Below are 72,089 nucleotides of genomic sequence, written 5' to 3'. Positions count from 1 at the left end.
TAAGTTCATATAAAATGACCAGAATTACGTTTACTAATTAGAAAAACAATAAAAAATTAATTATTTTTTTATTTTCAAAATTTGAGAAAAACAATAATCTTTTAGTTTGTATATGGGACCCACCCACGAGACATGAGATGCAACGAGTTCACCAACGCTGGTGTTGTTATTGATTATTACTTGACATTAATTTTTATTTATCTATATAGACACCCAAGATTGTGACAAGGATTATTTACCATATGGAACCATCAAGTGATGTTTTGCATCTTTGTTATTTCAACCTTTCTACTTCTTTTCTTGCATCACAAACATACAATAACAGAACTGAACAAATCAAATAAACTGATATCTGAACCCATAAACATCCCTACACCTACTTTTATATGCGTTTTCTGTTCTCTTATTAAGTTCAGATGTTTTGCACCTTTGTTATTTCAATCTCTATAGACTAACAAGTGAATGCTGACAATCTATACAGACATCGAAATGGACAGCGACGATCTAATTCCAGGATACCTTATACATGAAAGTTATGAAGACACACCGAAAGCTTTTGATCAATCAGATCATTCTGCAAAAGAAATCACAGAAAGTAATGGTTTTAATTTAATTTAATTTTTTCATCAAAATTTGCACTCCTTTATTTTTAAACAAATTTTCAAGATGTTTAGAACTTGCCGATGGGGAAAAGTGGATGGATGTTATTTTTCTGCTCAAAGAGTCATTACCTGCCGTACTAAATAGCAAGACTGGTTTGCTTTTTTATCTGCTGAGCGATGAGTTTGTTAAGATTTTAACAAAAAGCCGGTGAGCACGAGTTATTGTAATGTTTTTTATAGAACTCAAAATTGAAATAGTTGGAAATTGAAAGGTTCACCAAGTTAGAGTTTTTGTTGTATTTATTCTGTATTGCTTTTCTGGTTCAATTGGTGGCATCAACGAAGCACTTGAGTTTGCTCAGAAACACTTCGCACCTTTTCAAGAGTTGGGAGCCCACGAAACTATGATTAAGGTAAGTTGTATATGTGTGTGTATAGGTATACATATATGTATATGTGCGGTTGTTTAAGGCAACTTCTTTTTTATGCAGGAATACATGATTTTATTTGGACATGAAGATCCTAATCAGATACATCCACAACCTTTTCTACTTACGTTGGAGTACCAAAAGCTTGTTGCAGACAAATTGAGAGCGACAATTAAGTGTCTGTATATAAAATCTCTGTAGACAAATGCTTATTTTCTTTTGGTGTTTTTTCCTTTAAATGTTCTTTTATTTCTTAGATTTTATTAATAATTATTGTATGATTCTCACATGGTTGCTTAACAAACGTTCTGAAATCAATTAATCCTTTAGATAGCATACATCTATCTGATAACGAGCTTAGGGAAATGAGTGCCAGAACAAGTAAGGGTGCTTTTGATAAAGTTTCCTTTCTATTGCAAGTCTAATCATCTCATTTAAATGTATTATGTTTGTTTTTCCAGAAATTCTAGAGTGTGTATCAAAAGGTCAAGGAAAAAAAGCTATTAATATGTAACGCCCAACTTGTTAAAAACAATATTAAAATACTTTGCGGAAAAAGGCCCAGATTTTTTTTACTTAATAAAGTTTATCATTCCATAAATATATTAATCCATATATTCGGATCAATAAAACATATAAAAAATTTCACCATGACCAGTTTGCAAAACGACAATTCCTTACGAAAACAAAACCTGTTTAATAACCAAAGTTTTTATAAAACAAACATAACCAACTACTACATTGACATACTAGGGCTTTAGCTAAAACAAACATTGAAGTTAAACTCCAAAATGTAAATAACTAGGTCAATTTGACCCAATAAGAAAGCCCTTATACTTAGTGAACAAAACACCACTAAATCTTTCCGTAGTTGACCTGCTTTCAAGACTTGATCACTTTCGCCTTTCTACTACCCGAATCTGCCATATAACATTATCATATCATTAGCCTCGGCCGAGAAATTATATATATATATATATATATATATATATATATATATATATATATATATATATATATATATATATATATATATATATATATATATATATATTCCTACGGTAAACATAACAATGACAAATATATTGAGTGAACCGGATTATTGATGAACGACTTGTGAGTTCTTTTCTTCTTCCATGTTACCGGTTCAAGCCACCCCATTGTTTCTCATGACTTATCTATCCGTTCATTGTTCTCAAACATATCACCTACATTGAAGACACCACAAAAATTAGCTTTTGCTAAGTGAGGACTCATAATATTATTTTTTTAGTATAAAAAATAAAGGAGTTTTCAACGCTCATGACACCCAATGAAACAACATCGGGCCACTACTTCATTTCTCGAGTCATGCATTTTGTGACTTTTTCCATTTTAATCCAGGAGCCCCTTTTTTCCAAGTCTCAGGTATATCCCTGCTAATAGAGAGTCAAGGACACTTCAAAGTAAACCATTATTAAAGCAATTCTGCCAATACAAATAACATGCTAAACCGCCACATAACTATGTTGTAATTTATTAAGCAACATATATGATTATCAACAACCGTTATTACTTAACATACTCATAATAATTCATATATGCATTCATAACCTACTCAATTAGGTTATATAATTTTAACAACACAAGTGTCATTCATTCATAAGCACTACACAATGAACACATGCATTTGCACATACGGGTCACAACGCCCATGACTTTTTAGTTTAGCATACACATCCCATATTCATGGAATCACTCACTTCAACTCATGTAAATATATACAATTATGTTGAGGATTACAATAATAATAAAATCACTTCCGGAGGGTTCTTTATAAAATCCCCAAAATTATGCAAGTGTTATAAAATTTATGTTTTTCACTCAGCTTTGCGCAGCTGTAGCAATTCAGTATATTCCCCTCTTTAGAGAGAGTATTTCGGTTCAACCTAAAATTCTTAGTGACGACGTCTCAAAGACCTTTCCGTGGATATAAAATACGCCCCGAACGGACATTCGGTTGATTTACTACGAATTTTTAAAAATTAGCAAATATGTGGAAATAAGCTGAATTTTCAGCACTTGGGTATCTCGACCCATCAACAATTTGCATAATTTCTCAATGGGTTTAAACCCCCAAAAACATCACAAAAACAATACGCTATTGTTGAATCAAACCCTATTTAGTAAATGGAGCGGGTAAAAGTCAAGAGGTGAATCCTTCAATGGTAGATTTTACATTCTTTAGTAAATGGTCTGGTGCAATGCAGATTGCATTAAGACGGGCAGCGATGTCATATATGAAAACTGTGGACGATTCTTACATTGGGAGCTCTGATGAGGTTTGCGAAAAATTTAATTGTTTTCTTTATATGCTGGTATAGAAAATGTGTGGGACATATATGTATAATGTTATTTTGTTCCACTTTTTTAGGATTCTTTTCTGGTTGCTCAATATCACTACCGATTGTTATCATATTACTTATACAAGCAAGGAAAGTAACTACTTGAAAGGAGCATTCCATGTATATAGACAATGTTTTCCCTCTTTACAGGTGATGTATTATTTAAAAGAAATAGAAATGATTCCCCTGGGCCGCTTATGTTTTATTGAACTCTTGATTAACATTTTTTATGTACAGTTTGTATGCGTATATAATCCTATATATGCTTATGTATGCCGCAAATATATACTTCTGGAAGCACTGCAGAATCAACTACTCCTTCATATTTGGTTTTAATCAAGGAACTGAATTAAGCTACTAGGATGTATTCCTCTTTAGCACGGGTCTTGCAGTATATGCCCATATACCACCAACAATCCACTACCAATTCGGGTTCCAGGTTTGTTACTTTCTTTAAAATTATTTGTTCTAGACCAAATATACAACATATTATTCTTTTATTATTATTGTTATATGTATTCTCCTATTTACATATATAAATGTAGGTAATAAAGTTGCTACAAATCAAGACCATAATATGAAGATGCATATAAAAGACTTATAAGAAAGTCGAACATCGTCAAGAAGAATTTGCATATGATGAAGAAGGTTTGGAACCTGTTCGAAATAATGAATCATAAGTTAAAGAGTTTGTTAGGGTCAAAATGATGTGTCAAACTAAAAAATAGAAATTTGAACATGAATTCGAATTCTGATTCGAACTCGAATTCTGATTCGAACTCGAATTCTGATTCGAACTCGAATTCAGATTTGTATACTGGTGATACCACAAAATCGAAGAGCAAAAGGCGAACGCCAGCATGGTAATCAGCTTTTTTTTCTACTTTTTACGGGTCGCAACGGATGTCCCAAAATTTTATATATCAAATGTTTGCTTTCTAGCCATAATTCTTATTTGACCCGTTAAAGACAAAACATAAACCAAGTTGTTCATTGATTGAGAATCTAAAATTGCAGGTGTGATAGAATACTGTGGTATGGGGAGGGGATCCATCAGAAGTCATATACTCGGTGGGAGTCACGGTTCTCTGACCACCGGCCCGTTTGTGCAATGTTTTTAATATTTTTACATAACCAAAGGTGTGTAATCGGTAATACCATAAGTTTCAGTCAACATTAGTTTAACCTGAATCGGCATGATCTAAATCAAGTCCAAAACAAGTTCTTTTTGTGCAGGAGTTGAGAAGACCGATTGTGGCTGCTTGCGAGTTTTGACCAGTCAATTTTGTGGGTGAGTCATGTGGCTTTTTGGCATATTTTATGTACATATTATTTAAATAGTTTACAACATCTTTTGGTCTCTTAATATACAGATGAAATGCCTTACATTTTAAAAGACGACAAATATGAGACAAAGTACAAGACTGACTTAAAAGGTACAGTACCTAGGCAATACTACTTAGGCAAGCTTAGTATCGACACCAAAGTTTATATTATATAGTATCGACACTAAAGTTTATATTATATACTTAAACACTTATAATTTGGTTCTTTTTTTTCTAGAGGGAACTCAATTTACTAAGGGAAAGGTTTTAGTAACTCGAAGGATATGCATCTTCAAAGGGACTCGACTATCTTTAAATTGTGTATCCACTGTATCACTAATTTATGTAACATGAGACTTTGTATTTTATTTTATTTGTACACTTGATATTTATCTTAATAGTTTTCTCCAACTCGGGTAGCACCCGGGTGATAACCTAGTAATTCATATATGCATTCATAACCTACTCAATTAGGTTATATAATTTTAACAACACAAGTGTCATTCATTCATAAGCACTACACAATGAACACATGCATTTGCACATACGGGTCACAACGCCCATGACTTTTTAGTTTAGCATACACATCCCATATTCATGGAATCACTCACTTCAACTCATGTAAATATATACAATTATGTTGAGGATTACAATAATAATAAAATCACTTCCGGAGGGGTCTTTATAAAATCCCCAAAATTATGCAAGTGTTATAAAATTTATGTTTTTCACTCAGCTTTGCGCAGCTGTAGCAATTCAGTATATTCCCCTCTTTAGAGAGAGTATTTCGGTTCAACCTAAAATTCTTAGTGACGACGTCTCAAAGACCTTTCCGTGGATATAAAATACGCCCCGAACGGACATTCGGTTGATTTACTACGAATTTTTAAAGATTAGCAAAAATGTGGAAATAAGCTGAATTTTCAGCACTTGGGTCTCTCGACCCATCAACAATTTGCATAATTTCTCAATGGGTTTAAACCCCCAAAAACATCACAAAAACAATACGCTATTGTTGAATCAAACCCTATTCAATAATTTGTATTAAACCGTCCATCTTAACTATAAAATTTCAAGTCAACAAGAATATTATTTAATTTAATTCAATACAATACAATACAATCCAAACACATTCGAGTCACTCACCTTCGCCCGTAGGAGTGTTGTTGCTTTATCATTCGTTTGACCCGTTGTCATCCAAACGTTACCTCATCTATCTTGACAAGAAATCAAACCTGCAAATCATTAGAACACATAACATGGGTATTCATCTCATAATACCTAAGTATTTATTCACCCATCATTAATCATGCGTTCTAAATCATTCTTTTACCCCCAAACTTGTAATTGATTTATTACCACTCATTTGACCCGTTATCACTCATTTATGTTTAATCATAACTACGGGTCAAATTTACCAATCCAACATACCCATTAAACAACAAGTCATGGTCCTTTGGTTATAAACCAAACCAAGTTAATCTCACATATCCATTCAACTCGTTTTGGTGATTAAGTAAAAATAACATTTACATATCTACTTTATTTAGTCACATTCACCATTCTATTCATCGAAGCTTTATGTTTACTAAACACCAACTGATTTTTAGCAAATCATTTTAAATCAAGTAAACATTATAAAATCCCTAAATTTCCACTATTTATATAGTTTAGGCATTTCATCGAACACATTGTGAGCATGATTAAAATTCACCATTAACATGCCCATTCGAACTCCCCAAATCACCATTTTATCTTCAAAGATGTTACTTTCTTTATAATACCCAATAGTACCATTTTTCATATTTTTAAATAAAATAGCCATTGTTTTTAAGATCGTCAAATTCTACTCAGGGTATACGGGCACCATGCGGGGAGTGGGGCAGTGACCCAAGTCCCTGAGCGGGAACACCGTCGCCATCACCGCGGGGAGGGGGATCGGGGAGGGTTCACCGCGGAAGAATTGCAAGGATCGAGATGTATACGTTGGGCAACGGTCGAATTTTAAAAAAAAAAATCAATTTTAACCAATATATATAACTAACTTAATCTAATTTTTTACCACACCCATTCTCAACCTCATTCTAAAAATCTATCAAATACAACACAAAGCCAAACCGAGCACGCGATTGAATTGAGGAAGAAAAGAGAGTCGGAGGCTCGCGAGCTCATAACGGAACAACGCGAGACGATGAGAAACTACGCGTACGATCGAGATATGAAAACATTCCTCAAGCCGCACGACGATGCTCCGCCGAAAATGTTGTCGTTCATCCTCACCCGAAAGCGCGACATCGCTAACAAGTACGGGTGGCCGTGTAATTTCTAAAATTTTTATTTTCTAGTTTGAATGTAATTTTTATTTTCTAGTTTGAATGTAATTTTTATTTTCTAGTTTGAATGTAACTTTTATTTTTATTTTCTAGTTTGAAATGTCTTTTATTAAATTTTATTTAATTTTTATTAATATTTTTTAATTTATAAACATGCATAATTACAACAAATAAAAAAACAAAAAAAAAAGAAAAAAGCAAGTCCCCTAAGAGAGGAGTGCCACCATCAAATTGAGGGTGTGAGGGGAATTTAAGAGGGGAGTTGACGTGACACGTGCTGATTGGCCGTGCGTAAGAGAGGGGACTCCCCTAAGAGGGGAGTGCCCCTCTCACCCTCAGATTTGGTTAGAAACTTCCCACATGGTTTTCATACATCCCCACCCTAATCACCAAATCATAAATTTGACCCCAAATCATAACATGCAACATGAATCCATAACTCAAAAGCTACAATCAATCATTCTAGAATAAAGACTATGGTTGCTCAACACCAAAATCACGCACTATTACCCCTAAATTCGTGGGTTTAAACAACAACCCTGAAGAACCCTAAATCTCAAGTTTCTTAACATAAACATAAGAATTCACTTACCAAATCCCTGGGAATCGAACAAGGATGGTAGAATCAAGATCTTAGCACTTCCAATTTCGTTATTTCCATGGTGAAATTGGCCTCCTTCCCTTGCTTTCCTTATCCTCGCGTCCCACAGAGGGGTGACCTCTGGTCATGTTCTTTTTCTTCTTTTTTTTATTTGTGTTAATTTCCCATTTAAAATAGGTATTTTCTATTATCACCAAAATTATTGGTTTAATCAAGTTAAACCCCTACAGATACATTGAAATTTTAGTACATTTCACCCTTGTAAGTAAATCCTCTATATTTTTATTTTCTTTTTTTTGTTTTATAAAACTACATCATAGTATTTTTTATGAAAATACTATCTTGCCAATATAAACTTATTTTAGAGATTAATTATTTACATTAAAATGTATTTTAATCTCATTCAAAAAATGGGATGTTACATAATATGACTAAACGTGCGTTTCCTGGCCTACGTGAAGGTGACACTGATCTATGTGTTCAGCTTTTGACACTCGACTTTCTTAAACTTGCTAGATCAAACAAAATGTAAGCTCAATAATACCACTGAGTATTTTATTTTACTTTTTATAAAATAATGTATTTTTTTATCCGTTTTGCTGCAGTCCAAAAGCTTATAATTATTCTGACAAAAATTTTGCTCCTTTTCTGAAGGACTCCAAGTCCAAGCATTGTAGTCAGATTGAAGTATGTTTTTAGCATAAGGGAATTTTTTTTCTTATGGTCATATTGTTTTTTGATAGTAGCTGACAGAAACTCATTTTATATACGCAGGTTTGTCGGCTGACACTCATTGATGAAAATGTATTTGAGCAGGATCCTTCCGAGGATTCTTGATTTGTGGCAGTCACTCCGCCACCACCACCACCACCACCAGTGGAACAGCAACCGCCTCCGGAGCCACCGAGGCGGAGAAGGTCAAACGCACAGATGTCCGTGCGAGGAGGAGTCCGTATCAGCACTCCTCAGCCCTCAAGTGGCAGTCATTATCCGCCACTCCAAGAAGAAGAAGACCCGCAGATGGGGGGTCCATCAAACCCCATCCCAGAGATCAACTCTGCGCCTATGGCACCACCATCGGGTTTTGATAACCCAATCCCTGCCTACGCCGGTTCAGCGGCGTATAACCCTTTTGAGCAGCCGGCTCATACCCATTACGACTATGCCAATGTGGACCCATACCAGGAGGCATGGGACTACAATGCTCGTCACCCAGAGGGACCCTATGGTGGTCTTTGGACTACTGGTTACCCAAATAATGGGTACGAGCGTCCGCCACCTCCTCAACCTCTGTATCAGCCGCCACAGCCGCAACTGATCCCGCCGGAGCGTCAACAAGAGGTCCTTGAAAGATTGGACCGATGTGAACGGGAAATTCAAACGGAGCGCAGTAACACTCGAGGCTTCTTAAAGGGGTTGTCAGACCTGATCAAAGGGAAGTCCAAGAGAAGGGGTCATTGAAGACCTTTTGTTATTTAATTTATTTAGTTGTAATCAAGTCCCTGCATGGACTTTTGTTTCAGTACTCAGCCCCTGCGTGGGCTTGTCTTTTTGTACTCTGCCCCTGCGTGGGCATGTCTTTTGTTAACCCCTGCGTGGGTTTGTTGTTTGTTTCGCCCCTGTGTGGGCATGTTATTTGGTAAAAGTCCCGTTTAGGGCAAGAATGTACTTGTTTAATTTTTTATTGAGATGTTAAATTTAAATTTTCATTTTACTTGTTATTTATTATGTGCATGAAACATAAAACAAATGAAAATAATTTTATAATTAAAAGATCTACCATTATATTAAAATGGCAAAATCTAAAAAGGACAAGACCTAGCCATGTGTCATCATAAGACAAGGCCAAGATGGTAGTCCCATAATTAGATTCAGATCCATACTAACATCTCAACATAGGACAGTTCTGCGTTAATTAATAAAAGAATCTTAAAGATAAAACCTAGCCTATGTGTCATTGCAGACATGGCCAAGATGGTAGAACCTATGCAAAGGATTCCAATTTCCTGCTAACATCTGAAAGAATGTTAACATTTATGACAAACTGTGATGCGATAAAAATCACATAGGTCATCTTTTAATTGGGTTATTTAAATTCCCTTAATTATATAATCATCCCTTAAGGATGAAGTGCCTACGGGCTAAAGAATAATGTCCTTGGGACTAAAGACAGTAGTAGCTTGTATCTCCCTGTCTAGAATAAGGCAATAAACTTTGATTAAAGCCTTAATACCCTGACTCTGTAAAAGTCTTGTTATATAGATTAAATTTGTCTCTATATGAATATGCCCTTTTCTGCTGATATTAAATTAAAATATAGGATCGTTATAAAAGTCCTGAGCATATAATTAATTAACAAATTAACCAAAAGTGGCTATTAAAACCATGGTTAATAAAAATATTGTAAAAACTTCTAAATAAAACCCTGCCTATTATCTTTTGTATGTAGCAATCGAAGCTACATGGCTGGGTCGGATGAAGCGAATAGTCATACGGTAGAAAACCACAATAATACTAGGATACAGCTGACTGGTGCAGAGCTGCAAGCACTAGTCGATAATGCTGTTACAAGGGCTTTGGATAGGCAAAACAGTGAGTCTTATGGGACTCGAAGTAGGACCCTGTCTACACCACATTTTAAACCCAAGACACATTCTGAGGCTCACAGCAAGCCACCCTCTATCTAGCCTAAGCCTAAGAAAGAGGAATCAAAGAAAGATGATGATCGACATTCCTCAAACGAAAACAATATTCCATCCAAAAAGATTGTATTTGATGATAAGCCTCGTGCTAAAGGTTTCACATACAAGTACTTTGTTTCATGCAAGCCCGAGATTTTACAGGGGAGAAAGGGGCTGTGGATTGCATGACTTGGTTGGATGAGATGGACACTGTGGTTGATATTAGTGGGTGTGCTAGAAGAGATATTGTGAAGTTTGTGTCTCAGTCGTTTAAGGGTGAAGCCCTAGCCTGGTGGAGATCCCTGATCCAAGCTACGGGAAAAATCCCATTGTACAACATGTCTTGGGAACAGTTCGTGGCACTGATCAAGGAAAACTACTGCCCTCAGCATGAGGTGGAAAAGATCGAGTCTGATTTTCTATCATTGGTGATGAAGAACCTGGATTGCCAAGCTTACCTCACGAGCTTTAATACTATGTCAAGGTTGGTTCCTTACCTTGTGACCCCGGAACCCAAAAGGATAGCTCGTTTCATAGGGGGTTTAGTGTCACGGCCCTAGCCCCGGTTTGACCCGGTCCAGAGCCGCGGGACAGGAACCCCGTGCTATTTAATTTAGGCGACATCGGAAGTCTTTAAACAGGATCTTTTAAAACGTAAAATGCCCGTTTACTTTATTACATAATTTAGGGATAAAACCCTGTAATTTACAATAAAGTGATTTCACTAGGAAATCTTTATTTTACAAAAGATGTTTCTTTATTTATTTATATTGAGCCACTTCCTTAAGCTTGTAGGGCTTCATAGCACTTTTCCTGGATCACATCAGATCACCTGAAACATGTTTGAAAAAGGTTTTGTCAGCGGGAAATACTGAGTGAATCATTCTTTTGGTTAAAACGGCATTTGTTATAATTTACAGTATTAAGAGCGATTACAATGTTTCTGTTTATCAACCAACTACCCACAGTATTTGTCACTCGACAATCCATCGGTAACCTCTGAGTCCAGTGGTGTCTGTGACTATGGTCATATCACCCCTTGGCTAACCCGTTGTCCAATGGTGACGGTTATCAAGTAATGTATACAAAACCCCACATACCGGCTGTAACTTGGTGATTACAAAGACTTAATCCCTGTAATTATAACTTTGAAATAAATAGGGTTTTGGAAATAATTTGATAAAAAGAGAATGACTCACATTGCAGATTTATGCGGGCGGAGTTTAATCTACTGATTAGCCTGTTTAACCTAATTTAAATAACAATGCACACGAACTAGGTTAGTAACTAATACAACATTTACGACAATTCACGAGATTAAACCCTCACAACAAATGACAAAGTGCGATACTTAAACATCCATCGAATTAACGACGAATGACAAAGTATAAACCCAATTTGAGCAGCACTTAAACATTTGTTGGATAGTTTCAATCGATCGGACGTTGAATCGTAATAGCGATTGAGTTATTACCCTGTTTATCGCGGCAACGTTTAGTGATTCGTGTGTGTTTGTAGTATTTGGACTATATCTCAGCGTAGAATTAGAATTTGAACGTCGAACGAACACCAACATTCAAGTGCCAACCCCCTCTATTTATAGCTGGAAAATGGTCTCCCCCGCGTGTCGCGACAGGGACACCTGATCCTGTCGCGTGTCGCAACGGGTGCACTTCTAGCATAGGGTTGCTTCGTGTGTTTGTAGCCTTGGTGAGTTAGCGAATCGACGAATTTCTCATTCTACAACGAATTGTGAAGATAATCGTTAATTAGGGTTTACCCCCCTTGAGTTTTAGGGGCCCTGATCCTGATTCTGATTGTTCTGAAATTTTAGGGTTTATGCAGGATTACTTGGGTTTCTCAATTAGGGTTTCCTATTGGAAAATTAATATAATGAATAAATAATTATAGTGAGAGTTGTTACATCCTCCCCACCTTAATAAAAATCTCGTCCTCGAGATTTACTGGAATAGACGAGGATATTTTCGCTTCATTTCTAATTCCAGCTCCCAAGTGTATTCTGGTCCTCTCTTTGAATTCCACTTGATTTTGACTAACACTAGTCGTTTGTGCTTAAGAAACTTGATCTTTCTATCTTCTATTTGCAATGGTTTCTCCACAAATTTCAGCTTTTCATTTACCTTTATATCTTGAAGAGGTACTACCAGGGATTCGTCAGATAAACATTTCTTGAGGTTGGATACATGAAACACATCATGTATTCCAGCTAATTCTTCTGGTAGTTGTAAACGATAAGCAACTGGTCCTATTCGTTGAATCACTGGAAATGGTCCTACGTACCTTGGACTCAGCTTTCCTTTCTTACCGAATCGTACGACTCCTTTCCAAGGAGAAACTTTCAAAGGTACTTTGTCTCCGATTTGAAACTCTAGCGGCTTGCGGCGATTGTCTGCATAACTTTTCTGACGATCTTGAGTTGTTTTCAGTCTTTCTTTGATTTGAGTTATCTTGTCAGTAGTTTCTTGCACAATTTCAGGACCTGATAATTGACTTTCTCCTATTTCTGCCCAACAAACTGGAGTTCTACACTTACGTCCATACAATGCTTCAAATGGGGCAGCTTCAATGCTTGAATGATAACTATTGTTATAGGAGAATTCAATTAAGGGTTAGTGGTTATCCCAGTTACCACCAAAATCAATTACACATGCTCGGCGCATGTCTTCTAGAGTTTGTATCGTCCTTTCACTTCGTCCGTCTGTTTGTGGATGATATGCAGTACTTAAATTTAGTCGGGTTCCCATTGCTTCCTGAAAACTAGTCCAGAAATGGGAAGTGAAACGACTATTCCTATCTGATACAATGGAGAGTGGAACTCCATGTAAGGATACTACTTCGTCTACGTATAACTTTGCTAACATTTCCATGCTAAAGGTTTCTTTCATAGGTAGAAAATGAGCTGATTTGGTTAATCGATCCACAATTACCCAAATCGCATCATTACCTTTTCTGGTTTTAGGTAACTTAGTAACAAAATCCATTGTTATGAGTTCCCATTTCCACACAGGCATTTTCTAATTGTTGTAGTAGTCCTGAAGGTTTCTAGTGTTCTGCCTTAACTTGCGACCAAGTAAGACACTTAGACACGTATCTAGCTATGTCCTTTTTCATACCTATCCACCAGAAATTATTCCTTAAATCTTGGTACATCTTATTGTTACCTGGGTGCATGGTATACCTAGATTTATGGGCTTCATCTAGAATCTTATTTCTTAATTCTCCTTGCTTAGGTACCCAAATTCTTTTCTTGTGGAATCTCCAAATTCCATCATTTCCTTGCTCTAACTCTTTTATTCGCCCTTTCATTCCTTCAGCATCGTCTTCGATTGTTGTTTCTTGAATTTTCTTTAATTGTTCCATTAAATCAAATTGCATATTTAATCTAAGAGCATGGACTTGCTTTTGCTTTTCATGATAATTACGACTTAAAGCATCAGCGACTATGTTTGCTTTCCCTTCGTGATATTGGATATCACAGTCATAGTCACTCAGGATTTCCATCCATCTTCTTTGCCTCATATTCAACTCTTTTTGTCCAAATATATATCTTAGAGTTTTATGATCTGTATAAACACTAAACTTACTTCCATACAGATAATGTCTCCAGATCTTAAGGGCAAAAATTATAGCTCCTAATTCTAAGTCATGAGTTGTATAATTTTCCTCGTGTTTCTTCAATTGCCTGGAGGCATACGCAATTACTTTCTTGCGTTGCATTAGCACACATCCTAATCCTAGTTTTGAAGCATCACAATATACTTCAAAATCTTCAGTTCCTTCTAGTAAGGCTAAAATTGGAGCATTTGTCAACCTTTGCTTTAAAATCTTAAAAGCTTCTTCTTGTCTAGGTCCCCATTCAAACTTAATTGCTTTACAGGTTAGCTTAGTCAAGGGTACAACTATCTTAGAAAAATCCTTAATAAATCGTCTATAGTATCCAGCTAAACCTAGAAAGCTTCTGATTTCCATAGCTGTTTGTGGAACCTTCCATTTGGTGATTGCTTCTATTTTAGAAGGATCTACATGAATACCTTCGTGATTCACCATATGACCTAAAAATTGCACTTCTTGCAGCCATATTCACACTTCGAGAATTTGGCATAGAGCTTTTCCTTTCTTAACAAAGTTAAAAGTGCATGCAAGTGCTCACAATGTTCTTCCTGACTTTTGGAATAGATAAGTATATCGTCAATAAAGACAATTACGAATTTATCCAAGTATGGTTTACAGATTCTATTCATCATGTCCATGAATGCTGCAGGTGCATTCGTTAGTCCGAAGGGCATAACTGTAAACTCATAATGACCATACCTAGTTCTGAAAGCAGTTTTAGGTATGTCTTCTTCTTGTACCTTCATTTGGTGATATCCGGATCGTAAGTCTATTTTAGAAAAATACCTAGCTCCCTGAAGTTGGTCAAAAAGATCGTCAATCCTAGGTAATGGATATTGATTCTTAATTGTAACCTTATTCAATTCCCTATAATCAATACACATTCTCATCGATCCATCTTTCTTCTTCACAAACAACACTGGTGCTCCCCAAGGGGATGAACTAGGTTGTATAAATCCTTTGCTTAGTAATTCATCTAACTGCTTTTTCAATTCTAGCATTTCAGTGGTGCTAACCGATAAGGTGCTTTAGCAATCGGTGTAGTTCCAGGAATTAGATGAATCCTAAATTCTACTTCCCTGTCGGGTGGTAATCCAGATAATTCTTCTGGGAATACATCGAAGTATTCTGAGACTACTGGGATTTCCTGAAGTTCCTTACTCTTAGTGTTAATGATTACGGAAATCATATATACCATTCCTTGTTTTCTTGAATAACTAGCCAACTTCATTACTGAAATGAATTTCAGTGGCTTTCGAGGTCTATCTCCTGTAATTAAAATTACTTTTCCTGTGGGGGTACGAATTTCTACGGAATTCTTATCACAAAGGATTCGAGCATGGTTGGCTACTAACCAATCCATTCCTAATACTACATCGAATCCGGCTAATTTCATAGGTAACAGGTTTGCAGAAAATTTATGGCCTAAAAGTTCTATCTTTCCTTCTTGCAAAACTTTATCTATGTTAACCGAATTTCCATCTGCCGTTTCGACCGTAAAAATCTGCCTAAGATTGGTCAATGGTAAATTAAGAGCTTGGCAGAATGAAGTATTGATAAAACTTTGGTTTGCACCAGAGTCAAATAATACTTTTGCATACACATTGTGAACCAGAAACGTACCAGCTGTCACATCTGGAATGAGTTCTGCTTCTTGAGTGGTCAGCTGGAATGCTCTGGCATTCTTTTTAGTAGCTCCGTCGGCCGTCTTGGCTTTATTGTCTGCTGGTTTGGTTAACTTAGGGCATTCTGATTTTAAATGTCCAGTTTCTCCACAGTTATAACAGATCCTTGTTTTCTTTCTGCAGTCTTCTTCACGATGTCCTATAACTTTGCAAAAGTTGCAGGTTACATTGCATCTTCCAAAAAGTTTCTTTCTGCAATTCCTGCAAAAAGGCGGATTTGAGGATTGCCCCGTTCCTCTTTTCTTAGCATTGCTATTATTACCCATACGAAATCCTTGGGTAATTTTCTGAGCTAACTCTTTCTTCCGATATTCTTCCCTTCTGCGTACCAGTTCATCAGTTAGGGTGTTAGCTAATTCTACCGCATCGTCAATAGTGCGTGGTCTCGCTGCTTTAACGATATTACGGATCTCTTCAATTAATCCCTAAATATAACGGGAAATAAGCACCGGTTGTGGCGAAGCCAGGGTTGGTACCACTCTCGCATATTCGAAGAATGTTGAAGTATATCCTCGACAGTCTATACCTACCATCCTATGGGTTAGGAATTTATTTGCCATTTGTTCTTTTTCATACTCGGGACAGAATTTTCTTTCCATTAGCTGCTTAAATTTTTCCCAGTTTCATGGCGTAGGCCATATTTCTTCCTTTGGCTTGAAGTACCGTATTCCACCATTCTAGTGCGCCTTCTTTAAAAAGATGCGAAGCATACATAACTTTGTCTTCTTCAGTACATTTACTTATCAAAAGTGTTGCTTCGGTTTTCTCTAACCAACGCAGTGTCGTAGTTGCCCCTTCATTGCCTGCAAATTCAGCTGGTTTACAAGCAAGAAATTCTTTATAAGTGCAACCAGGCGTTGCAGCTTTTATTTTCTTAGGGAATGGGGCCTGCCGTGGATCATTGTTGCGATTATCAGGATTGCCGCCTCCGTTTACGCTATTACTGAAGTTATCTTATTGAGTACGTTTACTAGGAATGATTTGTTGAGGTTCAGCAGGTTTCTGGGCAGCAACCAGAATTGCTGGAATAGCATTGGCTATCCCTTGAGCAATGATATTCTCGATATCTTGTCTAGTCATAAATTGATTTTCCTGATTTTGCTCAGATTGATTCACTTCATTAACTGGTTCATTACCAACGTTTTCCGTCTGGTAATTATTATAGGTATTATTAGTGTCAAATAATCGATAATTAAATATAACAAAATAATTGCACATAAGCACACAAATTTTTAAAACTCATTCATGCTGTTTAGCATATATGCAAAATGCACAAAAATGCTAAGTTAAAGTTTTATAAAAAAATTTCACAAATAAACATTTAAGTATTATTGCATACTGTGTTATTAATTTAATACAAAGGACAACTGAAATTTAAACACACTAAGATTTATCGTAACTTATTTATTTACTGGGTAACTTTTTCCTTTAGAACTTCTGGCTTGTAGGTAATATAGGTGCTAATACTGGTTCAGGGTACTGATAGTTTTAAAAGTTGGTATTTACTGCTACTGTTGCTAACATATAAAGATCTGCCCATTTTTCATCTAATTTATCTTCCCATGGTGGATTATTGCCTATTTCCTGGGTTTCCGAATTAAACCTCACTTTCTTTGGTTGGGATTTCTTTCCTTTTTCCTGACTTTTCCTAATAATCAAACTTCTTTTACTGGGAGATAGTGGCTTTTCAAACTGTGCTTTACGGACAAATATTCCTTCATCCATATCTGCAGGGTATTTTGAGGAAGTTCCTTTTTCTTTAGGTGAAGTATCTAATTTATGATAGATAGCCGAAAGTCTTTGTTTACCCATATTGTAACTAACAAATAGTCAGTTAATAAAACGCATAATCATAGAATGGCAATCAGTAAAATTAAGTATTTTACTGAGTAATTAATTAGCTTAAATTAGTGGCTCTGATACCACCTTTTCCTGTCACGGCCCTAGCCCCGGTTTGACCCGGTCCAGAGACGCGGGACAGGAACCCCGTGCTATTTAATTTAGGCGACAGCGGAAGTCTTTAAACAGGATCTTTTAAAACGTAAAATGCCCGTTTACTTTATTACATAATTTAGGGATAAAACCCTGTAATTTACAATAAAGTGATTTCACTAGGAAATCTTTATTTTACAAAACATGTTTCTTTATTTATTTATATTGAGCCACTTCCTTAAGCTTGTAGTGCTTCACGGCACTTTTCCTGGATCACATCAGATCACCTGAAACATGTTTAAAAAAGGTTTTGTCAGCGGGAAATACTGAGTGAATCATTCTTTTGGTTAAAACGGCATTTTGTTATAATTTACAGTATTAAGAGCGATTACAATGTTTCTGTTTATCAACCAACTACCCACAGTATTTGTCACTCGACAATCCATCGGTAACCTCTGAGTCCAGTGGTGTCTGTGACTATGGTCATATCACCCCTTGGCTAACCCGTTGTCCAATGGTGACGGTTATCAAGTAATGTATACAAAACCCCACATACCGGCTGTAACTTGGTGATTACAAAGACTTAATCCCTGTAATTATAACTTTGAAATAAATAGGGTTTTGGAAATAATTTGATAAAAAGAGAATGACTCACATTGCAGATTTATGCGGGCGGAGTTTAATCTACTGATTAGCCTGTTTAACCTAATTTAAATAACAATGCACACGAACTAGGTTAGTAACTAATACAACATTTACGACAATTCACGAGATTAAACCCTCACAACAAATGACAAAGTGCGATACTTAAACATCCATCGAATTAACGACGAATGACAAAGTATAAACCCAATTTGAGCAGCACTTAAACATTCGTTGGATAGTTTCAATCGATCGGACGTTGAATCGTAATAGCGATCGAGTTATTACCCTGTTTATTGCGGCAGCGTTTAGTGATTCGTGTGTGTTTGTAGTATTTGGACTATATCTCAGCGTAGAATTGGAATTTGAACGTCGAACGAACACCAACATTCAAGTGCCAACCCCCTCTATTTATAGCTGGAAAATGGTCTCCCTCGCGTGTCGCGACAGGGATACCTGATCCTGTCGCGTGTCGCAACGGGTGCACTTCTAGCATAGGGTTGCTTCGTGTGTTTGTATCCTTGGTGAGTCAGCGAATCGACGAATTTCTCATTCTACAACGAATTGTGAAGATAATCGTTAATTAGGGTTTACCCCCCTTGAGTTTTAGGGGCCCTGATCCTGATTCTGATTGTTCTGAAAATTTTAGGGTTTATGCAGGATTACTTGGGTTTCTCAATTAGGGTTTCCTATTGGAAAATTAATATAATGAATAATAATTATAGTGAGAGTTGTTACATCCTCCCCACCTTAATAAAAATCTCGTCCTCAAGATTTACTGGAATAGATGAGGATATTTTCGCTTCATTTCTGATTCCAGCTCCCAAGTGTATTCTGGTCCTCTCTTTGAATTCCACTTGATTTTGACTAACACTAGTCGTTTGTGCTTAAGAAACTTGATCTTTCTATCTTCTATTTGCAATGGTTTCTCCACAAATTTCAGCTTTTCATTTACCTCTATATCTTGAAGAGGTACTACCAGGGATTCGTCAGATAAACATTTCTTGAGGTTGGATACATGAAACACATCATGTATTCCAGCTAATTCTTCTGGTAGTTGTAAACGATAAGCAACTGGTCCTATTCGTTGAATCACTGGAAATGGTCCTATGTACCTTGGACTCAGCTTTTCATTTAAGTTAGTTGGTTTCGATATAGTGATAGGCATGGATTGGTTATCGCATAACCAAGCTCAGATAGTTTGCAATAAAAAGCAAGTGGTGATCAAGACTCCGTCTGGTGAGTCGCTTACCATTCAAGGAGACACCCGGTACGGGTTACCCGAGCAAGTGTCTATGCTCAAAGCATCTAAATGCTTAAAGAAGGGTTGTGTCATTTACATGGAACAAGTAACTATTGATGAGCAGAAGCCCAAGATTGAAGATATTCCAGTCATTTCTGAATACCCCGAAGTTTTCCCGCAAGAACTACCTGGTTTGCCACCAGATAGACAAGTAGAGTTCAGAATCGACATAATTCCAGGAGCAGCGCCTGTTGCTAGAGCACTTTATAGGTTCGCACCAACAGAGATGAAGGAATTGAGGACGCAGTTAAATGATTTGCTAGCCAAAGTTTTCATCAGACCTAGCTCGTCTCCATGGGGAGCACCATTCTTGTTTGTCAAGAAGAAAGATGGGTCGATGCCTTTGTGCATCGATTACCGTGAGCTTAATAAGGTCACTATCAAGAATAGGTATCCTTTGCCCAGGATCGCTGATCTATTTGATCAGCTTCAAGGAGCAAGCTACTTTTCCAAGATTGACCTGAGGTCAGGCTATCATCAGTTAAAGGTCAAAGACGAAGATGTTCACAAGACTGCCTTTAGGACTCGTTATGGTCATTACGAGTTCCTAGTGATGCCTTTTGGGCTCACTAATGCACCTTCCGCATTCATGGATCTCATGAATCGCATCTGCAAGCCTTATCTGGATAAATTTACCATCGTCTTTATCGACGACATTCTCATATACTCGAAGAGCCAAGCTGACCACAAGAAGCACCTCCGTTGCATTCTGAAACTGCTTCATCAAGAAAAGCTCTATGCCAAATTTTCTAAGTGTGAGTTCTGGCTTCGTGAAGTCCAATTCCTTGGACATGTTGTTAGTGAGCATGGTATCCAAGTAGATCCCGCTAAGATTGAAGCCATCATAAACTGGCAAGAGCCGAAGACACCTACGGAGATTCGTAGTTTCTTAGGATTGGCAGGATACTACAGACGCTTTATCGAGAACTTTTCAAGAATTGCAGCACCCCTGACTCTTCTCACTCGCAAGAATAGCAAGTTCGATTGGGGGCCTAAGCAGCAAGAATCTTTCGAAATTTTGAAGCAGAAGTTGAGTAACGCTCCAGTGTTGACGTTACCTGAAGGAATTGATGAGTTTGTGGTTTATTGTGATGCATCACACACCGGTATGGGATGTGTGCATATGCAGAAAGGCAAAGTCATTGCCTACGTTTCACACCAGTTAAAAGTGCATGAAAAGAATTACACCACCCATGATTTGGAGTTGGGTGTCGTTGTATTCGCACTAAAACTATGGAGGCATTATCTATATGGAACAAAGTGGGTGATCTATTCTGATCACAAAAGCCTTCAGCATCTGTTCAACCAGAAGGATTTAAACATGAGACAGCGACGTTGGATGGAAACTTTGATTGATTATGACTGTGAAATAAGATACCATCCAGGAAATGCCAATGTAGTCGCAGATGCCTTGAGTAGAAAGGAAAGAGTGAAGCCAATAAGAATCAATTCCAAGAGCATTGAGATCAAGAACAGTTTGAATGAAAGGTTGTTAGCTGCACAGAAGGAGGCTGTGTTAGAAGCTAACTATCCTGATAAAAAGCTAGGAGTGACTGAAGAACAGTTATCCTATGACAAGGACGGAATCCTAAGACTAAATGGAAGAATATGGGTTCCTGTTTATGGAGGACTTCGGGACGTCATCCTTCAGGAAGCCCACAGTTCAAAATATTATGTTCATCCTGGAGCTGATAAGATGTACCAGGATTTGAAGGCAAACTATTGGTGGATAGGCTTGAAGAAGTCTATAACTGCCTATGTAGCTAAATGTTAGACGTGCGCGCAAGTCAAAGCTAAACATCAAAAGCCGTCAGGTTTGCTACAACAGCCTGAAATTCCCACTTGGAAATGGGAAATGGTGACGATGGATTTCATCACCAAATTGCCAAAGACAAAGAAAGAAAATGATACTATATGGGTGATAGTAGATAGACTGACTAAGTCAGCACATTTCCTACCCATTAAGGAAACTTACACTTCTGACATGTTAGCCCAATTGTACGTTGATAAGATAGTGTCTCTACATGGAGTACCAGTGGCTATTATCTCTGACAGAGATACCAGATATACGTCACACTTTTGGAAAAGTTTCCAACAGTCTTTGGGCACGCGCTTAAACTTCAGTACGGCTTACCATCCTCAGACGGATGGGCAGAGTGAGCGTACCATTCAAACTTTGGAAGACATGCTTCGTGCATGTGTGATCGATTTAGGAGGTAGCTGGGATAAGCACCTACCTTTGGTCGAGTTCTCCTACAACAATAGCTACCATACCAACATTCAGGCTGCACCTTTTGAGGCACTATATGGTAGGAAGTGCAGAACGCCCATCTGTTGGGCAGAAGTAGGAGACACTCAATTATCAGGTCCTGATATAGTCTTCGAGACAACGGACAAGATTGTCCAGATTCGCGACCGCCTAAAAGCTGCCCGAGATAGACAGAAAAGCTATGCGGATAAAAAGCGAAAACCTCTCAAGTTTGAGGTTGGTGATAAAGTTCTGCTTAAAGTATCACCCTGGAAGGGAGTGATGCAATTTGGTAAGAAAGGTAAGTTAAGCCCGAGATATATAGGACCATTCGAGATCATCGAATGTGTAGGGTCAGTGGCTTATAAGTTGAACTTACCAGAAGAGCTCAGTGGTATTCACAACGTATTCCACATCTGCAATCTGAAGAAATGTCTAGCTGATGAATCACTAGTCATACCACACACAGATGTGCACATAGATGAGAGCTTGAAATTTGTGGAAAAACCTGTGTCGATTGAGGATCGACAGGTAAAGAAGCTTCGAAGGAAGCATGTGCCTATTGTCAAGGTAAAATGGGATGCCCGCAGAGGTCCCGAATATACGTGGGAGTTAGAGTTCACCATGAAGGAGAAATACCCTCATTTGTTCTAGCAAATCTCAAGGTCGAGATTTCTTTTAAGGGGGTGAGGATGTAACACCTTGAAAATTCATGTCCAATAATGTATTGACACGTGCCGTAAGCTTTGAACGTGTGAAAGAATACTTTAGAAGGGTTAAAGTTGACAAACAAGGAAACTATGTGAATATAAGGGTCCAAAGTGTCAACAATGGATAAATATATTCAAAAATAGCCCTACAAGATATTTATACCTTCAAACGAATAAATCATGGATCATACGAAGCTAAATATGAAAGAAAGTGAGGAATTACAAACCACAGGGGCTAAATATGTCAACATGTGTAAAGTATACCTCTGAGTGACCTTTTAGCAGACCCAAAGCTTTGTAACGGTAAATTATACTCACTAGAATATGTGGTAAAAATTTCCTAAAGTTTCGTTATCGTATGAGAAAGTTATAATCAAATTCGTGTACGAGGGGTTAAAAGCGCCAACATTGAAATTTATGACTTTTCGGGTGATTACAAGTTGATCAAGGACTTGCCCATGTTTATACATGTTTTGGAACCCTTAAAAATAAGTTTAAAAGGGCAAAAATGCAAGAACAAGAGTCAAAACCACGTAACAAAGGACCAGGGACCAAAAGTGCAAAGTTCAAAACTTGTTTGGCTGGTTCTGACAGGCCAGGCGGCCCGCGTAAGAGTCCCTTATGGACTTACGCGGCCCGCGAGAGAGACACAGCGAAAGAAAACCTGCAGGTGCCGGTTACAGGGCTGTAACCGACTTAAATCAGTTGTTTTCTTATACCAGAAGCCTCTCCAATGATTTTACATGCAGTAGGGGCACTTGTCTTGATCTGGTAACAATTGTAGACCCCTTTGGCATGATCTTAGATGATCAAAACTAATATATAAGGATCTCTAGTTGTGACCATGTTGTTCATTCATTTGCAAAAGTTCACAACTTTATCTCTGGAGCTCTCTGGACATCAAGCCAACTTCTTAGTGATCCCTAATCACCCTTAGGACTATTGTAAGTACCCTTAACCTCTCTTAATTCGTTTTAGCTTAGTTAATTAGCTAAAAGTCAAACCGTCGTAATTAAAGTTTGACTTTGAGATTACTCATAAATTACTCAGTCAAATCTCAAATTAAAAATACCTATAAGTAGGTAATTATGTGGGTAATAAACCCTTAAAAGGGTATTTTCAGATTCCCACTCTAACTATGTTAATTGTCGCGTCAAAGCTTACTTTAAAAAGTCAACAGAATGCTTATTTCCAAATTAATGCATAAGTAGCAATGTAGGGTACATGCAACCTGTTTGATCATTATTATAACTTGGTAATTAATGTAAGAACAGGTCTAAACATGTTCAACTCGACAATTTTCAGATTAGGCTCGATTTGGAACCGAAAGTCGCATAGTTTGACTTATGCTTTGACTTTCAATTCTGACCCGTTTAATCCAAGTTTAGGATTGCCTTAGAGTTTCTTTTGGACCTATTTGCATGTTAGTATAACCCTCTGTGATTATACAACTTGGTTCATTAGACATCTAATTCTTATGCATGTTTCCGTTAATCGCTTATATGTTGACTATTATGCCCTCTTCTCCTTAAAATGTGATTTTTGGAAATATAAAAGAGTAGACACCTTAGTTACTGATTTATAAACTTGTAACTAAAATTTGACATCAGTTTGAGGTCTAGATTAAGAGTTATGCTCATTAGCGTAATTAGAAGCATTCTTAGTAATTAATTGGCGTAATTAGCATATAGCCTATCTAAACCCAATTTTTTATACAAAACTTATTACCTACTGATATAAAATAATATTTTGGGATTTTTGGAGATTTTTATTTATTTTTAGGCTGAGCATAACATGGAGTTTTAGGCTTAATTCGGTTATTGTCGGTTTTGCCCTTTTGGGCTATAAAATGAGTTTTATAAATCCTTTTGACCTCAAACCTTAGTCTACTGATTTGTTATGATAAATAAATTATTTTCAGCCTTCTGGAATTTTAAAAATATCAGCTTTCTATACAAAACCTGGAAATGGCTCCAAATCGCCTTTTTTAGGCATTTTTACGACATAGTATGTATCAAAACTAGTTTATATATATAAGGTTTGATACCTACTGATTTATTCAGTAAATTTTTATATTATAACAGTAAACAAAAGTTTTAAACTCAGGTTTCCAGTTTTGACCTTTTAAATGTATGTGAAATTACCAAAATGCCCCTACGGTGCATAATATGGTTATAATTGATAAATTTCACATATATATGATACCCTACTGTTATAACTTATTAAATTAAGTATATTTATTAAATAAATCAGACCTGTAACTCAGATTACAAATTAAACTCTTTTATACCCTTTAAAATGACCAAAATGCCCTTTTGAGGCATAGTTTGTGTTTAAAATCATTTCGGGCATAATAGAAGATATCTTACTGATATCACAACATATTTAGTGCATATTAACTCAGGGAACTTGTATATGATTCTTATGGTTACCCGTTACGCACCTTCGCGTTCGGATCAGCTTATGTAACTAGTTTACACATTTTAGCCGAATCGGGTCAAACCATATCCTTTTTGTCTCAAAATCCAGAATGTGATTATGTTACCCATATTAAACAAGCATGCAAGCTTGTCGGGTCAAAACCACATTCAAAACCGATCTTCGCCTTCCATGCGATTGAACTGTATTCTTTCTTTAAAACTAACCGGTCTAAGCTTAGGCTAAATTAAAGACCCGTTAGGATTCTAATAGGTTATTATAAACCTTCGTTCCAGAATAGGAGATCCAGTAAAAGCTATTTGCACTTGATTATTGTGACTGTACTTGCTCAGGTAAATACTTTTAACTTTTTTCCCTTATACGGGCTTGGGGTACGGTATATAAAATACCGCTTGGTCGGGCATTTGACCTTAATCGATTGGTGGTTAAGTATTATCAAGATGACCCGTTTAAAAATTGGTTTTGTTTGTTAAACGCCTCTGGGAGTTTAATGACCATGTCCCGGATATCCTTGGCATCATTCAAAGAATGGCTACGACCTTAGCACACGGGTGTAGGCGTACACCCGTTTGTGCATTTACATTTATTAAGGTATAACCGCTAGCTTCCAGCCGCGGGACTATACTATGTGGTGTGTCTATTAATCTTTAACCCGACATGAACCGGGCCACTAGACGCAAAATAAACATGTAATTCTTTACAAATATTATATTCAAATAATTATCCCAAGTTATAAAAAATCTTTTGTGCCACGTGCATTCAAATCAAATTTCAAACCTTTTCAAAATGAGTCAGTTAAATTGTATTTACCAGTGTAAACTGACGTATTTTCCCAAAAAGATTAAGTGCAGGTACTACGCGTAATAGGCTGGCCTCTCCTTAGCATCACTTAGAGTCTCGCAAGCTTGGATGCAATAAATCTGTTGAACATGTTTCCTTTTTCTTTTGATCCGCCTGTGGATCTATTTCAACTGTTTGTGATACTTAATATTACAATAATTATTCGGTTGAAATAAATCTATCTTTTGCTTCCGCTGTGCATTTTAAATTTGTGTTGTTTGACTATGATGATATCAACTACGTCACGATACTCCCCCACCGGGCCCACCGGTGACACATGGAAAATAGGGGTGTGACATATAACCTTTGTCAAGCGAAGAGATATTGGAATGAGTTCAAAGAAACATTTAAGGTATAAACGATATTTGATTATATTTTACTAACCCTTCAAAACAAGTTTGGTTAGTCTTGTAGATGCAGGAATGTAACGAAACACAGTCGTGGACATATGATAATGTTTGGAAAGAGGCACCTAAAGTCTCGTTAGAAGATTATACAACATTGCTCAACATTAAGGATTGCACATTAAGGGATCAAGCGACAAATCATTCGCTACAAAGGCTTTATTCGACTTTCAAGGAAGATGGACACACGTCACATAAAGGATACATGTTAAAATGAGGGGGAGACTTATTCAAGTTGCACTCTTTTTTCCCTTGACTAAGTTTTGTCCCATTGGGTTTTCTTAGTAAGGTTTTTAATGAGGCAAGATACCTGATCCAGAAGTATTAGGGGGAGATAATACGCGATGCACTCTTTTTCCCTTAGCTAAGGTTTTGTCCCACTGGGTTTTTCCTAGCAAGGTTTTTAACGAGACAACCTCACCAAGCGTATTAAAGATAGTATATCATCGTGTGGATAGTCAAGGGGGAGTGTTATGAATGCATCCATTATTAGTGACTATCCACATTTCTAACTCCCATGTCACATTTATATTTGTATTAATGTTATAGCCTATATATAGTGGCTCATGTATTTTGTATGAGACACATCAATAAGAAATCCATCTCCCATTCTCTCATTCTTCTCTATACATTGATAGTAGGTCGTTGTTTCAAAAAAAATGCATCAATTGTTTACCTCTTTTTGTTGTATATTTTGCCTTACACATTTTCTTTTGTCCTTGTTTTTATAAATAATCATAGTGTGCGGTTTTATTTATTACTAGTACATGAAAACCACCCAAGCTGTTCGGAACTGGAAAGGCTAATACAACATGTATTCAAAGCTAGATAACATGGAAAGGTAAATAAATAGTTAGTATGCTAAATGTGAATATAGAATAGGGGTGTAAACGAGTCGGGCCGAGCCCGAGCCCGATGAGGCTCGAGCTTTGCTCGTTATATTTTCATGAAGCTCGAGCTCGGCTCGGTTCGAGCCTACTTATTTGAGCCCGAGCTTGGCTCACGAGTAAAACCCAAAGCTCGACTCGGTACTGGTACTTGGTACCATTTGCTCATCCCTACCGCATACCTCCATATATTTATTAGGCTTCCCTCCTAATTTTTGGCACTTATTTCTGATGGGGTATGGTATTAGACCCGATCCGAGCGGTCGGACATTCCCGTTACTTGTTGCTTTTATATTAATTATCTATTATTGTTGCTTACTAACCCAACCGCGAGGCCAACGCGATGTAGTTTACACTACTTTGGGCTGGGGACTTGTAGAGATAACCCCTAACTGGGCCTGGCCCATTGAGGTTAGGGGAGGCCCATATCTCCTATATAAAGAGATGTTCACCTCATTATTAGGGAGAGGATATGGAGCCGCCACATTTTTGTTACTGGAAACAGGGGATTCTTTCCCCTACCAGTCATCTCTACAGCTCCACTTTCTTCTCTTCTCCATTGCAGATCCAGGTTCAAGAGGAAGAACAAGGTGTGATTCTCCACCCTCTCAGAGAAAGCGGTCCAATCATCCCGGTGGTGATTCCGTGTTTCTTCATTGGCGCCAACCGTATCGAAATCTAAATCTAAGAATCACAACTCGTTTTTCCTTCTTGTCAATCTTCAGATCTGTGTTCTTGGAGTCCCACTCTTAATTTTAGGATCAAGAACTCCATTAGTGTGCTCATCCAGACTCTAAAAGAGTTGAGAACTTTCAGATTTGATTTTGCACAAAAAATCCAGTTAAAAGCTAGAAATCTAGGTTTTCTTTCGGTTAAACCACTTTTATCGGTATGAAAATCCAAAACCAGAAATTATTTACCACCTCTCTGCGTTTTTTCAATTACCTGATGTAATTAAGCAGCAACTGCATTATTCTCAAAACATATTTTTGTTGAATAAAATTTGGGGTAAAATTATATACATATCATACGTACACATTCAAAAGCATTAAGTTCATTTATTATTCAAAAAGAAAAAAAAGGTATGGCAGCCTGTAAAAGTGTGGCAGCCTTTTAAAAAGTGTAATTTGCAAAGCAAATATACAATACATGCTCCACACGTTACAACCCCTAATTGCATGTCTTTCTTTTATGGTACAAACATTTCCTGACATTGGAAGGCAACACAGTGCACCAGATGTCCTCAACTTTATATCCATGTTTTGTCGTTATTATAAGGGAGACATGGGCCTTTTTCAAGCTCACGTTCACAAAAAGGTGGCAAAACAATGTTTTCGTCCCCGCATAATCGGCCATATTCGTCAACAACCTGCACGTTAACATAGTCTGGCCGCACGTCTACGTGTCACCGACACCCATGGTCCATTCTGTTTCTATCACCCTATGCACCTTGAGTGTGCCTAGCGCCTTCAATAACTATGGAGTTAAGCCATCTGAAGATGCAAGTGCAACGACAATATTGTTTGCTTGTGAAGCCTTTGCAGTCGATGTAACAAATTCACCAATATTTCTTTATGTAATAACACCCTTCAAGATCTCTTCATGTAAACTTTAACCTAAATGTAGAGCATGGTTTGACCACCTACATAGCAGACACCAACAGTTTATACCCGACATATATGATCTGATGATGACCCATGTACATTTTATGCTCAGACAGAACATATACGAGCAAAAATAGGTGTTATAATGCTTAATCTATAGATAATTTGAATGTAGAAATGTATTCGCAGCAAAGCCTCATCTACAATTCTACACATAACACATATTTTTATCAACAGCCACATAGTTTAACTTGCACTCGTTCCGTTGCTGTTTTATAAACATAGCTTATCAAATTTCTCTCTGGCCATATGCGGTAGATTTCAACCACATGCACTAGCCTTTCACTACAAGAAAAATCTCTATATGGACGACACCTATATAGACAACACAGGTCCTCTCTATAAATTACCCTACAGAGACGACATGTCATTTCTATAGGGTTTTCGTGCCTTTTAAGATGGGTTACCTTATAGGGACGACATATTCTCTGTATAAGGTGAAAATTTATATATTTTTTTTTGCTTTTTTTTATTCTCTAGTTTGTTGAATTAGAAACTTAAAAAAAAAACATTTTAACTTATAGAGATGACATGTTGTCTCTATAACTTTAAATATTTTTCTTTTCATTTTATATTATTAATGATCAATATGTATGAAAACTAAAAAATAAAGTTTAACTTATAGAGACGATATGTCGTCTGTAAAACGTTTGACTAGTCAAAAATAATTTTAATTTAGGCGGCAAAATTTTCCACCATTCCAAATTTGTTCCGAAAAAAAAAGTCTAACATATAGAGACGATATATGGAAAATAATTTTGTTCTGTTTTTTAGTTTTGATTAATAAATAATTAAAAATACAAAAAAAGCTATTCGCATATAGAGACGACATGTCGTCCCTATAAACCCATTCTAAAGTCACTCAAGTTTAAATGAAACAACAAACTTGTTTAAGTTTGCTAAATCAAACAGCGACCTTCCATCAGTTATATAATTCAAACAGCAAACTTCCATAGTTATCTAACTGAAACAGCGAACTTATTTAAGTTCTTTAAATCAAACAACAAACTTGAAGTTGGCAAAACTTTTTTCAGATTTTCACAGAACTTTTTCAGAATATTAGTAGAAGTTTGTTGTTTCAAACAACGAACTACCTAGAGTTGAAAATGTTTTCCAAGCCCACCTAAAGGCACTCTTTCCTTGTTCAAACCCCCTAATTATGCAAAAAAAATCATGAACACTTAAATTTTATGTTCGTGTTCGTGTTCGTTTGTTAAAGAAATAAACGTGTTCACGAGCACAAAAAAAATCGGCGAGAGTGACGGAGGCTAGAGGTGGATGACGGAGGAGCAGCTAGAACTTGAAGTCGTAATTGAAGAATAGAGGTCAATAGTGTTCATCGATGTGAATATTGAGGAAGGAAACGAGAACGATGCATAAACAAGGTGAAAATAGTGTTTTCTATTTTTTTTGTTTCGGATAATAAAATAGATAAAAGTTAAAGAATATAAAAAGTTTATATAAATTAAATAAAAGTACAAAAATCTCATGAACAACTTAAACAAATGAAGATGAACGAACGTTCACGAATACGTTACTGAACGTTCACGAACACAATTAAACAAACGAGACATATGTTCATGTTTGTTCATTTGAATAATCGAACGAAATTCTTGTTAATGTTCATTCATTTAGTAAACGAACAAACGTAAGGGAACTTCCCGCAAAATGGTTCACAACTGTTCGCTAAACGTTCGGTTTTTTTACAACTCTAAGGATAATGTTTAATATAGTAATATACAATCAAAAATTAATTGTTATTTTATAGTTGTTTTAGGTGTTGTGAATCTAATATTTTTTGAACGGCAAAATTTTTTTAATCTATGTCTCGTCTGCGGGACTTGAATTCAAGATCTTCCACTTCTACATCTAGACGTTTAAATGATTTACCTTTACCAATAGACCGATAATTTGTTTTTTTGTTTTTTTTTTTTGATATAATTATTCCATCAAAAAAAAAAAAGTTAAACCCTACTTAAATCGGTGAGGCAACCTTTATGACTCAGACATCTCAAGTTAAATATTTTAACCAATCATTATTTTGGAGGATGAAGATAGAATGAGAATATTTTGCCAATTATATAATTATTCCATCATTTACTTTAGTTTGGTTTCGTTGGTGAAAGTGGTATGGGAGTTGTGAGAATAAAGTTATATATTTATTTATTTATTTATTTATTTATTTCAATGGCAGTGTGAGAATAAAGTTGTAAAAAGCCTTTAAAAATAAAATGTAATTTAATCAATTTTTATTGTTTAAAATCCATGTCTTGAAAAGCAATACCTGGAAATTTTCTTTAAATATGTACAAGAAACTAGATTATTAGACCCGTGTACTACACGGGTTTAAGGATATAAATTTGTAAATTTTTTAAATTTTATATTCTCTTCATAAATTTATATAAGTGAATTTTTGACCATAGATGATGCAACAGTTGGTCATGTGTAAAACCCAATTCTTTTAGAAACAAACTAACTTTACACAGAACTTGTCCTATACTTTTATTTATGCAAAACATAGGGCGAGAGGAAACTGTCTCTTTTCAATATAAACGGAATCCTTTTATTTGGCGGTATTAAGCGAAATCTAGGGGTAAACGTTCAAGTGCTAGTATTACTTCCGGATAATATGAGTGCCTCAATAACCTGATCACACAGTGATAGGACCTGTCGTCGAGTTCCATTACTTAAACCATTCTTCCAATCAATATTTTTTTTTATAATGTCATTTCGCAAGCCTAAAAATATAACTCCATTTAGGATATCCGGTGAGCATAGACTTGCATCAAAATATTATTATGAAGATATTTTATCCTTAAACTCGTTTATTACACGGGTCTAATAACATTAAAAGTGTTTTCAAAACATGGAAGTAAACCAGTTTTCAAATATCTGATTAACCTATTCTTTATCTTTTTTATTATTATAATATAAAATAATAATTTATTTAATAGATTTTTAAACATATAGTAAAAAATCCTTTTAAAGAATAAGAAGGTTTTGTCACATTGTCATTATTTGAAATTGTTTATTATAAGTAGAATTATTACTCATAAATAAATATATAGTTTAGGTAAGCCAAAAATAAATATAATCAATATATAAGTAAACAATAAAATATTTATTAGTATTAAGTTGTTAAGGAATTTTTTATTGTTTTGTATTAATTAATAATAATAATAATAATAATAATAATAGTGAATTGAAGTAGATAATGCCATATGACATTAAGTAAGCTCTTGTTTTAGTATAAGAATGCCATGTGGCATTATGTATACTTTTTTATTAGTATTAGATATCATATAAATCAAATTACAATTACACAGTATTAAAGAAATATCATATAAATCAAATTTACAATTTAACGGACATAATTATTATTTTTATACAGTATGCGCATATAATGTATACTAGAATTACCACCCGTAATGCGTCGGATTCATTAGTTATATATCATGTTAGATGAAAGGCAAATGTATCTCACATGACCACGAGCCTGTGTGTAAAACCGAGCAAAAATAACTAAGTCGATCTCTGACTCGCACGTTGTGACAGACCTATCAAACGGGGAAAATAGACGCGATGCAACGGACATGTCAAACAGGAAAAAAAAATCAAAAAACGTTGAACCCCACACGCACGTTGTGGCATGTTAACTCGGAAATTTAGAACGACACGTTAAACGGAGAACTTATGAAAGATGAAAAGTATATAAGAGACTAAAATTGATAGTAAAAAGAATGTTGAGATTAAATTGTAAAAGATGAAAAGCTTTGGATTAAAAGTAAAAAAAATTAAAGGGGTTAAATTTCAAAAGATGAAAACTTTTGAATTAGAAGTGAAAAATCAAATTAATCAAAGGGGTTAAAATACCAAAGATTGAAACTTTAGACTTAAATTGCCAAAGATTGAAACTTTAGAGTTAAAAAAGAAATTAATTTCAGATTATGAAAACAAAAGAGATAAATAGATTTAGTTAAATTGATGTTTATTATTATTATTATTATTATTATTATTATTATTATTATTATTATTTAATAATAAGATAAATAAAAAATAAGGGTGATAAATTACCAGAGAATGACACGTGTGCAAAAAGGATTTTTGTTTATTAGTATAGAAAGATATGTGTGGGCCCTCGGGGTGCAAAAGCAAAAGTGCACTAATGTTAACGTTATTTCCATTTTCGTGAAAATAACGTTAAAACCCGAGGGACGGTTAATCATGCATCATGTGGTGGAGTTGATAGCTGAAAGACAAATGGGTACATGCACTAATCGGCTTTTGTCTCAATTGTTGAGTGTTATGTGCCTTATTAAGGCTTGATGCAAAACTACTATCGAGCTGGGGGTCTCACTCGAAGTAGTCTCTCTATTTCTACAGGTAAAGGCAGGGGCGGTTCTTAGAAGGCCACTGGCAGGGTCACGGCCCGGGCAAGTTTTTCGGCCGTAATTTCGATCGAAATTTTTTATATATACTATGTTTGGCCCGGGCTTGCCCGAGGTTTTTTAAGTGCCCGTGTCTTTCGGCCCTGGCACGTTTAATGGGCAAGATCTGCCACTGGGTAAAGGTAAGGTTGTCTACATCTTACACTTCTTAGACTTTACCTTAGCTTTGCTATTGATGGAATTTACGTATGATGATGATGATGATGATGAATTATTATTTTTATAATACATTATTTTAAAATATATAAAAAAATATTTGGTATTCTTGAAAGAAAAAAAAAAGTAAAATGAAAAGTAGTGAGAACAAGATGGGCATGACTGGAAAAGGAAACCTTGTCTCGACCAACTTTTGGTCAATACTTCTCGCCTGCTTTGGGGCACCACACATCATTATTTCTAACGTTTCCCCACTAAAAGAAACATACAAAAATAAACAAACATTATTGTTTAACATTTTATTTATTTATTTTAGTTAAAATATCAATTCCTAACTCTTTTTTTAAAAAAACACACACAAAAAATTAATAATACAATAAAGCATGATTTTTTTTATGTTTTAGTTCGTTCTTTTTTAAACAATAGAAAAATTACATAAAAATAACAGGTAAACGAGCAAAAGCTACGCCACAACCCCCTTTTGAATATCAAATCCAATCCTGCTACATACAAAATTCTGGTTACTCGACGTCGAGAAATTGTTGTGCACGACTCTCCGGTTCAACAAAAGTTTCACGTTACAATCCAAAAGATATGCATGCCATACTATGCTACTAGAACTTTAAATAAACAAACTTCACTAGTAACTTTTCCTACACGTAATATTTTGAAAAATAAATTAGACCCTAACATCTAGACATAATAAAATTAAAAAAAATCAAACCTATTTACCAAATATACATCCAATTTTTTTTCCATAACCCTTTAAACACTAAAAAAATAACCAAACAAAACACTATTTGGGTATGTAACATTTGATAATCATCTTGGACCCGAGAGTTCCATGGCATGGGGATCATGGTCATCATCCATCAACATCACTCCAAGCATGCTTGATGTATAGTCATCATCATTGTCATCAAGTTTTTGGACCATCCCATTTTTTCTCATGGTGTTGGGATTTATATTGTTATGTGTCGCGGCCCATTTTTCGGCTAGACCGTCCCCCTCTAGCATCCTAACCACCTCCGACATCCGTGGTCTGTGGGCCGGGGTGTACTGCGTACAAAGTAACGCCACTTGTAGCATTTCACGCACGTCGATTTGATCATAGTTGGTTCCGAGCTCCTTGTCGGTTAAAAGTTCTACCTTCTTCTCTTGGTGTGCTTTTTTCACCTGAAACGAAACGTGTTAGTACACTTGTACATTGTGCATTGACGGCTTTAAGGCGCGTAGTATTCCGATGCTTAGCGCACTTGTACATTGTGCATTGGCGACTTGTAAGGTGCCCAATATTGATGCATATGAAAGTATGAAACACTTTGGTACAAAATTCCAAGTGTAAAAGTTGATCAATGTTTTTAGACTTGTACATTGTGCATCAAAGGCTTGTACCTTCCAATTGTACAAGTTTTTAATGCATGTGTAAGCCATGTGCCCATATGGTACATTAGGTGATACATTTTAAAAATATCACATAGTAAGTAGTCATGCATGTCAAGGGCTTGTTGTACCAACTCTTTCTAACTACTAGGCCAAAGAGTACAAGTAGGTAATGCATGAAGACGAATTAGCGTTCAAATGTACAAGTTACCAACAGTGTCAGATCTAGAAAATAATTATAGGGGCAAAGTTTCAAAAAAAAAATCTATAGGGCAGCAAAATTGAAAAAACGTCAAATTTTCAAAAAAATTACACTACCGCCCCTGTTCTAAGGTATATCCACCCCTGGTTACCAATGCATGTCTACGAATAGTCCAACTAGGTAACGCGTACACAAAATAACAAGTTTCTAATGCTTAAAGAACATACCCATTCGAGCATCGCGCCTTTCTGGTTAGCCGTCTTCCCAAACTCAAACGCTCTCATCCCCGTTATCAGTTCCAACAACAAAATCCCAAAACCGAAAACATCAGTCTTCTCTGACGATTGACCAGTAGACAGATATTCCGGTGCAATGTGGCCTACGGTACCACGAACCTCAGTAGTGACATGCGAGTCAGCATGGTCAAGAAGTTTAGCCAGCCCAAAGTCACCCACTACCGCCTCATTAAACTCGTCTAACAGGACATTTGCCGCCTTCACGTCTCGGTGGATAATTTTCGGGTCACATTGTTCGTGTAGATATAATAAACCGCGTGCGGCTCCAATTGCAATTCTTTTTCGCGCATTCCAATCCAACGGCGGTTTACCTGAAAATTAAACATTTAATGATTAAAAAGATTTTCTGGAAGGACACAATAAACAAAAAACACCAAAATAATGTACCAACTCTTAACAACTTTAGCATAGTACATTAGTACCCATAACTCATCCAACATTTATTTTTGAAATTGTCAATTGGGACCCACACATGTCATGAAGTTTCCTTTTCTAGAAAGTCAACGTTGGACTTATGTTGACTTTTGGATAATAAGGTTAAAAAGTACCAACCTCTAAGCCTTGAAGCTACACTGCCATTAGCCATGAAAGGGTAAACCAGTAGTCTTTCAACAGGGGCGGCACAGTACCCGATCAACCGGAGCAAATTCCGGTGAACCGCGAGGCTAATAAGCTCCAATTCTGTCCGGAATTGTGATTCTCCGGCGGTCCCGTTGATGTCTTTTAAACGTTTGACTGCGACCATTGTCCCGTCCCCTAGTTTTCCTTTGTACACGTTACCGAATCCTCCGGTGCCGAGGATGTTTTTCGAGTTGAAATTGTCGGTTGCGTATTGGAGTTCTTTGAATGTGAAGCTTCGTAAGTTGCCTAAGTTCATTAGACCCTCTTCTGGTATATCTGCTACCATTAGTTGAGCAAAGTTAATAAAGATCATATGAAGATTACAGTTTACTTATAGAGCTATCAATGTTAAGAGTCAATTCATTGCATGTTTGACTTTTGAGGTCAATCCTGCATTTTTCTAGCTAAAAATTTGGTATGCACACTTTATAGATTTAGCATCAAAGACTCAAAAGCTTTAGTGTATGCGTGCAATCAACGTCTTGACAAGGTAATATTAAGCGGCTCAAACTATCTCCACACCAAGTGTGTAGATAGCCACCCAAAAAAATGTTTTTTTTTGTCCTATATGCACACCCTGCAGTAGCGAGCTGTGGCCAAAGCACGACGTTTTGGTCCGGTCAACCAGACAAAGACTGATGGGTTGTCTAACGGGTCTGTTGATCGGACCAAAACACCGAGCTTTGGCCGCGTTTTAGTCCTGTCAACCAGACACCCGGTCAGTCTTTTGTCTGGTTGACAGGACCAAAACGCGGCCAAAGCTAGGCGTTTTGGTCCGATCAACAGACTCGTCAAACGCCCGTCAGTCTTTGTCTGGTTAACCGGACCAAAACGTCACGCTTTGGCCACAGCTCGACACTGCAGGGTGTGCATATAGGACAAAAAAAACACTTTTTGGTGTGTATATAAGCATATTGGTGTGCCAGTAGGTACACCCTATTAAGCTGCAGGTCCACTTATTATTTTTCATCGCATGTTGAAGAGTTGGTCTTGTTCCAAATTTGATATTATCTACAGATAGTTGATGTGGCAGCTTTGAGTGGAGCTTGTCCAATTGCGCTTGGGCCGTCAATTGCTGGTAAGTGGGGATGATGCAAAAACCAATCAATACTGCAGCGTTTTAATTAAAAAATGACTTTCACAAAAGTATTTCCCTCCGTTTTTTCTTTTTTAAAGCAGATAATGTTAGTATTGGGGTAGTCCGCTATTTTCAGTTTTATGTAAGGATTCAACTTAATGTGTGTTACTATTTAAAGTATTAATCAAGACTTAGCTATTTATCATATCTGAATTTTTTGACAAAGACTGTATATTTTTAAAACCGAAATTTTCAAATGTCAATTGGAGTTTTTATGCTGTGATGTACCGCCATCTTTATCAAAATTCGAAAACTCAACGCATCTTATTGATTAGTTATATATATATCTTAACGGCCAATCATTTTATTTATTTATTTAATATATTTAATACTATTCGAGGATTATAGATAATTTTTAATGTGTAATAACCAGATTACAACTACATATAATAAATAACAATACTACCCTCAAATAATGTTAATATTTATCATATAAAATAAATAAAAAAAGATGATTGTTTGTTAAGAAATCTAGCTTAAAATACTTAAATTATTTGGTAGTTCTGTTCTCATCCTATATATAATAGGGTTTTTTGAATCTACCTGTCTATATATTATTTGTCTATTCAAGATATAAACCGATCTCAGTAATATAACTCCAAACATGCGCATTTGGTACATTGGTATTATTAGGAGTTTTTAAACGTACATTTCTTGTTCATACTCCACTATTTCAATTTTCATGCTTTGGTAAAAATCATAACAGGCGTCTTCACAACTAGTGATGAATTGTATAAGGAGGTGGATGCTACCGCTAAAGTCACTGGAGAAAGACTTTATAAGTTGCCAATGGAGGAAGGATACTGTGAATTTATGAAATTTGAGGTGGCTGATACGGTCATCACTGGCGTTCCTCACGACGGACCTATTACCGCAGCTCTTTTCTTGAAGCAGGTATTTTGCTTGTTCTGTTTGTCTCATGATAATTGCAATATCTTCCATTTTCAAATGTCCTGTTAAAACAGAATATTAATCTACTATCTACTTATTGAACAGTATATATTATAGGCTTTTATCCAATAGAGTCCTATTCATCCTTTCAACTAACCCATTCTGTTGAGGAGTCCATGGTATTGTTAAATGCCTTGCAATACCATGTTTCTTGTAGTAAAAGTTGAACTCATTATTGCAAAACTCTAGCCCATTATCAGTTCCCAGCTTCTTTATCTTTCTCTCAGCTTGATTTTCAACCAGAACCTTCCATTCTTTGAACTTTTAAAATGCTTCATTCTTATGCTTCAGAATATAGACCCAGACTCTTCTTGAATAAGAAGCTCCACCTGGAGATAAATTCTTTGTAGGCCCCCAAAGATCAGCATGAACATAATCTAAGACCCCCTTTGTTCTATGTATACCCTTTGAAAACTTAACTCTCTTTGCCTTTTCCAGCAAACAGTTCTCACAATCACCATAGTCACAATTATTTAGATCTTCAATAACTTCCTGTTTCTTTAACTCCATTAACCCTTGATTACTCATATGCCCAAGTCTTTTATGCCATTTCATTGCATTACTTGCTGTTTTACCCTCAGCCACAGAAACTGTACCAACTTCTAGTTTTTCATCTAAAACATAAGTATTATTATCTCTTCTTGAACCAGTTAACACAACCAATGAACCCTTTACTATCTTAGCCTTACCATCTCTTAGAACCACTACATACCCTTTTCTTTCAAATGTTCCCAAGGGTATCAGGTTTCTTTTTAATTCAGGAATATATCTAACATTGGTAAGTTCAATCATTGTTCCATTGTTTAACTTGAATGAGATAGTTCCAATACCTTTGATCTGACATGGATGATCATCACCTAATTGAACATAGCCCTGTGACTCCATCTTCAACTCTTTGAAGAACTCTTTATGAGGTGTCATGTGGTAAGAACAGCCTGAATGTAGTACCCATAACTGAATAGACTCCATCTTTGTAACCATAAGAACATCTGCACTCTCACAACTTTCACAAGAACCTTCTCGTGATCCAGTTACATGTTTCTTGTTTTGATTGAACTCTGATTTCTTCTTTTTTCATCTGGACAATCTCTTTTAAAATGCTTCTCAGAATTGCAGACAAAACACCTTCTCTTCCCCTCTGATTTATAGACCTGTTTAAAGAACCCTTGTTCTTGCTACCCCTTTGTTCAGGTCTTCATCTAATGTATAACCCATCAGATCCATCATCCTTTAATTCTCCTTTCTTCTGTTATTCTTTAGAATTCATAGCAGAAACAACTTCTTCCATGGTCAAACTCTCCCTTCCAAACATCACAGTATCTACAAAGTGTTCATATGACACTGGTAAAGATGATAAGAAGATAATAGCCCTATCTTCATCATCAATTTCCACTTCAATGTTCTCAAGATCAAGAATGATCTAGTTAAACTCATCAATGTGGTCTTCTCAATTTCCACTTCAATGTTCTCAAGATCAAGAATGATCTAGTTAAACTCATCAATGTGGTCTTCTAAAGACTTACAAGGTGTCATCTGAAACATATAAAATCGTTTCTTGAGATATAATATGTTGGCTAATGACTTTGTCATATACAGACCTTCCAATTTCGACCAAACACCAGCAGCTGTTGTTTCTTTGAAAACCTCCCTCAGAACTCTATCACCGAGACTAAGAATAATCGTACTATGAGCCTTCTCCATCACTTCTTTCTTTTCTTTATCTGTAAACCCTTCAGGTAACTCTTCTTCACCCTTCAAAGCATCAACAACTCTGTGATGTACTAACAGTGCCCTCATCTTCAACCTCCAGACTGAAATCATTCTTACCATGGAAGTTTTCAATATCAAACTTAGCGCTTGTCACCATTCTTGTTTCTCCAATCGTTTCTCCAACCGATTTGCACAGAAAACTCTTTCAAGATCGAGCCAACAATGGCTCTGATACCAATTGTTAACTTTAAAGCGGAATTATAGAAACTAAATGAAAGAATACTGATCAAAAGAAACAATTCGTCAACAAGTTCTTATTGATCAATTCAATACAGAATCAAGAACATCGCACTGATGATTACATAAATCTAAAAGGAATTGAACTGAAACTAATTACAAAGAGAATGCCTAAAATCAAAGCCCTAACCAGCTTATAACAAACTGTAACAGTCAAATGTATCAACTGTTCACAACTAGCCCTTCTACTTATTACTTATTTCTGTTTTCAGACAAAAACACTATACTTTCAGTAACTTTACATTTTCTACCCAAAGTTAAACAAACTCTTCAACCACTGTTGACCTTTGACTTTATTATGTTGACTTCACTTGAATTCATCATTAAACATTGTTGACTTGTGTTGGTCATCAGATTTTAACCTCAATACTAACAATCTAATGTTATAACTTGATAAATTTACGTCTTGACCCACCATGATCATTACAAAGAACCGTGGTTGTACTAATCAAGCTCCCTTGTTTTGTAAATACAATAAAGGTTTTAGAGTTGAGATGTTTGACTATTGGTTCAAATCAATGGCTCTTTGCATTTTGTAGTTTGTTAAAGAGGAAATACAATGGTTGCACATTGACATGTCTGGTCCAGTTTGGGATGATAAGAAAAAAACAGCGACCGGATTTGCTATACCCACTTTGGTGGAATGGATCATGTCCAGCTCGGTATCTCATTCTGGTGCACAAGTGGCAGCTACCAATTTGGGCGCGGAAATGTCCAAAGGTCAAGAACCCAAGAGAAGGAAACGGAGACGACGTCCGTGGTCGGAGGATGTCCAGAAAGAAAATTGAGCTGTGTGCCTTGCATTTTGTATTAACATTTTTTTTATCATGCTTTAGCTAGCTTAATGAGGCTCCAATGACCCTTGAAATATTTCAAGAGAACCATTTGAAAACGATGTTTGGAAACGATGTTAAATTGTAACTTACTTATATGAGGTATTCTATAATGTTGTGGTGCTTTTTTTTGCTTATAATATTTTTCTTCTGATGCTATGTAGGTCATTTATCTATTGTATTACAATTTTACATAGCTGCATTGGCTTAGCCTAATAATTACTTCTAGTGCATACTATATATCTATGCTATAATCAACTAGCCTCAATGGCAAAACCTACGTATACTGATGATGGGGACCTTTTAGATGATGGATTTGATATGGTATTATTGCATATTATGTTTTATACATAAAATCAGTATATATATTATTCTATGTTTTTGTGTGCAGATACCTTTATGATGTTATCTACAATACCTTTATGATGTTATCTACATTACGTCACGTGCTTTGTGCAACTCACGTCTATCATATCCGGGAAGTTTTGGTGGATATATGCTGTGGTAAGATCATTGTTTTTACGTCTTTTTTATGCTACTTTATCGCAACATGGTAGAATATTGTGTTTGTAGCATGAACTGCTAGAAAAGTAATGATTTTTTGTTTGTGTTTTTTTTTAGATGCCCCCACATTTGCATTTGATTAAGGGGTTTCTCCCTCAGGGTTCAGAGGTACTTCTTTCACTTGACCCAATATACTTATGAACCGGTGGATTCGAGTTTCGTTTCATCTCTAACGGTCGCTTGACGTGAATGATTTTCATTGGTTTATAATTTTATCCCGATTTACAAGGAGTTGAAGAGAATGAAAAGACGCGAAAGAAAAGAGAGAAGATGGAGAAGAAAGCCTCAAGAGGAAAATTTGTTAAAGCAAAAGGTCGATAGTTTTAAATTTGTTAAACTTTTTTACCCGTTGTTCGAGTACTTAGTTCGATTAAAATGGACTAGAATTTTACTAATGGCTTTTAAATTTGGGATTAACCGTCTTAACTTCATGAAACAAGTATTAAAACGTGATTAGCCTACTATTCACATGGATCTATATGAGGTTGTTCTATTTTCGTGTGTGATTTAACTTTTTAAGTACGGACTATTTAAGACTAGACGGGTGTATTGATAACCCGGTGCGACTACTAGGGGTAATACAAGTTTTGTATTCAGTGCATTGAGATGCACGGATACAAGTTTTTAAAACATAAAAAAGGGCAAACCTGGTGAACGAGGCTTCAACATGTGTGGGATGCAATTCTGCAAGATTTTGTTTCCACGACTTGAACATGATGCAAGAACCTTACCGTTGCTTCGATGCTCATCCCTTTCAAGTTTTTAAAATATGTGACATTAAATAATCAGAATAAGATAATTAGTTCTTGTTAAACACGTTTTGGGTAAGTGTGCAACGTGTTGTTCTGAAGTCCGAACATGCTAACAGGCTCACGCCTGACCACCCTAGGCCCACCACGTGAGAAGTAAATTAGACTCACTTAGCGGCAAGGCGATGAATGGTGTCAAGCCCAAGGATCGAACACCAGACCTTTTTGTTTTGTTTGATAAGGGTGCAAAACACTCCACTTGCTACCGAAGAATATAAAAGTTTATATAAATTAAATAAAAGTATAAAAATCTCATTAACATAAACAAACGAAGATGAACGAACATTCACGGATATGTTACCGAACGTTCACGAACACAATTAAACAAACGAGACCTATGTTCATGTTTGTTCATTTGAATAATCGAACGGAATTCTTGTTAATGTTCATTCATTCATTCAATAAACGAACGAACGTGAGCAAACTTTCCGCCGAATGGTTCACAAACTGTTCGCCAAACGTTCGGTTCATTTACAACCCTAGGGATGATATTTAATATAGTAGTATACATTCAAAAAGTAATTGTTATTTTATAGTTGTTTTAGGTGTTGTGAATCTAATACTTTTTGAACGGCAAATTCTTTTAATCCTTATCTCGTCTCTAGGACTTGAATTCAAGATCTTCCCTTCCTAAACCTAGGCGTTAAAATGATTTACCTTTTATCAATAGACCGGTAACATGTTTTATTTTTTGATATAGTTAAAGAAAAGTTAAACCCTACTTAAATCGGTGAGGCATCCTAATCCTGTATGACTCAGACACCACAAGTTAAATATTTTGTAGATAAAACCATGGTTGCAAAAATCGCGACTAGCCGGCGATTAATCGCTGACTAGTTGCTAGTCGCCCATCAACTAAGTAATTTTCAGCTAATCAGTAAAAAAATCGCTAGTCGGCCTAGTCGGCCCTAATCGGCCCTAGTCGGCCCTAATCGCGACTAGTCGGTCGGGAAAATCGGAAAAAATCGGGAAAAAACAAAAAAAAAATCGGAAAAAATCAGAAAAAATCGGAAAAAATCAGAAAAAATCGGAAAAAAACACATATTCCGGCCAAAACCTCCCAGATTCCGGTCAAAACTTGTCCACTTAAAAAAATTACGTATAAAAATATATGTATATATGTATAAAAACTTAAAATTACACATAAAAAGTCCGATCCGATTAATCCTGAGTAATCCCGAGTAGTCGCTAGTCCCTACCTCACCGACCCGCTAGCGACTAGCGAGTTCTCCAACCTTGGATAAAACTAACTTTTTAACCTATCATTATTTTGGAGGATGAAGATAGAATGAGAATATTTTGCCAATTATAATATAATTATTCCATCTTTTACTTTAGTTTGGTTTCGTTGGTGAAAGTGGTATGGGAGTTGTGAGAATAAAGTTATATATTTATTTATTTCAATGGCATTGTGAGAATAAAGTTGTAAAAAGCCTTTAAAAATAAAATGTAATTTAATCAATTTTTATTGTTTAAAATCCATCTTGAAAAGCAATCCTTTGAAATTTTCTTTTAAATATGTAAACAGTATTAAAGAAATATCATATAAATCAAATTACAATTACACAGTATTAAATAAATATCATATAAATCAAATTACAATTTAACGGACATAAAAATTATTTTTATATAGTATGCGCATATAATGTATATATGTGTGGACCTCGGGGTGCAAAAGTGAAAGTGCACTAATTTTAATGTTATTTTACTAATTTCGTAAAAATAACGTTAAAAACGAGGGACGGTTAATCATGTATCATGTGTTGGCGTTGATAGCCGAAAGACTAATCGGCTTTTGTCTCAATTGCTGAGTGTTATGTGTCTTGTGTCTAAGGCTTGATGTAAAACTACTATCGAGCCGGGAGTCTCACTGGAAGCAGTCTCTCTATTCCTACGAGTAAAGGTAAGGTTGTCTACATCTTACATTTCTCAGACCTTACCTTACCTTAACTTTGCTATTGGTGGGATTTACTGAGCATGATGATGATAAATTATTATCTTTATAATACATTATTTTAAAAATATAAAAAATATTTGGTATTCTTGAAAGAAAAAAAAAAGTAAAAATGAAAAGTGGTGAGAACAAGATGAGCATGACTGGAAAACCTTGTCTCGACCAACTTTTGGTCAATACTTCTCGCCTGCTTTGGGGCACCACACAATACACATCATTATTTCTAACGTTTCCCCACTAAAAGAAACATATAAAAATAAACAAACATTATTGTTTAACATTTTATTTATTTATTTTAGTTAAAATATCAAATCCTAACTCTTTTTTTAAAAAAAACACACACAAAAAATTAATAATACAATAAAGCATGATTTTTTTATGTTTTAGTTCGTTCTTTTTTAAACAATAGAAAAATTACATAAAAATAACAGGTAAACGAGCAAAAGCTACGCCACAACCCCCTTTTGAATATCAAATCCAATCCTACTAAATACAAAACTCTGGTTACTCAGTGTCGAGAAATTATTGTGCACGACTCGCTGGTTCAACGAAAGTTTCACATTACAATCCAAAAGATATGCATTCTATGCTATGCTACTAGAACTTTAAATGAACAAACTTCACTAGTAACTTTTCCTACACGTAATATTTTGAAAAATAAATTAGACCCTAACATCTAGACATAATAAAATTAAAAAAAAAATCAAACCTATTTACCAAATATACATCCAATTTTTTTCCATAACCCTTTAAACACTAAAAAATAACCAAACAAAACACTTTTTTTTCTCAAGATTCCTATTTGGGTATGTAACATTTGATAATCATCTTGGACCCGAGAGTTCCATGGCATGGGGATCATGGTCATCATCCATCAACATCACTCCAAGCATGCTTGATGTATAGTCATCATCATTGTCATCAAGTTTTTGGACCATCCCATTTTTTCTCATGGTGTTGGGATTTACATTGTTATGCGTCGCGGCCCATTTTTCGGCTAGACCGTCCCCCTCTAGCATCCTAACCACCTCCGACATCCGTGGTCTGTGGGCCGGGGTGTACTGCGTACAAAGTAACGCCACTTGTAGCATTTCGCGCACGTCGATCTGATCATAGTTTGTTCCGAGCTCCTTGTCGGTTAAAAGTTCTACCTTCTTCTCTTGGTGTGCTTTTTTCACCTGAAACGAAACGTGTTAGTACACTTGTACATTGTGCATTGACGGCTTTAAGGCGCATAATATTCCGATGCTTAGCGCACTTGTACATTGTGCATTGGCGACTTGTAAGGTGCCCAATATTGATGCATATGAAAGTATGAAACACTTTGGTACAAAGTTTCAAGTGTAAAAGTTGATCAATGTTATTAGACTTGTACATTGTGCATCAAAGACTTGTACCTTCCAATTGTACAAGTTTTTAATGCATGTGTAAGCCATGTGCCCATATGGTACATTAGGTGATACATTTTAAAAATATCACATAGTAAGTAGTCATACATGTCAAGGGCTTGTTGTACCAACTCTTTCTAACTACTAGGCCAAAGAGTACAAGTAGGTAATGCATGAAGACGAATTAGCGTTCAAATGTACAAGTTACCAACAGTGACGGATGTAGAAAATAATTATAGGGGCAAAGTTTCAAAAAAAATTTATAGGGGCAACAAAATTGAAAAAACGTCAAATTTTCAAAAAAATTACACTACCGCCCCTGTTCTAAGGTATATCCACCCCTGGTTACCAATGCATGTCTACGAATAGTCCAACTAGGTAATGCGTACACAAAATAACAAGTTTCTAATGCTTAAAGAACATACCCATTCGAGCATCGCGCCTTTCTGATTAGCCGTTTTCCCAAACTCAAACGCTCTCATCCCCGTTATCAGTTCCAACAACAAAATCCCAAAACCGAAAACATCAGTCTTCTCTGACGATTGACCAGTAGACAGATATTCCGGTGCAATGTGGCCCACGGTACCACGAACCTCAGTAGTGACATGCGAGTCAGCATGGTCAAGAAGTTTAGCCAGCCCAAAGTCACCCACCACCGCCTCATTGAACTCGTCTAACAGAACATTTGCCGCCTTCACGTCTCGGTGGATAATTTTCGGGTCACATTGCTCGTGTAGATATAATAAACCGCGCGCGGCTCCAATTGCAATTCTTTTTCGCGCATTCCAATCCAACGGCGGTTTACCTGAAAATTAAACATTTAATAATTAAAAAGATTTTCTTGAAGGACACAATAAACAAAAAACACCAAAATAATGTACCAACTCTTAACAACTTTAGCATAGTACATTAGTACCCATAACTCATCCAACATTTATTTTTGAAATTGTCAATTGGGACCCACTCACCCACACATGTCATGAAGTTTCCTTTTCTAGAAAGTCAACGTTGGACTTATGTTGACTTTTGGATAATAAGGTTAAAAAGTACCAACCTCTAAGCCTTGAAGCTACACTGCCATTAGCCATGAAAGGGTAAACCAGTAGTCTTTCAACAGGGGCGGCACAGTACCCGATCAACCGGAGCAAATTCCGGTGAACCGCGAGGCTAATGAGCTCCAATTCTGTCCGGAATTGTGATTCTCCGGCGGTCCCGTTGACGTCTTTTAAACGTTTGACTGCGATCATTGTCCCGTCCCCTAGTTTTCCTTTGTACACGTTACCGAATCCTCCGGCGCCGAGGATGTTTTTCGAGTTGAAATTGTCGGTTGCGTATTGGAGTTCTTTGAATGTGAAGCTTCGTAAGTTGCCTAAGTTCATTAGACCCTCTTCCGGTATATCTGTCACCATTAGTTTAGCAAAGTTAAGTTGCCTAAGTTCGAATTCTTAGTATGTTTGACTTTTTCGGTCAACCGGCATTTTTCTAGCTTAAAATTTGGTATGCACACTTTAGATATTTAGCATCAAAGCATAGGCCTATGAATAAACCAAACGAACACGAACAGAGGTATGTCCGTATTCGTTCATATAACTTTAACCGAACATGAACATATAACCGAACACAGTTTTTTGCTCATGTTCGTTTATTAAGAAAAAAATGGGCATGTTCGTGTTCGTTTATGTTTGTTCGTTTAAAACCTAAATGAACGGTCACCAATTAGTTTATATAAGTAGTTAGACAGTTCCTTTTATGTTGAATATTTTTTATAAATAAGTAGTTAGACAGTTCCTTTTATGTTGAATATTTTTTATAAATAAGTAGTTAGACAGTTCCTTTTATGTTGAATATTTTTTATAAATATAACTACTTACGTATATTTAAATTAAAACGGACATAAACAAAGAAACATAAATGAACGTTCACAAACATAAAGGAACGGACAAAATGTGTGTTCATGTTCGTTCGTTTAATTAAATGAACAAAAACCGGTGTTCATGTTCGTTTGTTTAATTAAATGAACAAAAATGGTGTTCATGTCCGTACGTTAATTGTCATTAAAGCATATAAATATCATCTCAAATATGTAACCAAGAACGCGATCCTTTGACCTTGAAAGTCAAATCAAACAAAAGGAATATAACAATACCATTAATATCAAGAACGCTTTGCTTCTGGTTTCGGCCTCGTTTCCACAAGAGAACTCCAAGTGAGGCGAGGAGAAGCACAAGGCAACCGAGACTGATTCCAAGAGCGACCACTACTTTTTTCGACTTATTTTTTCCTGAAAAATTGCAATTATTAGAAAGAGAAACTTGGTTTAGAGAGAGCGAGAGATAATCAAACGCTTCAAAAGTTCATACCTGATGATGGATTAAGATTAAAAGAAAGAGGCTCGGGTAAAGTTGACCCGTAACAACCTTCATTAGCATGGCTCCCGCAAATCATAGGATTACCGACAATACTGTTCAAGAAATGGATAAAGATTGCATTATAAATCTTTATAACAAGAAAAGAACATAACATAACCAGTGTTGGGATTTTTATATGTAATCTTCAGTTTTATATATATACGCCCACATATTTATGTGTATTTTTTTAGCAAGACAAGTTTTAACTAGGGGTGCAAACGAGCCGAGCTACTCGCGAGCTACTCGAGCTCGGCTCGAAAAAAAGCTTGAACGAGCCGAGCTTAAACGAGCTCGAGCCTGAGCCTAAAAAACAAGCTCGTTTAGTAAACGAACCCAAACCCGAGCTTCGCTTATCGAGCTCGAGCCGGCTCGCGAGCCTAAACGAGCTTTCTGTTAATATATTTTTTTTAATATATTAAACATATAAATATAATAATAATTACCATTTATATAAATATAAAAAAATAACTTAACTATATGTATAATAATAATTATAATTAATATAAATTAATTAATAAATACTAAACGAGTCAAGCCCGAGCCGAGCTCGAGCTTGAAAATTTACCTTCGAGCTTTAGAAATAGAGCTCGAATCAAGCCGAGCTCGAGCTCGAGCTTTCATATGTTAAACGAGCTCGAGCTTGAGCCTGGTCGAGCTCGGGCTCGAGCCTGGTCGAGCTCGGGCTCGGCTCGTTTGCACCCCTAGTTTTAACCTCTCATCGACTCATTTTTTTTAAGTATACAAGATTTATCACCGGAATTTGGCCGGAACTGCCGATTTTTGGCCGATTAGGACTGCCTAGGACTGTTGTTAACCGTCTAGTGATTAATTGCCGATTAGAGGAAAATTACTCGGTAAACCTCCAGCTAGCGATTAATCAGCGAGTAACTGGATGCTAGCCGGTAAAATACAAATATTTTCTACAAGATTCACACATACATACTTGAATGTTCTTGTTGAAAACTTGGGAAGAGGACCACTGAGATTGTTGTTTGACAAATCTCTGAAATGAAACAAATTTTGTCAATGATTAAATTATTGCAAACCTTTGACAAAGACCATACAAGCAAAAATAAATAAATAAATAAATAAAAAATAAGTAATTAATTAATAAAATAAGTAAACTCACAAGAGTGCTAGTTGAGGGAGTGAGGCTAAAGACAAAGGAATGGCTCCAGACAAGGTGTTGTTATTCAACCTTCTACTCATAACATTACATGACAAAATCAAACAATTTCAATGGTCAACTTAAACTAATAAAATTGACCCATCAAAGATCATGTTTCAAATAAGGAGTTTTAGAGAGAGAAAGTGGATTACTCACAGGTATTGCAGGTTGCTCAAATGACTAAGTGACTCAGGCACATGACTAGTTAGCTTGTTGTTTGAGAGATCTAGTGTTTGTAGCTTTGGAAGGTGGCCTATCCCGGCCGGAATTCGGCCGGAGATGTTGTTATTCTGCAACAACCTGTTGTGATCATCAAGAAATTGGTTACAAGAAAATTAGGGTCGTAAAGACCACTCGCAAGCTACGCAAGATTGGCTCGCTAAAGGCTAGAATCAATCCCAACTTGAGCAGGCACGGACCCAAGCTTCACTTATCGAGCTAGCTAGCCTAAACGAGCTCTAGCCCAAACTTCACTTATCGAGCTCAGGTCGGCTCAAAGGCCTAAACGAACTCAAGCCCAAGCTTCACTTATCAAGCTCGAGCTAGCTGGCGAGCTTCAAGAGCATGTTGTGTATATAACTTTTATTTAATACACTAAGCAAGTAAGCATATAGTTATACGATAATTATCTTAATAAAATAACTAAATATATCTAAATAACATATATTATGTTATATAAAATTTATAACTATAAATATATAAAAATTATTACAAAAGTATAGAATTTAATTGATAATAAATAATAAATAAGCCGAACTCGAGTTAAAAAACTACTCACAAGTCGAGTTCAGAAAGAGAGCTAGAAACGAGTCAAGCTCGAGCAACAATAAGTTAAATGAGCAAGCCCGAGCCAAGGAAAACTCAGCTCGGCCCGGCTCATGTACACCCTGAAGAAAACACATGTTTTCAAAAACTTACACTTGGCGAAGGTTTGTGAGATTAGCAATAACCCCTGGTAATGTTCCTGATAACCCCTGGCTTGGAGCTCCACTGTAATGAATCAAACAGTAAACAACACATATATATATATATATAAATATAAATGTTTTGTACATATATGTGAAAAAAACAACATACAGGCCAGTAACAAGATTATCAGGAGAACAAGTAATCATAGCCCAGCTACAAGGATCAACAGAATCCTCATCCCAATTGCTAAAAGCTCCATGAGGATCATTCAAACCATTTCTAAAAGAAATCAAAGCCACAACTGCACACACAATTTCACATCAAGAAATCAAAAACCCATCAAGATTATTAACTACACAACAAAACCCAGAAAGGAATTTCAAAAAGGTTGACCAAAACCTTCAGGATTCCGAGCTTCATATGACAGAGAAACAGAGAAAAACAGAGGAAGAAAACAGAGGACAAATATTCTGAAACTTTGCAGCATCATTATTATTATTATTATTCAATGCCAGTTTTCACCATTAAATTTTGAAGAAATGTGAAGAAATAACATGAAATAACACGGAGTAAATGAAGTTATATGAGTAAAAGGTTTGATTTTGTGTGGGAATTGTGGGGCAATTTGGTCTGTGATTTTGGGTAAGTCACAACATATGCAATTGCAAATGTTATTTGTATAGAGAGAGAAAGTAAGAGAGAGAGAGAGAGGGAGAATCAGGTGGGGATGATATTGTGGTGTCAGTGACAGTGAGTGAGGGGTGTCAAGTGTAAATTATGGGACTTTCTTTCTTCAAGATGCTTTAATGGTTAACGTGCGCGGGTGTGGTTAACTTGCGCTTATTCTTTTTCTTTGTTTAAATTTCTTTTCACTGTTGTGGGTCTGATGGCTTTACGTAGATGAAGCTCAGCAAAGAAGAGAAAAAAATGTTGTATATTATTTTTTTCTTTTTCTGTTCAATCTAATTTTCAAATCTAGAAGGATGCCTGGAAGAGTAGTGTAATAGTCCATGAGGGATAAAGTTGTTACGACATACTATAATATTATAGAAAAGGATAATTGAGATTAGACTTAGAAGAGAAACTAGGATTATCGTAAACTAATAGTCCATATGGTCTTCATTGATCTTGAGAACAGAGACGTCCCTGATTACTCTTAAAAAAAATTAGGTTTTTGGCGAAAAAAAAAAAAATTGGGTCCAAAACTATGGTCATAAGGAAATAAATTAAAGTATAAAGCCTTGGTGGTGGAGGTAAGACTTAAACTTGAGACCATATTATTTTGACATGGTTTTTCCACTCTACCATCAACACTTATTTACATAATGAATGGATGCATATATTAAATATGTAATTTATTTTATATATCAAAGCTTATAAAAATCTTTTGGGCCCTTTTAAAATTTGGGTCTCGAGCGACGACACAGGTTTGTCGGCCCTGCTTGAGAAGGCATATGACAGTGTCCCTCATAGATTGATTTGGGACAATTTAGAAAGTAGAGGAGTTTCAGGGAAATATATAGACTTAAGGAAAAATTACAAGTTTTGTCCTTTATCTTGATACCATATTTCAGGCGATGTCCTTTTCAACGAATTTTAACAACTTTTGCCATTTATAGGGAATTTTGTTGCACATTTTGTCCTTTGACTTTAACCTAGTTAGATTTTCTTGTTAAATCTGGTCATGTGCAAGTCACATAAGGGTAGTTTAGTCTTTATACATATAAAGGACAATTTTTATAAATACTGATATATGTATAAATATATACATATATTTATGTATGTATGGATAATGGCACCATGCTTAGGCTTGAAGAAGAAGAAGCACACACGATACACACCTTTCTTCTTTAACCTTCTACTTCTCTTTTAAATCACCATGGCAGCACCTAGCACCTGCACTTAGAGCATTCTCATCCAATCCATCAAATTATACATACATTCCACTAAAAAACAACTCCTATATCAATATATTTCCACTAAAAACAAATATTTTTCTCTCTTCTTTTCAATTAAATAATATTATCATCACATTTTTCTCTTTCTTTCACTCACAACCACTTTCAGTATACTGAGTGAACAGTGTCCCCCCAAATATACAGATGAGCAGTAACATTTTCTCTCTCCTCCACTCACAACCACTTTTATACCCTTTACAATATAAAAACTCACCCTCACAAGTTTTGATGGATTGAATGAGAATGCTCTTAACACACATGATTCCACCACCACTATATTCAAATTCCTCTGCAGGTAAGGTGGCAAAATATGTTAGGAAATTTAGTAAAAATGTGTTTTTTACTAAATATTTTGACATCAATAATATTTATATATGTGTTGTATAAATAATTATTTATGGGTTTGTGTTCAAACTATGTCCAAATAGAGCTAAGATGAATGAGATATCGAAGCTTGAAGTTGTATGTTTGGACCAAACGAAGATGAGAAAAATGGATTGAGATTTGTCACATTGTCCCACATAGGTGGAATGACAAAACTTAAAGTGGTATACAAGGAGGAGCACTCCTTAAAGGCAAACACTAGTGGGGACCAAAGGGTGCATCGCACCCGCACATATGCACGCGTGACATGGCTATAGGCCCAATGTGGTGCACTTTGAACTTCGCACACCGCCTTTGTATTTTTGCCAATGAGCGCGTGGTCAGATACATGGCGGGTCCGCGTATGGCGCACCTTTGGGTGGCGTAGGCGGATGCCATGGCATGGAACATGTCGATGCGGCGCGAGCTCCTTAGGCACATGACGCACATCATTGGCTATGGCGAAGTATGCAAAGTAGCATCCGTGTGGCGCGCGAGTATGGATGGCGCATGACCAGGAGGCGTCCTGGTATGCGTAGTGGCATCCAATTAGCGCGTGGCGCGAGAAGGTGTATCTCCGCAGAAGCGTAGTGCAGGTTCAACTAAGGCGCGCCTGCATGCGCGCTCGACCGATCAAACCAGTCTACTTACTAGAGAGTTAATGGTAGACGGTTTCACTAGTGCCATAAGTTGAATGGCAGTTTCTTTTTACCACTTAATATCCATTAAGTAAGAGTTTAACCCTTTTTATTACAAGATTAATTATCTTGTTAATTACAAGATTAATGATCTTGTTTATGACAAACATTAATATCTTGTTAATTACAAGATTAATAATCATGTTTATGACAAAATTAAGAGGGTTGAATGAGTTTTGATGTATCTCATTATAAACTGAATATAGTTTATTCATTTGAGGAAGAAAAAAAAGATACACAAAAAGGTTCATCTTTGTTCCATGAAAATTTAGAGAAGAGCATTCTCTAAATTGTTTTACACAACTTATTTTTTCTACTTTAAGAACACCAAATTATACCCGGTGCTATCTCGGGCATGAGAGTCATCTCCGGCAGTACACATACTGTTCCGGTTGTTGTACGCTGGGAGACAGAACCGCCTGAGAGGAGGCGCGGAATCTGTTTTAAGGGAAGCGTGTTGAACACGTGTCTCAACCAAAACCGTCAATAATTTTGCTTGTCTTGCAGCGGAGTTTCGATCTCGTAGGTGCAGTCAATGTTTTAAAAACCGGTATTTTAATCGTACCGGGTTAGAATCAGAAACGGTTCAACCGGTTGAACCGGGTTGTACCGGACGGTTCAACCGTGTTGACTATTTAACTATATAAATCCATAAAATATAGTTACAACTCAAAAAATAATCCTAAACTACATCAGTCCATAATAAAAAAAAAAATATTCCAAAAGTTAATCCATAATAAAAAAATTATCTAGAAGTTTATGATTAAATACCCATTATATAGCAATTAGCAAGGACTATAACAATTAACAACATGAATGATTGAATAAAAGTCAAAAGAAGGTAAACTAGATGATCTGTTGAATAACTTAATTTGAAAAACCCAATGATTTTTTATCTTTGAGTGAGGAAGAAGTTTGATCGACATGGATTGTCAATTGTGGACGCTAAGTTTTACACTTTAACTAAGAAAGTAAATAATCACCTTTATTAGGCACCTAAAAATTAAAAGTTCAAAATTTTGATCTTTGTCCTGGTACAAAACAGTACCGGTATACTGGTTTAAACCGGTATAACCCAATTTACCGGCGGTACAACTTCTTTGCCGTTTCCTTAGTTTACCGGTATGATTCGTGCCGGCCAAACATCCGGTATCCGGTTTAACCGGTTCAACCGGCCGGTTTAAACCGGTTTTTAAAACATTGGGTGCAGTTGAAGTTTCCAAAGACATCGACTTGAATCAAGATTGGTACAATTAAATTGTATATTACATTTATTTATTTTGTTTATGTAACCGGTATTGTACTAGAAGAATTTCTCACAAATAACGAGAGTTTCGTTATTATATATTTTGTAATATATTTTATTAAAAGGTGAACCTAGTTCCTATAAAATCCTCCCTCGTTATCCCGACGGCAAGCCCCGCTACCACGGTGGTCAAAAGGCGAAGGCGAAGGAACGGGCGGTCTAAGAAAGGGTACGCGTGGCGGGAGAAAAGGCACGAGTGGCGGGAGAAAATGTACGCGTGGCCGAAGAAAAGGTTCGGGTCGACAAAGAAAAAAACGAACTCAAAGAATGGGACATAATGACGACCGATGCTGATAGTTATCCCGAACAAAAACGCACTATTTTAAAGAAAATGGAAGAGAAAATCATGAAAAAATATGAAACTTAGGAAAAAGAAAATTAAGTTTATGTTTTTTTTTAACTTATGTAATGTTTTGTTTTTTAATATTAATGAATTTATTTTTCTATCTTATTTAATAAATGTTAAAAAAAGTAGATGAATTAAAAAAAAAAAAGTAAACTTGGTGGGTAGGATCATCCTTCCATTTCCAATGTTTTAACATGACGGATCATCTTTTATGAAACTATGATGTGGCGTCTACGTAACGGATGATTAGCATACCGTATAACCTGCCTAAGGGTGTAAGGGGTGCTCACCTAAGAGGTGAGTCCCCTCTCTTACGCCTAACCAATCCTCGTGTGCCACGTCAACTCTCCTCTTAAACTCCCCTAACACCCTAAATTGATGGCGGCACTCCCCTCTTAGGTGAATTGGTTTTTTTTTTTTTTTAAAAAAAAAACATTGATTGGACAAGGCCTCTCTCTCTCCTCCCTCTCTCTTCGGTGAGCCGCCACCGGTTCTCTCACCTCTCTCTTGGTCACCGCATGGTTGGCGGTGTATACCCGCTCGGCGAAACACCTCCCCGATGGGGTTTTCGGTGTGCACCCCGACCCCCTAAGAATGTGATTGAAGATGTGATATAAGATCATGTGGATGGGTAAGAGTACACTAGCCTACTACCTCCAGATCATTATTTCCCTGTAGGCTGCAACTCTACTTTGCTTTCTTCTTGTGCCATTTCAGTCCACTAAACAACCAAAGTAAACCATTTTTCACTACATATTTTTTAATTAATTATATTATAATATTATAAAACGGAAACAATAAAACTGAAGAAAGAAAAAACAAAAGTTTATATTTTATTTATTTTTTAATAATATCTGATAAGAATTTATATGCCTTAAGTCAGCATCTTTGTTCTTTTTTTACTCTAAAAATTATTGAGGTTATCGTATAATAATATCATATATTTTGGAACTTGTTCATACAAATCTTCTTATACATATTTTAGTTTCTAAAGAAAAAACAACGATTTGTTTAATAACTATTTACATTATACTTGCAAGAACTTCAATACACAACACTTTTAGTCTTTTACCACTAAACCACAACTTTATACTTGCAAGAACCTAAATACACAACACTTTTACCACTAAACCACTAAGTTTTGATCGAATAAATACTTAGTTTAAATAAGTTTAATCGATAACTATTCCGGTCAATAAACACGGTCGTAGAGTTTTGGGATTAGGTATTTAGAGAGGATGTTCAACTATAAAAATCAACACATTTTCTGTATTTTTTTTAAAAAAAAATCCCTCTACAATTTTTTAAACATAAAAAACAACGTACTTTATTTTTTTCCGTAGAAATCTCTTAACACGCACATAAATATCCCTATAGATATTCAACTAGGTTAGAACTCCGTGTATTACACGGATTGAATAAATATAATTTTATATATTAAATAATAAAAATTTATATCTTTATTATTGTACGGGTTAAATAAATATAATTTTATATATCAAATAAAAAAAAGTTATATATTTAAAAACCATGTGTATTACACAGATTAAATAAATGTAATTTTGTATACTAAATACTAAAAACGTCATATCTTTAAAAAACCCGTGTAAATCTACCAAATAATAAAAAATTACATCCTTAAAAACCCCCTATATTATACGTGTTGAATAGATCTAAAAAAGAGTTATATCTTTAAAAACCATGTATATTACACAGATTAAATAAATGTAATTTTGTATATTAAATACTAAAAACGTCGTATCTTTAAAAAAAACCCGTGTATAGTCGGGTTGAAAAATCTACCAAATAATAAAAAACTTATATCCTTAAAAAACCTCATGTATTATACGTGTTGAATAAATCTAATTTTACATAGCAAATGATAAAAAAGTTATATCTTTAAAAACTTCGTATATTACACAGATTATATAAATGTGACTTTGTATAGTTAATAATAAAAAAATTTATACAAAATAGTTTATTAAAATTAAATTCCTTAAAATATAAAGTTACATTTTCATCATAAATATTATTTATAATATCAACAAAATCATAACATTTAACCCGTAAGATATTAAAATACGGGGTTAAATATAAATGTACATAAAGTGTAATCTATATATATCTAATAAAGCAAACCATTGGGGGACACATGTCACCCAATGGTGCAAGCCAAATAAGCAGCCATGTCATCATCCATGTGGCACACCTAATAGTTGAGGATTGAAAAGTGTGACACCTGTGTCACCGCGACCATCAAACAAATACCAAGCCAATGAAATAGTGTATTTCAAACTTGGGATCTTGCATAAATATGTGTATGTTTTGCACATATCAATTATTGTTCAATTTCAAACTCTACATTGCTTTCTAGAGCATTATACGCAAACTGGTGCGTAAACGTACTCAGTTTAATGCGACAAATACTCCGGAACATCAACATATACTCAACATACCTTAAATAACCTTTACATAACTTAGAAATAAGTTTTGAAGGCTTGGGTATAGCAAAAACAAGTTAATTCGCTTACAGGGACTAAACTTGACAAACTGCGAAAGTATGCCAATTTGAACTGTAACGAACATTCCGGAACATGTTCATAAGTTAAACATACCCTAAATATCCTCTACATAGCTTAGAAATAGGCTTTGAGGTGTTTGGTATGCTAAAACAAACTTTTGGATCATTCAGGGACTAAAAGTGTCAAAAAGTGCACAAGTTTGCACTTTCGCGCATAACTTACGTTCTGAATACATCCGAACATCCAAAAATTTATGTAAGCATCCTTATATTATGCCTTAGTGTTGGGCATGAGAAAAATCCATTCGTCACGTCATTTGGATCGTCTTTCGCGCTTATGCGCATTCCGTCGTAATTAAGCGAACATCGCAATCGTACGGCCAAACGAACCGACATCCGGAATATTTTTGAGCATATTTCATGTCCCCTACACTTTAACTTCATCTTAGAGCCTTGAAATGAGGTTAACGGGGCTTAAACGTGCCAAAAATGGGCCAAAATACGTGTTTCTGAAGTGCAGGGACCAAAATTGTAAATTCTGATCTGGGAACCTTAGGCGGGGCGCGTAAGGATTTACCAATTCCTTACGCGGGGCGCGTGAGACTGTCAGACAGAAAATATATTGCATTTAATGCAGTTTGGCCTTTCGTTCGATCAAGGGGCAATGCCCTTTCACCCAATCAGGAGCCAAGAGCCAATATCTGACTTACCACAATATTTTGACAAGTGTACGCTCGAGATCGCGGCACGATATTCGATAAACGATCCTAACGGTTCCACTTTTCCTATAAATACCCCCCCTTGTTCCAAAAACCCACACAATCTGATCTTAAGGCTCTAAGTTGGAACCATTGTTTCATACCTGAGCTATTTGATCTAGATTAGCACTCGGGGACCCTCCGTAAGTCTTCTTTCGCTCTTTTATTCGCTTTTCGAGTCCGAAAGTCAACGTTTTGTTGACTTTCTGCATTGACCAGCTTATGGTCGATGCGAAGTTCATGGAACTTCATAACGTGAGCGTGATCACAATGGTTATGGTCCGTAGTGACCATACCTACTGATTACCACGTTATCTAGGCTCAGTGACGAGTCGTAGTTTTGGCCAAAATGCGCATTCTTGCGTATTTTGTAACCAAACTACTCGTGAGCATCAAAGCCGTTTGTTTTGATGCCAAACCTGTTTTCTAAACTTAGTTAAGCATGTTCTAACATGCTTAGCTCGTCACTTTTAGTTTAGTGCTTATATAGGGTCGTAAGGTAAGCGATCTAAACCATCGCTTATACTTTCGAACCCGACCCATTTGGTCGATCATTGGGATCCGACCTAACACATTAGGTGACCATAGCTATAACCTTCCGAGGTTATACCTTGTGGTCGCGATGTTAGGCGTTCCAGACGCGTTCTACGCGAACGACGCGTAAGGTAGCATAAGCTACCTAAACGGGTCGTAATGGGTCGCAACCACTTAGGTTAGGTTTCATTTTAGTATGTAGGCTTTGATAAACCATATTACACGAGTCTCCATACTCGTTTGGTTTACGAACCCGCGTACTATCCGATCCTTCCGATTTGGTCCAGTATATTAACATAGCTACCTATTAGGTGCCGTTTGATATTCCGTGATCTAGCATTTGTTTTGTTATTATACAAGAACTCAAAGTAATCTCAGGTGAGTACATTGAACCCCATCTTTTACATGTTTTCGAGGAGTCAATGTGAGTACATTGAACCCCTCTTTTACTGTTTTCCAAACTGTTTTGGGGTGAAACACATGTGCCTACTTGCTACTTTCATGCTTTCCGTTTTTCACATCATATACTGCTATGTTCGATAGTACATATATAGTACATGATTTCATTGTGTTTATGCTATGTATGCCCATTGTGTGCGTACTTAGTACATTGCTTTACATCACATTTCATGCTACGTACGCCCATTGTGTGCATACGTAGTACATTGTTTCACATTGCATATCTGTTACATATGCTCATCCAGCATATGAACACATTATTCTACATTTTGAACCGTTGTACTCTACAATACATTTCATGCTACGTACGCCCATTGTGTGCATACGTAGTACATTGTTTCACATTGCATATCTGTTGCATATGCTCATCCAGCATATGAACACAATATACTACATTTTGAAACAATACATTTCATGCTACGTACGCCCATTGTGTGCATACATAGTACATTGTTTCACATTGCATATCTGTTGCATATGCTCATCCAGCGTATGAACACAGTATACTACATTTTGAACCGTTGTACTCTACAATACATTTCATGCTACGTACGCCCATTGTGTGCATACGTAGTACATTGTTTCACATTGCATTTCTGTTGCATATGCTCATCCAGCATATGATTACACTACATTTTGAACCGTTGTAACCATTTGACTATGTGAACGGTCTTACCCCTTTGATTTCATGAACCATCTGTAACCATTGAACCGTGTAAACCAGTTGTATCCGTTGACATGGATTACATTTGACAATAGACATTTGACTATACATGAACATTTCTACCGTTGTTAAACATTTCATCTTGATGGTTTGGTTTGAGTAAGTGATTTAAGTAACGAGGCATGTGTAATATGATACAAGCATGGTGGATTCGCCGCTGGTACTTCCTATATATAAGTGTTTGTATGTTATTACATATCGTAGCGTTATTTGAATCGTTTCAATTTGAAACATAGAACATTTTATACAAATAACACGCTTTTCACAAGACATTGATTTACAAACAACAAATCTTATACAAACTCTTTTTTTACATGGTTATTCAGTTAACCATGCATTGTTCTCTTATTTATACATATCATTTGATCTTACCGTTTTTCAAATGATTTACAAGACAAAGCAAAATACGAGGTTCATGACTAAACATTTTCTCAAACTCAAGTCATGAATTCCGTTTTCACAAAACCAATGTATCTCACAGGCATTTTTATGCTGACGTACCTATTTTCACATGTGTTTTCAGGAGATGATGCATAGGACTTATCAAGACATACTTAGGCGGACCTGTGCCTTAGTAACTTAAAACGAGACAAGAACTAGTTAATTTATGTTATGTACACTTTGATTCTGGTTTAAACAATGTAAACATTCATGTGTGATTAATAAAACGAAACTTCAATTGCCATGGATTTGAAACAATTGATTCTGTTACAACACTCCCCGACATTCCGCCACGTTTTGTATGTTCTACGTGGTCGGGGTGTGACAGAAAAGATGGTATCAGAGCCAATGGTTATAGGGAATTAGGTTATTAGTAATGCTTTGACCTAGTCTATAACCTTCCTAGGAACCTAACGCGAGTTTACTTGCGTTTAGTCACAAAACAATACCGTCACCTACCCTTAGGCGACGACCACAACAAGAACATAAATTTCAAAACCGCCTTGAAAGCTAATCATCTGTTCTAGGATGATTGATTACTAGGTTTTGAACCCTCTATTGTAAGGTTTTGAACCCTTTGTTATAAGGTTTTGAACCCCTTTGAATTTTCAAAACTCCCGTCAAAGTTTTGGGTCCTAAATAGTGTGAACACGTGCGAACTGGAAGGGTGAATGCCTGTACCCTGGGTTTTCTGTCTAAGGTTAGAGTGTTCGTACAAATCCGCATAATCGGACCAGTCACTCTTACCTGGGAACTCTTGGGGTGAGTGTCCACTTATAGGCGAGCATGTCTTCGCGATACACTATGAGGATCTATTTGCTTTGATTCAGCCCTGGTGTTGTTTGTTTGCTTCATGATTCAAACAAGTGACCATCAACCGTGATTATGGTCAGTGATTGTAACATCCTATTCTTACCCAATACCATTTTATTTGTTTCCTTTCATGTTTTCCTCTTTTAGAATGCCTCCTCGACACGAACACCAGATAGCAACTGCCGAGCTGGCAGAAATTATTGCGCAGCAGATGGCTGCTCAATTCCCAAATCTCTTTGCTCAATGGAACCAAGCCAACAACAACAACAATGGTACATGCAATTTCAAGAACTTTAACTTGGCTAAACCACTCAAGTTTAGTGGTTCTGAGGGAGCAACTGGGCTTCTCCAATGGTTCGAGAGCATCGAGAATACCTTTCGCCACGTGCAGTGTCCGGAAAATCGCAAGGTCGAGTTTTCTTCGAGTGTGTTTCAGAAGAGGGCTCTTACATGGTGGAACGGGGTAATGAGAGACCGTGGTGCAGATGTTGCTCTAGCACAAACATGGGCTGAACTGAGAGCACTTATGATGAGAGAGTTTTGTCCTCGTCATGAACAACGAGCGTTGGAGAAGGAGTTTGATGATTTGAAACAAGATAGTGGCGAACACAGGGCATATACTGATAGGTTTGAGGAGTTGAGTCTACTTTGCCCGACTATGGTCGCCCCACTCGACAAGGCTATCGAAAGGTACATCGACGGCCTGCCTGACTCGGTACAAGACATTGTCACTGGTAGCAACCCTACCACACTCCGTCAGGCCATTGAGCTATCTGCAACCTTGACTGAATCGCAGATCAGAAAGCATAAACTTTTTCGAAAAGGTGACAAGAAATCAGCCGGGGAATCGAACCCAATCGAGGAATCAAAGACCATGGATGAACAGACTGAATCTCCTAAGAAGTCAAGGAAGCGAAAGGCTTCTCAGAACTTCGCCGTGGTCGCTCACAATGGTCAAGCCGTCCCCAACCAACCAGCTCAACCCCCTGCTAGAAAACCATACAATGGAACTGCACCCTTGTGCAACCAATGTAGCCTCCATCATCACGCCAATGTACAGTGCCGCAAATGCCAAACTTGTGGACTCATAGGCCATACAACAAGAATCTGCCCAGCTGCAGCTGCACCAAACCAAGCTGGCAACAATCCCGCTCAAGGTCGTTTCCTACCAGGTTCTTGTTTCAACTGTGGCGAGATGGGTCATTTCCGAAGAAATTGCCCAAAGCTTGCTAATGCAAATCCAGCACAAGGATGATCACCCGACTGACTAGAAGACAACATCGTTTAGAAATAATCATGTCTTATGTATTAAGTTTCTTTTGTTGTCAAGATCCAAGGAACAGTTGATATCGTTGTTTATAAATAAATCTTTCATTTACATTGCAATGTATTTCGATGGTTGCATGTATAAACGACATATCCCTTGCAATACCGACAATCAATTAACCGTATTCCTTGAAGAACAAACTACCCCCAAAATTCTCCCATTCTATAATCGCTTGCGTCTTCCATGGAATTCCTAAGTACCCGTTTATTCTAAGGAAACGAAGTACAAGGCGCAGGTTACAACACATAACGAATACCCAAAGTACCACTACAAATCCTTAATAGGGTACCTAAGGATTTCCCGTAAGTCCTTAATCGTTGTATACCTTAATTCGAATGTGGTGATTCCTTGTAATCAAAAATCAAATTTTGGGAGATCTTCCTATCTTCTCAGATAGATTCCAGTGAACATTGAGACCCGTCGATTGGTTTCCATATCCGTATTCAATCAATAACAAGTTAAAAACAAATTATGATCAAGTTAAACAAGTATGTGACTTTGTGCTTATGTGTTCCCTTATGTGTTGTTGTGAGATCCAAATTATGTTATCCAGATCCTCGTAGAATCTTACATATCCTTATACAAGAGATTCATAGTAGGATACCCAAAAGTATTACTTAAAATCCTCAATGGACTTCTATGTTATAGTTAAGTCCTTTGGATTATAAAGTACTACTTCATAATTAGACCCTTGAGTGGTCTAGCTAAACAGATTCATCCAAAAAGCTGGATAAGGAGATCATGTGATGATATAGCTGAAAGGACTCCTTGGTGGCCTAACTAAGAAGATCCCCTGTCGATCTAATTAAAAGGAACCGATGGAAGTCTAGTCACCCTCATCACAAGTTTGATATCCTTCCCCAAAACATTACAAAACAAACTGTGCGGACTGTGCAAGGGATTACGTAATTATGGATGCATACATAATTATGGAATTTAGTGCACAGAAATCACAGCAAGTTCTGTCATGTGTCTAGAGTTAACCCTATTTATTTCCAACTCCGATGAAACAACCGTTGAAAATGATTCCGTTTAGTTCATTTTCGTTTCTGAAGATTTATCCGTTGAGGGAATGAATATCCGTTGTGTAATCCTTCATTTCCAACTCTGATGAAACAACCGTTGAAAATGATTCCGTTTAGTTCATTTTCGTTTCTGAAGATTTATCCGTTGAGGAGATGAATATCCGTTGTGTAATCCTTCATTTCCAACTCTGATGAAACAACCGTTGAAAATGATTCTGTTTAGTTCATTTTCGTTTCTGAAGATTTATCCGTTGAGGAGATGAATATCCGTTGTGTAATCCTTCATTTCCAACTCTGATGAAGCAACCGTTGAAAATGACTCCGTTAGTTCATTTTCGTTTCTGACGATTTATCCGTTGGGGAAATGAATATCCGTTGTGAAATCCTTCATTTCCAACTCTGATGAAGCAACCGTTGAAAATGACTCTGTTAGTTCATTTTCGTTTCTGATGATTTATCCGTTGGGGAAATGAATATCCGTTATATAATCCTTCATTTCCATTTCTGAAGAATACTCGTTGAGGAAAATGACTCCGTCTGTTCATTTTCGTTTCTGAAGAATGACCGTTAAGGAAATGACAGGATATTGCCTTGCATATCGCTGGTGGGTATTTGGCAAAGTCACAAATAGACTCATACGAATAAATTTCGGGACGAAATTTCCTAAAGTAGGGGAGACTGTGACACATGTGTCACCGCGACCATCAAACAAATACCAAGCCAATGAAATAGTGTATTTCAAACTTGGGATCTTGCATAAATATGTGTATGTTTTGCACATATCAATTATTGTTCAATTTCAAACTCTACATTGCTTTCTAGAGCATTATACGCAAACTGGTGCGTAAACGTACTCAGTTTAATGCGACAAATACTCCGGAACATCAACATATACTCAACATACCTTAAATAACCTTTACATAACTTAGAAATAAGTTTTGAAGGCTTGGGTATAGCAAAAACAAGTTAATTCGCTTACAGGGACTAAACTTGACAAACTGCGAAAGTATGCCAATTTGAACTGTAACGAACATTCCGGAACATTTTCAAAAGTTAAACATACCCTAAATATCCTCTACATAGCTTAGAAATAGGCTTTGAGGTGTTTGGTATGCTAAAACAAACTTTTGGATCATTCAGGGACTAAAAGTGTCAAAAAGTGCACAAGTTTGCACTTTCGCGCATAACTTACGTTCTGAATGCATCCGGACATCCAAAAATTTATGTAAGCATCCTTATATTATGCCTTAGTGTTGGGCATGAGAAAAATCCATTCGTCGCGTCATTTGGATCGTCTTTCGCGCTTATGCGCATTCCGTCGTAATTAAGCGAACATCGCAATCGTACGGCCAAACGAACCGACATCCGGAATATTTTTGAGCATATTTCATGTCCCCTACACTTTAACTTCGTCTTAGAGCCTTGAAATGAGGTTAACGGGGCTTAAACGTGCCAAAAATGGGCCAAAATACGTGTTTCTGAAGTGTAGGGACCAAAATTGTAAATTCTGATCTGGGAACCTTAGGCGGGGCGTGTAAGGATTTACCAAATCCTTACGCGGGGCGCGTGAGACTGTCAGACAGAAAATATATTGCATTTAATGCAGTTTGGCCTTTCGTTCGATCAAGGGGCAATGCCCTTTCACCCAATCAGGAGCCAAGAGCCAATATCTGACTTACCACAATATTTTGACAAGTGTACGCTCGAGATCGCGGCACGATATTCGATAAACGATCCTAACGGTTCCACTTTTCCTATAAATACCCCCCCCTTTGTTCCAAAAACCCACACAATCTGATCTTAAGGCTCTAAGTTGGAACCATTGTTTCATACCTGAGCTATTTGATATAGATTAGCACTCGGGGACCCTCCGTAAGTCTTCTTTCGCTCTTTTATTCGCTTTTCGAGTCCGAAAGTCAACGTTTTGTTGACTTTCTGCATTGACCAGCTTATGGTCGATGCGAAGTTCATGGAACTTCATAACGTGAGCGTGATCACAATGGTTATGGTCCGTAGTGACCATACCTACTGATTACCACGTTATCTAGGCTTAGTGACGAGTCGTAGTTTTGGCCAAAATGCGCATTCTTGCGTATTTTGTAACCAAACTACTCGTGAGCATCAAAGCCGTTTGTTTTGATGCCAAACCTGTTTTCTAAACTTAGTTAAGCATGTTCTAACATGCTTAGCTCGTCACTTTTAGTTTAGTGCTTATATAGGGTCGTAAGGTAAGCGATCTAAACCATCGCTTATACTTTCGAACCCGACCCATTTGGTCGATCATTGGGATCCGACCTAACACATTAGGTGACCATAGCTATAACCTTCCGAGGTTATACCTTGTGGTCGCGATGTTAGGCGTTCCAGACGCGTTCTACGCGAACGACGCGTAAGGTAGCATAAGCTACCTAAACGGGTCGTAATGGGTCGCAACCACTTAGGTTAGGTTTCATTTTAGTATGTAGGCTTTGATAAACCATATTACACGAGTCTCCATACTCGTTTGGTTTACGAACCCGCGTACTATCCGATCCTTCCGATTTGGTCCGGTATATTAACATAGCTACCTATTAGGTGCCGTTTGATATTCCGTGATCTAGCATTTGTTTTGTTATTATACAAGAACTCAAAGCAATCTCAGGTGAGTACATTGAACCCCATCTTTTACATGTTTTCGAGGAGTCAATGTGAGTACATTGAACCCCTCTTTTACTGTTTTCCAAACTGTTTTGGGGTGAAACACATGTGCCTACTTGCTACTTTCATGCTTTCCGGTTTTCACATCATATACTGCTATGTTCGATAGTACATATATAGTACATGATTTCATTGTGTTTATGCTATGTATGCCCATTGTGTGCGTACTTAGTACATTGCTTTACATCACATTTCATGCTACGTACGCCCATTGTGTGCATACGTAGTACATTGTTTCACATTGCATATCTGTTACATATGCTCATCCAGCATATGAACACATTATTCTACATTTTGAACCGTTGTACTCTACAATACATTTCATGCTACGTACGCCCATTGTGTGCATACGTAGTACATTGTTTCACATTGCATATCTGTTGCATATGCTCATCCAGCATATGAACACAATATACTACATTTTGAAACAATACATTTCATGCTACGTACGCCCATTGTGTGCATACATAGTACATTGTTTCACATTGCATATCTGTTGCATATGCTCATCCAGCGTATGAACACAGTATACTACATTTTGAACCGTTGTACTCTACAATACATTTCATGCTACGTACGCCCATTGTGTGCATACGTAGTACATTGTTTCACATTGCATTTCTGTTGCATATGCTCATCCAGCATATGATTACACTACATTTTGAACCGTTGTAACCATTTGACTATGTGAACGGTCTTACCCCTTTGATTTCATGAACCATCTGTAACCATTGAACCGTGTAAACCAGTTGTATCCGTTGACATGGATTACATTTGACAATAGACATTTGACTATACATGAACATTTCTACCGTTGTTAAACATTTCATCTTGATGGTTTGGTTTGAGTAAGTGATTTAAGTAACGAGGCATGTGTAATATGATACAAGCATGGTGGATTCGCCGCTGGTACTTCCTATATATAAGTGTTTGTATGGTATTACATATCGTAGCGTTATTTGAATCGTTTCAATTTGAAACATAGAACATTTTATACAAATAACACGCTTTTCACAAGACATTGATTTACAAACAACAAATCTTATACAAACTCTTTTTTTACATGGTTATTCAGTTAACCATGCATTGTTCTCTTATTTATACATATCATTTGATCTTACCGTTTTTCAAATGATTTATAAGACAAAGCAAAATACGAGGTTCATGACTAAAAATTTTCTCAAACTCAAGTCATGAATTCCGTTTTCACAAAACCAATGTATCTCACAGGCATTTTTATGCTGACGTACCTATTTTCACATGTGTTTTCAGGAGATGATGCATAGGACTTATCAAGACATACTTAGGCGGACCTGTGCCTTAGTAACTTAAAACGAGACAAGAACTAGTTAATTTATGTTATGTACACTTTGATTCTGGTTTAAACAATGTAAACATTCATGTGTGATTAATAAAACGAAACTTCAATTGCCATGGATTTGAAACAATTGATTCTGTTACAACACTCCCCGACATTCCGCCACGTTTTGTATGTTCTACGTGGTCGGGGTGTGACAAAAAGCAAGGATATTTTATTCGCTCACATACTCTCTCTCCTCTCATAACCCTAATCGATTTCTCTATCTTTTCTTCTCTGAAGAACACGGCGATTCTACTTGATCGAGGATTATTGATCAAGATTCAACGGATTTGAAGACAAAACATATACGGTGCTCTGTAATTAGACTTTTTCATGATCGATTATATGTTTGAATATGTCTAATTTTGCAGGAAATCAACTCGGTCCGGATCAAATCGGTGATTTAGTGAAGAGGTATAACCAATCTTCATTAGATAATAGTGTTCATCTACTGTATTCATGCTTGATTATTATCATAACCCCATCTTTGACATACGATTTCTTTTTTTTTTAATCGATATTCAGATTCAATGTTTTTGTTACATTGTTCGTTTGTTAGAGTAGCGTAGGCGGTTTATGTTGAAGAATTTTTTTTTTATTTTTTTGTGTTTTAGGGTTTTAAATTCGATGTCCGTTTATTGTGAGTTGTTGATGTTACTGATGTTCATATCCGATTAGGGTTTAAATTCATTTGTAGAGTTTCTTTTTCATGGTGTCTAATTTATTGGCTGTTGTTGTTTTTACTGATGTTCGTAGCCGATTAGGGTTTTAATTCATTTGTACAGTTTCTTTTTCATGGTCTCTAATAGTTGATTTTGATGTTTGGTGTTTTTTTTTGTGTTTTAGGGTTTTAAATTCTTTGTTCATGTATTGTGATTTGTTGATTTTAAATTCTTTGCTTAATTCCGTGGTACATTTTCTTTTATAGGGTCTGTAATAGTCGATTTTGATTTTTAGGTTCGATAGATATATGTTACTAAGTATATTGTCCACATGTTACTGTTTTTTGTATCAATTAGTTAATGATGGAGTGTATGTAATGTTCAGTTTTGTTAGTGCTAAATTAGGAGTGCTAGATGTTTAGGCGGTTAGTTATAACGGTGATGTTTTCTCTAGTTTGTTGACCTTTAGGTGTCAATCTGTATATCTAAGTCCTGTCAAGGTTTTTGATGGTTTATATTTTGGCAAATTTTATGTTATAATCAACCGTTATTATTTTATTTAGTATCCATGTTTGTTTGTTTCTTGATTTAAATATGTAATAAATGAATCCAAAACATATCCGGTAATCTCTAATTAGAGTATTTGATGATCTATTATATGTTTTGATTTTGAAAATTGATCGGTTCAGTTTTGATCACCTTAGATGCTTTATTTTATACTTTGACTAATTCACATGATTTGCTAAATTTTATAGCCTTACAAAAAGATTAAAGAAGGTATATTATTTTTGTTATCTTTTTTATATGTTTTTATGTTTGGATTATTCTGTTAAAAAATGTTTGTACTAAACGGGCAAGATTTACTTTTTGATGCTTAATGGATACAACTGGTTATCCTGGTCGGGTTGGTTATATATCACGCTGGATCTTTCGGGTTGATGGTTGATGAGGACAACTGGTCATTTGGGTCGGCTCGGGCATATGATTGGATCATTCAAATTGACGGTTGGTGTGTACAAGTGGTCACCTGGGTCGGGCTCGGTCGCGTTGGTTATATTACGCTGCAAGTTTCAGGTTTGATTTATTGTTCTTTTGAATTGATTACCTTCTTTTGAACATCAAAGTTTTTCGTTTTATTATTTCTTTTAACTTTCAGGATGAATTCAGTTGTGTAGCCATCTTAATTGACATGTAGGTTTCAGCTGCCATTTTTGGGAAAATGATATGTAAGTTCTTGCAACATTTAATTTTTTTATTCATTTACCTTTCATTTCATAGATTTTTTAGAATTATAAATTCAATTCTTTTATATCACTAGATTCATTATGTGTGAGGTTTATTTTGTTCATATTAGGTACAAAGAAGAAGCCGAATGATCTCAAATTGTCAAATTGTCAAGATGTTCAAGCAACTAGCAAGTGTTTGGATGATATTCTTTTTTTTTATCTAATGTTCTTTATCTTTATCCATATAATACATTCACATTTTTAACATTTGGTTCATATTTTGATAATTTCTTTTTTACTCGACCGGTGTATATTGATCCAGCGTGATTTTTTTATGCAATAGTACAAGACTACGTATTACTAAACTTTACAGACGTGTTATACAATATGAGATTATATATGGATTTTAATAGGTTTTTATGCGTTTGTACAAAATATTATATTTCAAAGTAAATAATATGGTTTTGGATGAAGCCGCGCATCGCGCGGGCATTAACCTAGTAAATGTATATTTTAAAGCCCGTGTAAATTAGATAGCAGGTAAATATTGAAGTTTTGATAATATGTTGACAAAGAATATTTAGTTTATTAAACTAAATAATAATTATTCATATTAAACTAAATAATATTTAATAGAAGAGTTATCTATAATTAATTAATTAGAATAGATTAAACTAAAATAATAATTATCTATAAAAGATGACCTAATATGATGACAAGTGTCTAAAAGTGGTTTCTTTTATTATATAGTATAGAAGATTTGAACAAATTTGTGATTTTTTCTCAAGGAATTGGGATGAATTAATGTTCTAAATGGGGGCACATGTCAATGTAAAGTCTATTCAGCCTTTCCTTTTTTCATGTTTGCTAATTCGATAAGTAGATAATAATATCTAATCTTTCAAAAACAACATAATAAAAGATAATAATATCTAATCTTTCATAAACAATATTATAAAATACACCGGATGCCGTAACTTATAATAAAATAGAAAAACTAATAACATATTAAATGGTTTATATAAATTTAAAAATCTTAAAAACAATATAAACAAATGATATTTATCAATATTTTAATGTAATTTGTCAAATAATATTTTTCATGATTCCATCCAATCATAAACAAAAAGGTGTTTTTTTTTTTTTTTTTTTTTTTTTTTTTTTTTTTTTTTTTCAATTATGGGACTTTTATGATAAGATAACATAGAACATGTTGATTTTTATGTGCATAATATTTGTTAAATGATTTTCGCAAGAAACTGAAAGCATTTTTATGTGCATAATATTTGTTAAATGATTTTCACGAGAAAAAACTGAAAGCATGTTATTTTATAAAGTGCTTTTTAAAGAAAACATATATTACGTAAGTTTTTTAAAATATTTAGTGTTTATATATTAAGAGTAGAAGTTTAATGTTCTCAGGTTTAACTTGTTACTCAAGTCTCTATCAAATGACAAATGATTTATGTTTTTTTTTTTTTTTACTTTTTGTCAAAAAAAAATTTAAACATATAGTTGACCCTATTTTATAATAGTAGTTGACATTGAACTCCTTTTTAAGCTAATAGATTTATGGTATTTGTCCATTAAAAAGCTTAAATTTATGGATGCAAAGTTTATACAGGATTACAGGTATCAAACGAGTTGAGTTGCTTCTAAGCTACTCAAGAATGAGTCATGCATAAAGAGCTCACGCTCGATCTTGAGCTTAAAATTCATTCAGAATCTTGCTTGAGTTAGCTTGCGAGCTTAAGTTAACCACATATCTATAAATATGTAATCTTATTTATACGCCCGATCTTGAGCTTAAACTCCTTCAGTAATCTTATTATATAGAATAATTGTGATAAAAGCAGTTAAACAATATGTATTATTATATTATTATTATTATTATTATTATTATTATTATTATTATTATTACATATATAGTACCAAGTAAATACACACGGATAATTAAATAATTAACAAATAATAAAAGAATTAAGTTTGAACATGTAAAATACGCACGAGTGAAGCTCTAGTACTAGACATACAACACCAAGTAAAGATATCTTATCGTCTAATTAATTAAACGAGTTAAGCTTGATTTTGTCAAGGTCAGGCTCGCTCGACTCGTTTAAATCCCAAAATTTACATTTACGTGTATGAAATCATGTAAAAATCCAATGGGTTTTGCTAACTTATATAAGTTGAACTACTTAAGATAACTTGTAATCAAGTATAGATGTAACATAAAAAAAGTTAGGTACATTAGATTCGTTGTTTACTTTAACCTTAAAGAAACATCATGTTTGATAAGGTTTGATTTAAAATAATATTTATTTAATAAAGTAAAAGCAAACAACAATCAAAAGAAACCAATGAAGAAGCTTTCTCTAACATTCTAAAACACCTTTTGTCTTTCTTAGAAACATGTGTGTAAACTTTTTTAATTTATGTCCCCATCTTCATGCATTATTACATATTGACCCTTCTACTTTAAGTGACTTTTATATCTAGTCTCTATAAACTTCAGTGAAATCCGATAAAAGTTATCGAGTGTCCGTAATATTTTCATTTGTATGTTTCTACAAAAAGAAGTATCAACTATTTAATTATGCTTTTACGTCAATATAAATTAAACTATCTTTTAAAACTTTAAACCAAATTATGTAATTTATTTTTTATTAGATCTAAAAGGGCGAGATAATCTTAATCATCTCGATAACTTGTAAAGATTTATGTGAAATAAAGTAATTGAATATAAAAGAAAAGTGATGCAACTCATGTAATTGGGAAATATAAACATAGGATATGATGAACCTTTTCATTTATGTGCGTGTTAGGTCCAACTAGAAACAATCATATCATATGAAATCATTTTCAAAATACATTACCTTCTTTAATTTAAAACTT

The 72,089-nt window shown here is 35.9% G+C and overlaps 3 protein-coding genes and 2 long non-coding RNA genes across 8 annotated transcripts in view; 3 read left to right on the top strand and 2 right to left on the bottom strand.

Annotated features, from left to right (window-relative positions):
- LOC110893983 overlaps positions 1-1,269 on the top strand; it is a 2,709-nt gene extending 1,440 nt beyond the window's left edge. Inside the window, exons 3-5 of one of the 3 annotated variants that reach the window (XR_002566056.2) lie at positions 482-595; positions 675-1,015; positions 1,094-1,269. This is a non-coding gene — a long non-coding RNA (uncharacterized LOC110893983). Of the gene's footprint in view, positions 1-481; positions 1,016-1,093 lie in introns of all 3 variants that reach the window. The other 2 variants (XR_002566055.2, XR_002566054.2) reach the window with 2 other exon arrangements.
- Positions 1,270-3,217: 1,948 nt separating this feature from the next.
- LOC110896352 lies at positions 3,218-5,150 on the top strand. The gene is made up of 6 exons (XR_002567853.2): positions 3,218-3,351; positions 3,444-4,277; positions 4,432-4,554; positions 4,651-4,705; positions 4,788-4,850; positions 4,978-5,150. It is a non-coding gene; the product is annotated as an uncharacterized LOC110896352 (long non-coding RNA).
- Positions 5,151-33,966: 28,816 nt separating this feature from the next.
- Positions 33,967-50,714, bottom strand: LOC110893981 (probable LRR receptor-like serine/threonine-protein kinase At4g30520). 2 transcript variants are annotated; one of them, XM_022141141.2, is made up of 12 exons: positions 50,376-50,714; positions 50,145-50,277; positions 49,986-50,057; positions 49,224-49,367; positions 49,029-49,100; positions 48,843-48,902; positions 47,852-47,952; positions 47,638-47,772; positions 46,546-46,890; positions 45,917-46,296; positions 44,914-45,281; positions 33,967-34,153 (listed from the first exon to the last, which is right to left on the bottom strand). In XM_022141141.2, the coding sequence occupies exons 1-11, from the start codon at positions 50,464-50,466 to the stop codon at positions 44,928-44,930; spliced, it is 1,887 nt and encodes a 628-aa protein (XP_021996833.1). In that variant the 5' UTR covers positions 50,467-50,714; the 3' UTR covers positions 33,967-34,153; positions 44,914-44,927. The 2 variants fall into 2 exon arrangements, with proteins under 2 accessions (XP_021996833.1, XP_035836644.1); XM_035980751.1 differs by lacking the exon at positions 33,967-34,153 and having other exon boundaries at positions 44,644-45,281.
- Positions 33,975-36,324, bottom strand: LOC110893982 (probable LRR receptor-like serine/threonine-protein kinase At4g30520). The gene is made up of 3 exons (XM_022141142.2): positions 35,779-36,324; positions 35,158-35,537; positions 33,975-34,521 (listed from the first exon to the last, which is right to left on the bottom strand). Exons 1-3 carry the CDS (start codon positions 36,158-36,160, stop codon positions 34,168-34,170), a joined length of 1,116 nt encoding a protein of 371 aa, XP_021996834.1. The 5' UTR covers positions 36,161-36,324; the 3' UTR covers positions 33,975-34,167.
- Positions 36,230-41,092, top strand: LOC110892372 (leucine aminopeptidase 2, chloroplastic-like; the record flags this gene model as incomplete). Its single annotated transcript, XM_022139538.2, has 4 exons — positions 36,230-36,337; positions 36,865-36,925; positions 37,692-37,879; positions 40,483-41,092. Coding segments are annotated over 4 exons (606 nt in total), but the record flags the coding sequence as incomplete, so codon positions are not given.
- Positions 50,715-72,089: the final 21,375 nt, after the last annotated feature.

This window comes from Helianthus annuus, chromosome 12, assembly GCF_002127325.2.
Source record: "Helianthus annuus cultivar XRQ/B chromosome 12, HanXRQr2.0-SUNRISE, whole genome shotgun sequence".
Taxonomy (NCBI): Eukaryota; Viridiplantae; Streptophyta; class Magnoliopsida; order Asterales; family Asteraceae; genus Helianthus; species Helianthus annuus.
This window is presented reverse-complemented; position numbering and strand designations above follow the sequence as displayed.

Excerpts from the sequence above, each read along its gene's own strand:
- LOC110893982 (XM_022141142.2), bottom strand. The coding sequence starts at position 36,160 with ATGATCTTTATTAACTTTGCTCAACTAATGGTAGCAGATATACCAGAA. Across the intron at positions 35,538-35,778 it reads TGTAGCTTCAAGGCTTAGAG|GTAAACCGCCGTTGGATTGG; the intron begins GTTGGTACTTTT and ends TTTAATTTTCAG. Across the intron at positions 34,522-35,157 it reads AAGGCGCGATGCTCGAATGG|GTGAAAAAAGCACACCAAGA; the intron begins GTATGTTCTTTA and ends GTTTCGTTTCAG.
- LOC110893981 (XM_022141141.2), bottom strand. The coding sequence starts at position 50,466 with ATGATGCTGCAAAGTTTCAGAATATTTGTCCTCTGTTTTCTTCCTCTG. Across the intron at positions 48,903-49,028 it reads CTCCCTCAACTAGCACTCTT|AGATTTGTCAAACAACAATC; the intron begins GTGAGTTTACTT and ends GTTTCATTTCAG. Across the intron at positions 46,891-47,637 it reads AAGCGTTCTTGATATTAATG|ATATACCGGAAGAGGGTCTA; the intron begins GTATTGTTATAT and ends TAATGGTGACAG.